The sequence below is a fragment of the Gigantopelta aegis genome, chromosome 12 (genome assembly GCF_016097555.1).
Source record: "Gigantopelta aegis isolate Gae_Host chromosome 12, Gae_host_genome, whole genome shotgun sequence".
Taxonomy (NCBI): domain Eukaryota; kingdom Metazoa; phylum Mollusca; class Gastropoda; order Neomphalida; family Peltospiridae; genus Gigantopelta; species Gigantopelta aegis.
Genome location: NC_054710.1, coordinates 48,465,022 through 48,537,110, shown reverse-complemented (window position 1 = coordinate 48,537,110; position 72,089 = coordinate 48,465,022). Strand labels below are relative to the sequence as shown.

The 72,089-nt window shown below is 35.6% G+C and overlaps 1 protein-coding gene and 1 long non-coding RNA gene across 4 annotated transcripts; one reads left to right on the top strand and one right to left on the bottom strand.

Moving 5' to 3' along the window:
• Positions 1-33,400: 33,400 nt before the first annotated feature.
• Positions 33,401-43,026, bottom strand: LOC121386204. 3 transcript variants are annotated; one of them, XR_005959604.1, is made up of 4 exons: positions 42,888-43,003; positions 40,086-40,129; positions 36,658-36,729; positions 33,401-33,630 (listed from the first exon to the last, which is right to left on the bottom strand). It is a non-coding gene; the product is annotated as an uncharacterized LOC121386204 (long non-coding RNA). The 3 variants fall into 3 exon arrangements; XR_005959606.1 differs by lacking the exon at positions 40,086-40,129 and having other exon boundaries at positions 42,906-43,026; XR_005959605.1 differs by lacking the exon at positions 40,086-40,129 and having other exon boundaries at positions 42,888-43,023.
• An 8,193-nt stretch (positions 43,027-51,219) lies between these two features.
• LOC121386866 lies at positions 51,220-68,432 on the top strand. Its single transcript, XM_041517895.1, has 6 exons — positions 51,220-51,358; positions 55,672-55,747; positions 59,200-59,556; positions 61,183-61,485; positions 65,767-65,872; positions 67,368-68,432. The coding sequence occupies exons 2-6, from the start codon at positions 55,681-55,683 to the stop codon at positions 67,456-67,458; spliced, it is 924 nt and encodes a 307-aa protein (XP_041373829.1). The 5' UTR covers positions 51,220-51,358; positions 55,672-55,680; the 3' UTR covers positions 67,459-68,432.
• Positions 68,433-72,089: the final 3,657 nt, after the last annotated feature.

Genomic DNA, 72,089 nt, shown 5'->3' with positions numbered 1-72,089 from the left:
TTTCTGTTCTGTTTTCCAGTTATGTCTTCTTAAATGTTTCAATATTACATTCTTGTATCGTTTACTGGCATGTAAAAGTCGTTGTTATCCATTGTATTTGCGTTCTTGTAAGCTGTTCTCGACTCCATGTACTTTCTTCTAAGTAATCTGTATTGATTGCCGAACCATGCCTTGTTACCCACGCGCTTGGGCATAACACTACTTCGTTTGTAGCCAAATATATTACTAATACTGTCCACTGTGACGTTAAGCTGTTCCTTTGGAAAGTGTTCACTTAGTTGACCTAGGTCCGAGATAATAGTTTTGACAGTTTCTCTGTTTACGTTTTCACTGCAGTTGTCAAGACAAGACAAGAATTTTATCTTCATAAACTGCACCGAGTGCAGTATGGATTAAATATAAACAAAATAAGTTACAAAGTGTTTTCTGTAGTGGTAAAGGACATAATATTTAAATAATATTAACCCGGACGACTGACCCTCTCAATGACAATTTGCAAATATTTACATAGTTTACACAAAAGTGATTTTGTTGTTGTTGTTGTCGAAAATAACTGGTAAAAGGTAATTGCACTTGCTTTGTTGGTATAGTAACTCTGTATATACTTATTTCGCTCAGTAGATAAAGACGTACATTTAAAAATATAGTGGAACTTATAACCAACATCAGCGTTGCACAAATGACATTTCTGTTTTCTCTCTCAACATTAAACCATCTACCGGTTTCAATAGGGAGTCTGACATTACCAGTTCTGAAGTTACAAAGAATTCTAGCATTTTTTGTTGAGAGTTTCAACAAAATTATTTGAAGACAAAATCCAGTTTGGGCTTCTATGAATATTAAGACAACCAGAAACACATTGAATATACAGACATTGATCCTCTAAACAAGAAAATATATTTAATATGTAAGTTTAATCGTAGAAATATTTTATTAGTCGGAAACATCTTACAATGCAGCAAACTCAGGAATGTCCCTTTAACACGTCATTTATTATATAGACCGGCCTCGATGGCGTCGTGGCAGGCCATCGGTCTACAGGCTGGTAGGTACTAGGTTCGGATCCCAGTCGAGGCATGGGATTTTTAATCCAGATACCGACTCCAAACCCTGAGTGAGTGCTCCACAAGGCTCAAAGGTGTAAACCACTTGCACCGACCAGTGATCCATAACTGGTTCAACAAAGGCCATGGTTTGTGCTATCCTGCCTGTGGGAAACGCAAATAAAAGATCTCTTGCTGCTAATCGGAAGAGTAGCCCATGTAGTGGCGACGGCGGGTTTCCTCTCAAAATCTGTGTGGTCCTTAACCATATGTCTGACGCCATATAACCGTAAATAAAATGTGTTGAGTGCGTCGTTAAATAAAACATTTCTTTCTTTCTTTCATTTATTATACTACGAACTCGAATCATAGCAACCCATAAAACAAAGAAAAAAGAAACAACCACCCTAATGCAAATTTTATTTTAAAATATACATGCTTTACACTCGGTAAATTCGAATTACTGATTTGAAATTAAATCGGTGTATGTCTACCGAGGTCAATGTCCTTGGCTTTAAATCACGTGGTAGTATCGTGAAACAGAAAGTAGAAATGTCTGCGAGTACGTCGCTATGCTGTTAACGAAAACAAAACCTGCTTTACTAAATTATGTTTTGTTGCTGTACGCGTTTACTGCGATATCAACATGTATAAACATTGTACACATCATAGACTTATTGGACAAGGCACCTATTATTTTTCTGTACGTGATCAAAACGACAACAGGGTCAAATAAATTTGGCGATCCTTACCTGCATTGTACGAAATTAAACAAAACAAAACAAAACCGACGACATCTTAATAATAAGTGAATTCTAGCTGATTGACTCAGTGTAAAGATAACCAACCAATCGTGTTTCAGTTTATTAAAAAGTATTCTAGGAAGTTCATTGTCAACAGAATGGAAAGGTTTGTGGCGTTGTGGATTGGATTCAATAAACAATTAAAACGGCGATCCTTACCTGCATTGTACGAAATTAAACAAAACAAAACAAAACCGTGTAAAGATAACCAACCAATCGTGTTTCAGTTTATTAAAAAGTATTCTAGGAAGTTCATTGTCAACAGAATGGAAAGGTTTGTGGCGTTGTGGATTGGATTCAATAAACAATTAAAACGGCAGGGTTAAAAAAAATACAAGCGTGATTTGTTCAATTTAGGGGCGCGTTATTTCGCGCCCGACAGATTGAGTTGACGGGGGTTTACGGGCGTGATAGCGCCACATTAATTTTTAATTATCCATTTTTAGAGAAATAAGGTCATTAAATCCGTGACAGTATGCCTTTAATACCTTTTGATGAGGCAAATTTATCGCTATTCCATTTGTGTAAGTACTGGTCACATAGTAGGCCTATTCGTTTAAATGCATACTTACCACAAAACATCCACCTATGTACATGCATATATGTTACATAAACTACATACATCTAATATACGTTTTATAACGGATAACCAAGTACATAGTATAGCATTAACGTTATGTTTATATGATGCCAACATGTATAATATAGTAACAGACAATTTAATTTTTTTACTATACTCTGTCAAAAAAGAAACGCATAGGTAATAGGAAAAGAAGAAACGTGTTAGATTAACAAAATATCGTGTGTTTTATTTTGTTGTTGTTGTTTTTTTGTGTGTGTACAATGTTGCTGAATGACCATGTTTGTTAATGTTCCTGGAATGGGACAACATTCCCAAATGCCCCCTAAAACAAATTTAACGCACGTTGTGACACATTGCGCGACAATTGCAGGAAATCGGCGTGAAATGGTCAGATTTTGGCGAATGCACATGGAGCTCTGGGAAAACATTGGGGTTGGTTTGGGTATTTAAAGCTGCAATGCTCGCAATGATGCCTTATTTCCATTTCGACGTAGATGAGTTACAAAATGCCAAGACTAAGCCTGCCGAATCGAAACATTGCAATACGCCGCCTCCAGTTAGGTGACTCGCAGTCAGCAGTCGCACGCCACATGAACGTCCATCAGAGCACCATTTCACGTCTCTGGGACAGGTACCAGCAGTTTCAATCAGCTGAAGACCGGCCCAGAAGTGGAAGACCTCTTTTTTCTTCCTTTTTTGATATCGAAATGATGTTTTTGACTCGGCCGTATTTCTCCTGAGTTATCTTTTCCTTTTTAAGAATGTCCTAAAGTTCGTACCAAATTCTCACCAATACCAAAATGCCATGGTTCTCCCTTCGCGATATTGTTGTTAGCAGACAACAAACGAAATTGCGTTTTGCGCATTTATTTACCCGGTAGCCATTTTTCTAATTTGTTATTTTAATTTCTTCAGTGAGAGAGTTAAAATCGTAGATTTACACCCAACTAAGTTGCGTTAACGTTTACGACCGTCTTTGAGAATAAGGTGCTTCTTGCACGTAAACGTAAATCAACGGCAGGCGTAAGTGCTAGTTATAGACATAACTTTACACCTTTTCGTGAATATGGGTCCTGGTTTGAGAAGGGTGTCTGCACAAACCATTGGGAACCGACTTCGAGAAACTGGTTTAAAGGATAGGAGACCGTATGTTGGCGACGTCAACATCGACATTTACGTGTTCGCTGGTGCACGAATATACAGGGGTGAAACTTGGGAAACTGGCGGCGACTATTGTTCAACGACGAGTCACGTTTCCTTCTACAGCGACGTGATAGACGACACCTGCGTCGCCCAAGTTGACAGACTCGGTGGAGGGAGTGTCATGATGTAAGGAGCCATCTCATACACCGGCAGAAGTGAACCTGTGTTCGTACAAGGCAACCTGACAGCTGTACGCTACCGGGATGTAGTTCTTCGCCGTCACATGCTTCCCATTTTGGATCAACAGAGAGACCTCTTTCAGCAGGACAATGCCAGACCGCATACAGCACGTGTAGCAATGGATTTCCTACAGAATGAGAACATTAATGTGCTGCCATGGTCATCAAGATCGCCAGATCTCAACCCCATTGAACATCTATGGGACGAACTGGACAGACGTGTACGCCAGCATGACCCGGAGCCTCAGACGCTTCCGCAACTGTCATATGCACTGCAGGAAGAACGGGCTAGTATTCCACGTGCCCGGATTCAGAGACTCATACAGTCTATGCCAAGGAGATGTCGCACAGTGATTGCTGCTGCTGGTGGCCACACAAGGTACTGATTTCAGCGACGTTGTTTAGTGACGAAAACGCCTTCACTGCCGTCAGTCCATAGCAAGAAAATTGTTACATACTCATGTCAACGTTTACTGTGATACGATCGTAAATAACGAAATTATGCCACTTTGTATTAAAGAGATACTTCCATGAATATATCGCCTATGCGTTTCGTTTTTGACAGCATATTAACATTTGCCCAGTATGTAATCATTCTATCTTTAAGACTAATAGACAGTGGGTATCTACCAAATTCAGAATAAATCATAAACTTTGGTGTCAACTTATTAACACATAATATATATTTGCAGAACTTGAGGTGTAATCGTTCAATGATATCTAAATTACCGAAGCCCCATATTTCACATCCATATAATAATATAGGTTTGACAATCCTGTCGAACAGGTCTAATTGACAGACGATTGATAAATTGAAATGTCTGATTTTGTATAATACAGCAAACAGACTTTGAGGCTCGATTGATTAACTCTTTCTTAGCATTTGTGAATGACCCAGATTTACTCAACACAAGCCCAAGGTATTTAACTTCAGTTACGATTTCTAAGTTTTTATTATTATACATAAATTTATTTTTTAAATTTTAGTTGCTTCTTGAAAAAAAAATCAAAATTTTAGTATTGGCTGCATTAACTTTAAATGTCCATGTTTCACAGTATACTTGAAAACAATATAGTTGATGTTGTAAGGCATCTGCTGTTTTAGCTAGTAGTACAGTGTCATCAGCATATAGTAACACAAATAACATAAGATGTACATTAAGATTTTTCTCAACTGAATTTGTTACCGATGCGATACCTTTGCTATTTTTTGTAGCTAAAAATGTTTCTAAATCATTTAAATATAATATAATATAAATTTTCTCCTTGTCGTACACCAGTATTACATGGGAAATATTCAGATTTACAGCCATTTTGTACAGTTCTAAATTTGATACTGTCATACATATTAAATATTATTTTGAAACAGCTAGACGATTATTCCGTTTTCGTGACTTTAGTTCAATTTCTTCAAAGTCGTCTTCTTGTTGGCCAGTTCTTGAAACATCCAACGAAATAACTAGTGGGCTATGAATGTCCGAATATAACGGTTTCAAATCAAGAACTTTAATTTTTTTAATTTTCTCTAATACACAATGTACACATAACGAGGCTATAGCATATTCAACAACACTGGTTCCCTTACAGGTAGTTTTACCAGTATATTTATCATCACCACGATGTACATATTATTATGTTTGCAAAATTCAATAAGTTTATATCCATGACTATTTGGTCTACCATTGTTTTGATCTTTTTCTTTCTAGGGAAATTCCTATGTTTGCAAATTCTGTTTGGTTATTTGTTTCAGTATCAGAAACTACATAACCTGAGAACGACTGCGTTCTGGCATTATAATCCAAAAATATCACTAAAAGTTTATATGAATAATTGCACAGCACCACATAAGAAGTCCACACTGGTATATCACAAATTTCCACACTTTACGCTCGTCACATGTAGAATATCCTGAATTTCCACAAGTCATTAACCGTAGTAATGTTACTGGTATTTATAAACTTTCTGCGAGCGTGTTCGTGACTGGCACATATGTCCATTACTGGTAAGAAATAGTAATCACTAATAAGGAATGCCCATCACTGGCAAGAAATGTTGATCACTGGTAAGGAATGTTGATCACTGCTAAGGAATGCTATTAACTGGTAAGGAATATCCAAAAACGGTAAGGAATATTCATAATGGTTAAGCGATGTTAATCACTGGTGAGGAATGTCCATCAGTGGTAAGGAATGTCCAACACTAGTAAGGACTATTGATAACTGTTAAGGAATATTAATTAGTACATGTGGTGTGTCGGATTGTCTCGGTCAGTCTGGGTCATCGTTGTCTGTAATGTGTGGAATCCAGGTCATTTCTAGTTTGTAGTCCATCTGTCAATAACAAATTATCTCTGGTTGGCAAACACTGGCAAGGGCCATGGGTGTTTCCAGCTGTGTGCACAGTAACCTTATCCTACATTGAGATCGTGAATCAGGCTCCCTGGTATTGTAGCAGGTTGCTAGAAGCACTTAACAACTTTAGAAAAACAATTTGTCAAACAAAGCAAAGCCTTAATACCAGTTATAACAGATATATTTGTTACACTAACTATTACATGAAATGTAAGCTATCATACCAGTTATAACAAATATATTTATTACACTAATTAAACACAAAATGTAAGCTATCAGAGTAAACTGCACCTATCTGTAGTGTTGAGATACTGACTGAATTAATCATGTTAATTCAACAGTTAAGATAAGTTAATACGTTTAATGAGTTTTAGTACACAGCAATTTAACGAAACAAAATTAATACAGGGCCAGTAACTATATTCAACAGTTTTTATTCGTAATACAGTGTTTACGTTTTGACATGTTCTAAAACAAATGTTATTCAACTTAATGATTTAAACAGCAATTTAGAGATAATAAAATGACAAATATATTTACAATCAACGTGTAATGATTCCTAGCAGAATGTGCATTTTTGTAGGTTTTACTAAAATGCACAAAAAACTTATGTAACATGGGTCAGATGTTACTGAAACAATGTTTAGAAGTTATCTGTGATTAAAACTTACTGAAATAATATGACGTTAGCAAATAATTACCACAATTCTACTGGCCCTTAATTCATTTTGTTGAGTACATTTTAAATATGCAAGTAATACTACTAAAGGTAACTGTGTTGAAACCAAAATATATTGATTGATATACTTTAAATTGCAAAGATATTCACTGGCGTATCCGGGTAGCCAGGGATTGGGCACAAGAGGACCTTGCCTTCTCAAATATACCTCTTTTTCACAATACCATTTTTTTTTTATGACTGTCGCCAAATTGCATGTGTAAAAGCAGTGCCCTCTATCCCCACTCCACCCCCAATATAAAATCCTGGCTACCTTAATAGATATACACATATATGCGCCGTTAAGGTTTGTTGACTAGTTTTGAATACTGGCTTAGATGGGAAAGAAACTTTTAACGGCACGCCAGCACATGATACTTTAAACCATGGTTATCATATGTCCTCTCTGTGAGGTATTTCAACACTTGGTCTGTAAAATGCAAAAGGATAGTTACCAGCATAGTGGCTGCTCCAAGAAAACAACTACTAGGTATCATCTATATGCACTTCCCCATTGACAGAAAAGTACATACCACAATATTTAATGTACCAGTCCTGGGCACTGGTTGAAGTAAGTTAAAAGCCGATGGGTCCACTGAGGGCAATCGAATCCTATATCCCATTGCATCTAGATGTACCACTGAACTATGCTGACATGGGTGATATACTGTATGCGTGTACAGGAATTAACTACTCTACTAGTGTCATATATAAATTGCAAATACAGTGTAGTAACCGTAGATTAAAAATAAGACATATTTTCAATATAGTTTCATGTTTTGATTGTTAATGTTTTGAAAACATTTTAATTTGTTCCTTGTTGATTAAAATATTTAATAAATTGATGTTATAATAATGATAACAGTGAAAACTATTAAGTACAATGAGACCATGTGTAAAACATATTTAAATACAGTTTTATGTTTTCGTTATCAGCATTGATCTGGTGCGTGATTAAGTATAATGTCTGTCTAATACGCTCGTAGAATGATATACACACACATATTTTATTTAAACACTTTGTTATAATGACCAGAGATCCCTCATCATCGGAACATCTGAAATGTTACAATTATTCCAGTTAATGTAGTAATATCTAGATATTTTCGCCCAGAAAATATGAATGTGCATACATTTCAACTACTAAAATGAACAATATTTATTATTAGTATGCATATTTATTTTATGACCTTTACATAAAGGGTCGCCTTTTCTAACCAATTAGTTATAATATGAACTACTATGAACGGACTCTGATTTAAAGAAAAATGTTGACCTTTATCTACTAATTTATTTTCAACTATATGTCAAATATTATATAATGCCTAAAATACACAATGACTAGAAACGTTACAATCCTGTTATGATGCCTTCAAAATAATATAAACTAATGCCCTCTATGCTAAATAAATTAAAATATTTTATTGTGTATGGTCATAAAATAATTATCGTCTTTGGGCCGGCATCCTTATTACAATAAACAATTCCCAAGCATTTTCATTTTAAATTGCAACTTAAATTTATTTTTAAAAAAAACATAAATAAATAAAGAAAGGAATTTAATGACACACTCAACATAACTACAAGTATGTGGTGTCAGACATGTGGTTAATGACCACACATATATTTTAAGCCCCAGTCTCACATACACGAATTATACCCCGAATGTCCAGGAATATACACGATCCTATGCAGCCCCGATTGCTCCCGATATTTTGCGGCAAAATTTGCATGATTCGGCTTCTTTCTCAAACTGCGTACGAATGCTCACGACTGCTGCAAGAACTAATACGATACCACTACGATCTTGAACCCGATTCATGTCAAATCGAGACGACCTACTACGTGTCTCCTAGGAAGCCTTCCCGAATACGCTACGAATCATGACGATTAATGTGGAACGCGTCAAAAATTACTACGACACGCCTACGAATCCGCATGACTGCTACACGAATCAGTACAACTGCCTCAAGTACCAGTACGACTGCCGCAAAACGCCTATATGAAGGCTGCCGAACAGGTCAGATTTCATTCGACGTTCTGCCTGCAAGCAATGCACATCACCATACCGCTCTTTAAGAAGTCAGCAACCGGCCGCAAGGGACGAGAGAAGAGCCAGCGTACCCGTGGAGAATCAGAGGCAGAGAAAGAGCCGGAGGTAGAGAAAGACCCTTCAATAGTCGTACGAATACCCCACGTTTAACCACGAATATCCCGAATGCGTTTACGAACACACTACGGTTACGCACGATGCCCTCAAGAACTCATAAGATTTAGTTACGATTTCAACTTTATTCACGATTACTCCCGACAGTTTTGAACATGTTCAAAACAGTCGGGAGTCGATCCAGAACATCCAAGAATACTGACGAAAGGCCAGGAACCCCCCCCCCCCCCCCCCCCCCCGCGGTCTCGGTACGTATATCCAAGAATCACCAAGAATTCCTAAATCGGGACCATTCGGGATATAATTCGTGTATGTGAGACTGGGGTTTTAGAGAGGAAACTATGGGAAACTATTTTTTTTATTGGCACCAAGGGACCTTTAATATATGCATCATCCTACAGACAGGATAGTACATATCATGGTCTGTGATACCAGTTGTGAAGCATTGGCTGGAACGAGAAATAGTCCAATGATTCCACTAACAAGGATCGATCCTAGACTGACTGCACATCAGGCCAACACTTTACTACTGGGCTACGTCCTGCCCCGGCAAACTAATTTAGTTATATTAATTTTTCTGTAATACACATAGTAACTATTAAAAATAAAATAAGGGAAAATAACCTTCCTTTTTAACTAGTTTCTCAATGTCTCTGTTCAGTTAATATTTTCTCAGCTGCGTGTTTCTTTTGTAGAACTAAATGAACTCAGCAATCACTTCTGATTAAACTATTTATATGACTGACATTTATTCAGCAACTAGTTAACAGCACACACATTTTACCACATTCCAGATGTCTAAGCACCTCACACTTCCAGCCCCCCCCCCCCCCACCCCCACCCCATTGTCTACAGTCCATCTCAGATTATCACCGATGTACCGGTCATCATGATGCGTAAACAATTAATTCTAGCTACCTCTGCTAGAGTTTTTATTTCTGTGTAAGCCAAAACACCCAGCCAGAGATAGTTTACATAAAACACCATCACTGGATGTAAACACTTGGAGATAGCATGTGCCATTAGCGTGCCATGCGGTATGGCACCTAGGATTCAATCTTCTCAGACAGTTTACAGCCCACCACAATCCAGTTTGTAAGCTAACGTGTTATGTCCGTCAGCTATGGGTGATACTACAAAATTCTAGAGAGACAGAAAAAAAAGAAAGAAAGAAATGTTTTATCTAATGACGCACTCAACAAATTTTATTTACAGTAATATGGCGTCAGACATGGTTAAGGACCACACAGATTTTGAGAGGAAAGCCGCTGTCGCCACTACATGAGCTACTCTTTCCGATTAGCAGCAAGGGATCTTTTATTTGCGCTTCCCACAGGCAGTATAGCACAAACCATAGCTTCTATTGAACCAATTATGGATCACTGGTCCGCTCAAGTGGTTTACACCTACCCATTGAGCCTTGTGGAGCACTCACTCAGGGTTTGGAGTCGGTATCGACTGGGATCCGAACCCATTACCTATCAGCCTGTAGACCGATGGCCTAACCACGATGCCACCGAGGCCGGTTTAGAGAGACATAATAAGTTAGTGTTGAAAACATGGTTTTGGCCTTTTGAGGAAATGGACATAAAAGATAATTGGTTTGTATTCTGATGTATAAAAGCATAAATAAATTATTGATTTGGATGAGGCATTGTGAAATAATAGTACATATTATTCCCATAATGCCGACTAGGCAATTAACTAATTTTTGTATAATTCACCATATAATGGGTTCTGGCACTAACCCTCGATTTATTTCCCACAGAATATTACATCAAGATGGAATATTTCAAGAACAAAAGGAAATGAAATACGTGTACTTCTAACTAATAGTTATTGTACTATAATCGTAGTCTAGACTAGACTTACATGGTTTTGTCAAATTGGTCTATGAAGAATGCACCGCTGTTCTTATAAATTTATTTCGTTAAACAAAATGAATGAAATAGTGTTTAATGACACCCCAGCATCAAACAGTACAGATATATTAATTGTTAACTATGTATTATCATACACAAAAACAAACACAAACTGAAGTTTAGAATTTATTTAAAGAAACACAATGTGACAGACTGGAACACACACGGTAAAACAACGTGTAACAATTCGAAACCATCTTAATCAAAAGCCAATAAAAGGAATATGTATATAAAATACAAGCATCATTAAATTGAATTGCTTATTTAAATAAACAACAACTTGTCTGACAGTCTAGAGATCTCCGCTATTTCAGTTTAAATTGTTCGCTAATAGATGATAATTCACAGACTTTTCAGTGTTTGAAATTTTCATAAATATATCTGTTAGTTTGTGGATATTGCAAGATGAAGGTACACAATTAAAATTATTTAACAAATAATTATTTTTATATCGTTTCTCTATTAGTTTGTGGAGACAGTTTTAGAACAACAAAATTAAAATATAGGGACAACAGACTTTAAAAATTTGATATATATATATTTTTTACTAGTTAATAATTAAAACAAAATATCATAAATTCAACATTTCGAAAATATTTCTCCACTAGTTTGTGAAGACTGCCCATTTAAATTTTAAAATTAATTAGTTTTTCTAAAATGGAAATATTAACACACGTCTGTCTAGTATTGTGTTCAGACTAACCCAGATGATCATTGTGCCACTTTTCAGAGCAATCATAAACTCAATGAGAAGACATACTTTAATATAAATGTTGACAGACGGACACTGTGCAAATTGGTATAAGAGACGTTTCACTGGCAAACGTTACAGCGGAGCTAACACAGTGTGGCAATAAACCATGTAAACTATCTTAAATTAATCTTTACTTGTGTTAGTCTGGAGGCAGAGTTCAAATTCTTTTTAGGTTTTCCTTCTACTAGACAGAGTCAAAGCGACCACCATGATTTTTCCATGTATGATGATGTGCTGCATCATGTTCCAGTGGAGGTCAACTTTGAAAACTGTTTGTGTGTGTGTCACCATAAGTCATTAAAGGTCCAGAAGATAACGACTGTTAACGACTGCAATGACACATTAAATAAATGTCCTTATTTTCAATATTAGTGTTTGTACATCCAATGTATTTCTGATTGCCCTAAGGTTTGTAATAGCACAACTTCATTTTATTTGTCTTGTGCGTACTTTATTGAGAGATACACATTAGTACGATCACAAACACACTGAATATACAAAACAAGATATTTCCTAAGTTGGAAACGTATTCTAGACAGTTCATTTAAAGAAACCAAATATAATAATATGAAAACTTAATAAATAAACGTAAACCCTCCAAAAAACAACAACAAAACAAAACAATGTGTAACAACAATCATCGTGTTTTATTTTAATCTAATCTAATCTTATTTACTAAAATGACTATGCAAAATATACACGCGTTGTTTAGTTAAAGGGTTTATCAAAGAAACAATCAGATATATTTCTGCAGCTTGGCCATGGGCCATAGGCTGATGTTTTGATTTTTTTATTTGATTTTTTTAATTATTATTTTTTTTTAAATTATTATTATTATTATTGTTATTTTTATTATTTATTTATTTTTTTTTTTTTATTATTATTTTTTTATTTTTATTATTATTATTTTTTTTGGTGGGGGGTGGGGACTGGATTTGTTACTTTGTTGTTTAGGGGTAGGTCATCATTATTAATGGGTGCAGTTGGGTTAGGTGTGGGTGGTGGACGTTTGCAGCCTTTGGGCAATTCCAGATATTACCCTTTTTTATTTCTTTTTTTCTTTTTTTTACGAAGGTTACACCCAAATATTAAACAGTTATAGATGTTTCTAAAGTACTCATAATAAAAATAATTAATTGCTCTTATGGCAACTTTTATTCATGAGATACGTACCGTACAATCCATTTCCAACACTTATGTTAAATTTCCGCACTGAATGGTATATGCAAAACCAAAAACGCATAAAATGGAGTGGGATGAAATGAGAGAGAAAAAAACATCAAATGAAGTGAAACATTGGCTGCCAGACGAAGCCCACAAATTGTAGCAGTAAAACCGTAAACCGTCTAAAGTTTGTCTAAAGAATGCACAATCATGAAAAATCTAGCTATATACATTAAGAAAGCAATGGATATAAATAATGAAAGCCTTCATTTTTAATTGCTTGTCAATATATAGTTTGGAAACTATTTTAAAATATGTACACAAAAAATATGAACACTGTTTAAGAAACAATGAAACGTAAAATACTGGCGCTAGTCCAGGAGACATAGACTGATTTTTGGAGAGCCTGGATTTTCCGGGGTTTTTTCTTTGCTATTCATGATATATATATTTTTTATTATTATTTGTTGATTGATTGATTTATTTTGTTGATTTATTTTATTTTATTGTATTTATTTATTTGGGAGGGCGTTTCAAACCCTTGGCAATTCCAGATATGTACTATTTCTTTTCTTCTTTTTTTTTTTTTTTTTGGTAAACAATTTCAATATCATTTTATGGATATTAACCCCTTCCTAATCACACTAACATAGTTATTTTGTTAAATGAGTGCACTTAAATGGATATCGACACCCAAAAAATAGTGTTCAAATATTTACGTCAAGTAGGATAAAAAAAAAAAAAAAAAAAAACCCAACCCAAAAACGTTTGTTACATTTCTGCACTCAGTGAGATATGCAAAGAAAAAGGCATAAGAATGTGCGATATGAGAAAAACAAATAAAATAAAATGAACCCTTGTCTCCCGGACTAATCTCTAACAAAGTGTACAATGAAACAGGTAAACGATCTAAATAACATGCAATCCTGAACAATCTGACTATATATTCTTAAAACAAATAGGGGAATTTAAGATGCAAATGTCATTACCAGTGACTGGAACAGGGATCAGCTTTCAACTATGGCTGCCTAGGAAACAACGTTCATGGCTGCACAAGCCGAACATATGCACGTGCAACACGCAGTAGTCCCGCTCACGTGGGTAGATAGTCATTCGCGATTTTGAAACTTCACAGAGTGATCGATAAATCTGTTTGAGTGATTGCTAAATCTCATGATCAACTAACCTTTGCTATTTGGATGTTATGCATTGTTTGTCTCTGAATTAGTGATGCGTGGTGTAGCCAATATTTTCAAAGTTTCGCCGTCTGTGATCTTCAGACTGTGAAACAGATACCAGCTGAACCAAAACATTGATTTTCGACCGCGTTCAGGGCGTCCCATGTTAACCACACAATCCCAGCATTGATTCTTCAGAACCCATGTTCTACGAAATCGAGCTCTCAAACAGCGACTCAAATCGTTGTAGTTACATCAGGCTATTGGGGTCAGAGTGACGACACAGACGATTCGAAATCGTCTACATGCAACTCATCTGCGTGCTCGACGACTACGTCTTGTGCCACCTTTAACGAGTCACCACATGGTAAACATGCGCCAATGGATACTGGGTGAATCGTCGATAGTCTCGTGCAATGTTTTTTTTCATGAATCCAGATTCACTCTGGTCTTATTGGACAATTATGGTCGTGTTTAGAGACATCAACATGAACGCCAAACAAACGTCAATGTCAGGACACATGACAGATTTGGAGGTGGTTCAGTTATAATGTGGTGTGGCATCACTATGGCTGACAGAACACCACTCCATATTGTTCAAGGGAGAATCACTGGTCAGTACTTCTGGGATAACATACTGACAGCACAGCAATTGTTGTCTTGTGTGCTCGCCATGCTGATCAACAGTTTGTGTTTCAATATGGCAATGCTCTAGCTCACCATGCACATATCGTAAATGACTACCTTCAGCAGCAAAACTTAACCAGAATGCTATGTCTAGCAATGAGCCCTGACCTTTCCCCCATAGAGTATGTTTGGGACGTGGTCGGGAGACCTGTACGGCGACGTCAACGGCCGCCGGCATTACAAGAGTACTGCTCAAATCGTCATTGGGAGTCTCATACGTAGCATGCCACGTGAATAAACGAATCTTTGGCGAATCTTGGGGATATTGCCAATCATTGATCAAAAGACGTGAACGTTCAATTTTGACATGCCATCCCTCTCTTGTTTTAAGGCCGTGTGCAGCCATGCAATTGGTTGCCAACATGAACTGTTGGTTGTTATTTATTCTCAATTACTTCATTATTATCATGCATTTATTCCTAGACAGTGATACATCTTGATACTTCTTTAATTGGATGCTATTTGTATGGAATATGACGATTCCCCTACTTTTTTTTTAAACATTAAGAAAGCAATTCACATACGTAATGAAATTCTTCAATTTCATTGCGAATTTAGAATATATGTTAGGTAGTGGGATATAACGATTCATATATAGTTTGGAAACTATTAACAAATATGTACACAAAAGATACAAGCACATAAGGTTGTACTAAATGGTTTTAAAGAAACAATGAAATGCAAAATTTCCGTACCTAGTCCAGGAGCCATAGGTTGATTTTGGTGGATAATAATAATAATAATAGGGGTAGCTATTCATGATGGAGTGGGATTTGTTTTTTTTTAAATGTCGATATTTGTCCATTCCATGTACTCATTCTAAAATATTTTGCTTGCTTGTGGCAACGTTTATTCATGAGGTCGGTACCATACAGTCCATTTTGATACCATTTTATGAATATTAACCACTTTCTTAAATTCACTAAATTTCAACACTTAATGGGATATGCAAATTGGATGAAATGAGAAGCATGAGAGAAAAAAGAACCCTTGGCTCCTGGACTAAGCCCACACAGTGTAACAATAAACAAATGTAAACCATTAAAGTCTGTTGAATGAACATACGTAACCATGACAGTTCTAACTACATGTATATACATTTAAAAAAAAATTTACTTTACCATTGATATACAGTTTCAAAACTTGAATGTATGCTATTTGTATGCAATATGACAATTTAAATGTATCGCAAATTTGCTATTTGTGAAACTAGAAGTACTGTTAACTGCAAAATAGTACAGGTATGTGTGTGCCCACTCATACATAGTCTGAACACGTCATTCCTATAGTTACTAGGTAAACCTGACTTTATGTCATATTTATACATGAGCAAACGAGTTGTACCGTGAACTCGAAACTTTAAAGCTGAATCAATGCATTTGGATATGAGTAAATTAGTGAGAAACGTTACAATGACGGCAAACTCTGGACAGTCCCTTTAAATTAAAGCTTATCTTTGAGATAAAGTAGTTATAACTGGACAACAAAAAACAAAACAAATTAGTTTGTTTTCTTTAATGACACCACTAGACCACATTGATTTAATAATCATTTTAAATATTTGGTATGTGTGAGTCTTAGAGAGGAAACCCGCTACAAATGATCCATTTGTAGCAAGGGATCTTTTATATGCACCATCCCACAGACAGGATAGTACATACCACGGCCTTTGATATACCAGTCGTGGTGCACTGGCTGTATCGTGAAATAGCCCAATGGGCAATACCATATGATGACATAATATGTTTTTATTCCCAGTAAATGCTATTTCAATTTCATTGAAAATTCTGCATCAAAAGCAGCTTTGGGTACAAGGAAAAAGGACCAAAAGTTGACGCTCTTGAATAGTGAAATAATTCATATGATGTGTTCTTGAATGGTGACGTAACTTTCATCATTTGCTGTATAATATATGTACTAAAAACATTAAAATGACGTCAAGTAGGAGGCATCCATATTTCGGGTAAAGTTTCGAACGTATTGTTTTGGTATTTTGTAAGACGCTTTGCAGAGCCTACGTGGAAAAAAAATAGAAGAACTAACACTTTTTTTTAGCTTTTAGGAATGCAAAATTAAAGGGTTTTTTTTGTTGTTTAACGACATCAGTAGAGCACGCTTATGTATTTATCATCGGCTATTGGGTGTGAAACGTTTAGTAATAATATTGATATATTGTCCTGGAAAGGACACCCGATACATTTTTCCACTAGAAGCAAGGGACAAGAGATACAGCAGCTTTTCATATACGACTAATGTCCATTGGGCCGACGGGGATCGATCCTAGATCGACTTGGGAATACACATTTTAACCATACAGCTCCTAGTTCATAATTGTATTATGTTATTCTTTAAAAAAAAAAAAAAAGTTAAACAAAAAAAGAAAAAAACAACACAAAAAGTACACAACACACTAACCATAACAAAAAAAAAACGATACTTGAACACAGATAATGTTATACTAAATGGTTTTATTTATGGAAAAACTAAATTAGAATAAAATTTTAAAATGAAATACAATAGAATAAAACTGAATTGAAAATCAATTAAAAATACCCCTGCGCGTGCTGTAACCTCACCGTGGTGCAGGGGTGTAACATTCTCTTTGAGAATGGCCAATACAGCACAAATTGAAGTTTAGAGTAAAATTCGGTGTCCGTAAAATTCTGTGATATTTGTATTTGTATTTTTGCACAGTTCTTTACACTGTTTTTGTTTAAACCTTGAATTTTTATATTGATGTTGATCATCACTTTATTTATTTGCATTACCGTAGTTTGACACCCAATAGCCGATGTATTTTTCGTGCTGCGGTGTCGTTAAACATTCATTCATTCAATTAAAAATAAAAATAGAAATATTAAAATTAAAATAAATATTTTTTTATTTTTTTTAAAACTGCAACATAAACAAAAATAATATTACAAATCATAAACCATCATAAAGATGCAGTGTCAAAGTTGCATAATGGCAGCTTCCACACTTTCTTTTCATTAACTCTTGCATTATACATTGACCTATATGTCCATAATTATTACAGAAAAACTGTTTAATTTATTAGTAGAACAAAATATTCACACTTTTACTTTTATTTTTACGTAAAAGAAAAACAAACATGTTTGTATAAGCATTGGACGGACTATAGTCGTACTGAATGTGAATCTGTGCATAGAATGCAGACACTTTAAAATAAAATGTATGCACATATTGTATGTGTGATCGGTTAATTTGTATAGCCCGTTTGCATGAAAAGGGAATCGATGAATTGGCATTAACAATATAAGGAATAATGTTCAAACACATAGCCAAGTTTTAGTCCCATACAAACCCACATACATTTGTTTTTTGTGGGGGTTTTCCACATTTTCAGTATATATAAATAAAACAATTCTTAACATACTGCTACTGTTATTTATGCACATATTACACGTGCGATTGGTTAATTTGTATAATATTATTTTAAAAAACAAAACGGAATATAAAATTCAATACTCAAAAGTAACACAATCTGTAACAAAGGAAAAAAAAAAGAACAATAAAATAAAATAAAACGCCTAGTTTACATATAATGTTTCATATAAAAAAAAAGTCGAGTTCTAGCGTTAGCATGTTTTTGTGTCTCGTATTCAGACAGGTATTAATTACGGACATCTGCAGGTTTGTGAACTTGATTTTGGTGTCTGCTAGTTATTAGATTCGTTCTGCACATCTTCAGCTTTCTTCTTTATTTTTCTGTAAGTCAATATAATCTATGATTTATTCCTAATGTTACATGACATAAATAGTAATATTTTGTTTGTATTATGATAGCAAAATCATTAAAGACTAGTATCGAAATAACCAAAATAAATAGAGGATAAATAAGACTAGTAAGCTTTGGCGAATGACGAAGACAATTTATTTCACGAGTGGCATAACCTTGGTAACACCTAGTATGTTAAAACATTTTACAAACAGTATTGCTATGATATTCACTTTCACAAATATTTCTTTTATAACAAAAGTTATATTTATTGTGTTGAAGCACTTTTTTCAGCACAGTAATGATATGTCTATAATCACGAATTTGCCTATATCATTCCAACACGGAATAAATATGTTAAATATAGGTGAAGGTAGAACGTTTCATAAACAGAACGAGATGGAAAGTTTCCATCTTCCACAAAGAAGACATGAGAGTGACAGTCATATTCAAGGTATGTACCAACAGGGATAGATGGCTGAACACAGTTTGGAAACATATTAATTACCGATGGATGAATGCATTCAATACTGGCAGTTAAATGAGCACTTCAAAATACAATTAAGGGCACTAATTAAAATAAAAATTGAAGTGAAACACCTACATTTTTAGGGAAGTTTTGGTAAATTTTAAATTTAGATTATAAAACGAAGAATTGTTTTTGGCTGATTATTTCTAGATTGTAAATTAAACATATATGATCTCTAATATAAAGTGAGAGAGAGAGAGAGAGAGAGAGAGAGAGAGAGAGAGAGAGAGAGAGAGAGAGAGAGAGAGGAGAGAGAGAGAGAGAGAGAGAGAGAGAGAGAGAGAGAGACAGAGACAGAGACAGAGACAGAGAGACAGAGAGAGAGAAAGTTAAAACAAAACCCACTAATTTTTAATAAAAACTACCCAAGCCACTCAACCACTTTCTTAAAAAAAAAAAACCCAAAACAAAAGGACGAAAACAAATTCAGGTTGCCCAACAGAACACAAAAACACCACCGCCGACCCACTAAACAAAATTAAATAATGGAAATTATATATGGAATATATATATATATATATATATATATATATATATATATATATATATATATATATAGTCAAACCTGTTTTAAGCGGTCACACAAGGGAGTATATAAAAGTGGCCGCTTAAGACAGGTGACCGTTGATTACAGGTTGCCACATATATAGTCTTTAAAACTTTTGTTGTTGTTTCTTATTTTACCGTCTTTACTGCTGATCAACGGATGTGTGCTTCACAGTTGACTATAAATCGATCAATGTATTAAATTAACCGTTCTGAACAAGTTTGTTTTCTTTTTGTATTTAAATATTTAATTCCTACTTCATGCGGTGTATTGTCATAGTAAGCGAAAGTACAAATGTCAAGCATAGCCTGCCCAGAGGCAATTAGATGCATTGCAGAGTCATACTTTCTTAATTGACACACAGTAGAGATGTCGATTATTTGCTGCATCTTATCGCTTTTGTTAAAATATCCCTTTTGTATAATAGTAAACATTTAATGTGGCCGCTTAATACAGGTATTTTAGCTATTTGGGATCCGATTTAGCTGGCCCCTGGCCACGTTAGAAAGGTGACCGCTTAATACAGGTGCATTTACATTATAAATCGTTTAGGAGGGAAAAAGTGGCCGCTTTATCTACAACTTCGATCTCTGGAAAACGTCGATCTCTCAAAACGAACCGATGGTCCTGGTCAAATTGCTATACAAATTAGTACTAAGATCCTTCAAAAATTCAAATGATAAAGCTGTGGGTGCGTATTGTATTTTAAAGACAAATTAATTGTCAGTCAAGTGAAGCTCGGATGTTTGGGCTGATCCCAGCCTCTCGAGGAGCAGGTGTTAATTACAGAATGATAGATCGCTGACTAAGCAGAACGAAGACTATGTGTTTGTTTTCTAAGGGGTATATATGAAGAAATGGCACACTATAACGATAATTGGTTAATTAACATTAGGCACGACTGTATTCACTTGGATTAAACTATAGTTGGAATATATCGTATGTTGACGACAGTATCTACATTATAATCAAAGAAAAGATATTAGATACTTTTGAGCAATTATGTTATAGCAAAACACTGACAACGCCTAAAGGACTTTTATATCAACATTTATTAAATGAATTTAGATTACAAACATATTTAAGATTGCCAAAGGAAACGAGTTATATAAAAGAAATATATAAGATTAGAATATTAAATGTAGAATCTGGCAGATATCCAAACATCGAACGATCTGAAAGAATATGTACTCTGTGCAATGCTAATGTTATAGAAGATAAATATCACTTTATAAAAGAGTGTCCACAATACAAAGATTTGCGTTGTAAATACATAAAAATGTACTATTATAAGCGGCCAAGTGTGTATCGTTTTATACAGTTATCAACCACCGGTAACAGTAAGGAATTGAATACTCTAGGCAAATATTTAGTGGAAGCGAATACAATTAGAGATTGGTTAATGCAGGATGATAGTTAATGTAATAAATCTAACTTATATCACTTCATATATAAACCACATCCACCATTGTTTTGCACGCATGTTTTTGTATAACTATGTTGCATTATTTATGGTATGTATTCAGCTGTTGAGTTGTAAAATTCAAAGCAAATACAGAACTTGAACTCTGTTATCGGTGCGTGTGCGGAGCGACTCGTTAATTACAGATACGGTCTGGTTACCGTCAAAAGATAGTACTAAATTGTAATAACCGGCCTCGGTGGTGTCGTGGTTAAGCCATGAGACATAAGGGTGGTAGGTACTAGGTTCGCAGCCCGGTACCTGAGCGATTTCACTGGGTTGGTGTAAGACCAATACACCTTCTCCTCTCTCTCTCTCTAACCACTAACCAACCAACAACTAACCCACTGTCCTGGACTGACAACCCATATAACTGAGGTGTGTGCCCGTGGACAGCGTGCTTGAACCTTAATTGGATATATGCACGAAAATAAGTGGGTTTTTTTTTTTTTATATAAAATAAGTTGACATGAAATGAAAAGTAATAACCGATGACTCATTCGAACGTTTTTATTTTTAATGTTAATATATAATTAGAGCTATTTAGCATTCAGTAGTTTAATTTGTTAGTTACGTTCCACCCATTTTCAAGAAAGCTGTTTTATTTAATTATTTATCTATTTTTAAAACATACAGAAAAGGAGCCGAAAGATTCCACCAGCTAGGAGTGGGGTGTACTGCCATTTATATATTAATTAGCTTTTCATCCATCTGCAATACCGTTTCAGTTTTGAGGTGTACTATACGAACTCCTCAAAATCGAACTATTTCGTCGCCCCTTTCAAATTCGAGTTATCAAAGTTTGACTACATATATAATTATATATGATTTAATTACCTCTTATAAAGTATCCACACAGTAGGAATAGCAAGAGCCAGAACAACAGCGATCACAATTCCCGCTACAGCACCTGCACTTAAGGCAGACATGCGCTCTGGATCATCTAGAAATTTACAACAATATCAATTAACTTAGCATACTATTCACTGCTATAACGCTTACACGTAAACCACCAATATCTGCACAAATCACAGGGTCGTCTTGACAAGGTTGTGACTGATACCACGATTGAAGGAAATGTTTTATTTAACGACGCACGTAACACATTTTATTTACGGTTATATGGCGTCGGTGGCTACCACGATTGTCGTCTGTCATTCTCCTGGTTCACTGTGATTAAAATGAAAAGTGTTCAGAGTTTACTTTGTAACATGCATGATACTGGAGTCAATTTGTTTTCAACGAGCATGCACATTTTTCAATTATTTATATTTTCTGCTATTTGATTGATGTTTGTTAAATAAAATTTTCAAATTTTACTGTTCTGTTCACAAACACTTAGAATTAAAAAGCTCATTATTGTGTTTAGCACAAGTTGTGGTCAGAGGGACTAGAATAAAGGGTCTGAACACAAATAAGTAAAAATAAGCAAATTGAACTTACAGATTTTATTAATAATTACAGACACATCACTGTTCTAAAATACTGCTATAACAAGAAACAAATCCCACAGAAAACGTTCATGCATAGACCACAAAAAAAGTGATGACTTTTACAACTGTACCTAATAATCCTAGTTTTGTTACAGTTAAACCAGTATTCTGAAGGTTCATTCATTTCAAATTATTTTCGTGCTTATATGCAATTAAGGTTCAAGCACACTTTCCTTGGCACACACTTCAGCTATCTGGGCAGTCTGTCCAGGTCAGTGGGTTAGTCGTTAGTTGCTCTGTGTGGGAGCCGGTACCAGGTTGCAAACCCTGTACCTACCAGCCTTATGTCCGATGATTTAACCACGACGCCACTGATGCTGGTGTCTCAAGGTTAACACCCTGAATGCATAACAATTAGCAAATATTAATAAAAAATAGTGCTCAATATAACTAAAGTCAACAATCATTATAATGTAAACACGCATTCTGGAATACTGTTGAAGTAATACATGTCTCCTACTGGCGAAACACATTTTCGTTCTGCCTCATAAGTTCGAAGGCCATAACGCTCTGAAAATGGAGACATCTGTAACAGTACATAATAAAGCTATAGTCAAAATTTCAGCACCAAAAAAAAACTTCAGGAAAACTATATGTGTGACAGACATACAGAAGGACGGATACGAAACCAATAGTCCCTTTCGGTTGGACCTGTGAAGTGGTTGAAACTGTTTGTAGGTAGTACTAAACCAAACAGCTCCTGGCTGGGTCTAAGTTCGAGGTGTACTCAACTTTTGTTAGAGAACTTAACACCACAAGTCCTGTGATTGGTGATAAATGTGAGTATGTTGGTTGTAAAACAATAGTTTCATCTGGGCAAAAAAAGAAAGAAAATATATACTATTTTATTTTATCTAGTGCCACTGTGTCAAGTATCCTTGTGCATGAAACATGTTTAGGGTACATGTAAAAAAGGAAGAAAATGTACTCAAATTTTGTGTGGAACTAGGGTAGTCATAGACGGTGCCCGTTATCTCTGAAATGAGCATATCAATCGAAATGAACACGACACATATAAATACTACCACCCCTCATCCTTAAAGTGAATCACAAAACATTGGGGGTTATGCTTTTACTGTTTTAACATACTCTTTATTTCCTAACATAGAATTATCAAATTTGCATAGTCCACTTTCTTTTTTAATTTGATTGATCTTTAAACTCGATACCACCCCATCATGATCTGAATGATAGCTATTTCTAACTGTTACCTTTTAAGTGGTTTGTATTAGATTATTTGAAATAAGGAAAAAGTCTAGTCTAGCTTGTTTGGGTGGAGTTCTTTTTCTCTAAGTATATCATGGATGGTTTGGATAAACTTTCCTGAATGGATCTTTTAAAATTAAACATTACTGCTACTCCTCTAGAATTTGAAGCATAAGAGCTAAAATAACATTTGTTTTCCCATTGAGATTGTATGTACGGTTCTAATGTTGTTGTGAAGTGTGTATCGTGTAAACAATAAATGTTAGTGTTCTTGCATTTTAATGGCTTAATACATCTTTTCTCTTTATCGGATCGCCGAGTCCCTGGCAGTTAAGTAGATTATTTGAAAGCAAGCCATGGCATATCCATATTTAAATTGTTAAGACTTTCTGATAGAATACACAATGTACGCATACGCGTAGTAATAGGTATTTTAAATAGCATGTGCGCATAGAACTTGATTCAGTATAGCAGATTAAATTTAAGAGATGAAATAGTATTAATGCCAAAAAAGATAGAGAGAATGTACATGAAAATTGCCAAAACAAAGAAATACAGATGTTGTCGAAAAGGAAGGAAAGAAGTAGATAGTAAAAGTAATCAGAAAAACAATGGGGTCAGCCTTAAAGGCATTGTATGTCACAATGACACTTTCCGAGACATTTACAATGGATCAGAAGAATGGGGTCAGCCTTAAAGGCATTGTATGTCACAATGACACTTTCCGAGACATTTACAATGGATCAGAAGAATGGGGTCAGCGTTAAAGGCATTGTATGTCACAATGACACTTTCCGAGACATTTACAATGGATCAGAAGAATGGGGTCAGCGTTAAAGGCATTGTATGTCACAATGACACTTTCCGAGACATTTACAATGGATCAGAAGAATGGGGTCAGCGTTAAAGGCATTGTATGTCACAATGACACTTTCCGAGACATTTACAAAGAATGGGGCCTGCGTTAAAGGCATTGTATGTCACAATGACACTTTCCGAGACATTTACAGATGGTGTCAGCGTTAATGACACTTTCCGAGACATTTACAATGGATCAGAAGAATGGGGTCAGCTTAAAGGCATTGTATGTCACAATGACACTTTTTACAATGGATCAGAAGAATGGGGTCAGCGTTAAAGGCATTGTATGTCACAATGACACTTTCAGACATTTACAATGGATCAGAAGAATGGGGTCAGCCTTAAAGGCATTGTATGTCACAATGACACTTTCCGAGACATTTACAATGGATCTTTCATTGTAGACATTTTCCGAGACATTTACAATGGATCAGAAGAATGGGGTCAGCGTTAAAGGCATTGTATGTCACAATGACACTTTCCGAGACATTTACAATGGATCAGAAGAATGGGGTCAGCGTTAAAGGCATTGTATGTCACAATGACACTTTCCGAGACATTTACAATGGATCAGAAGAATGGGGCCTGCGTTAAAGGCATTGTATGTCACAATGACACTTTCCGAGACATTTACAATGGATCAGAAGAATGGGAGCGAAGACAAGTTGTCTGTGAATATTACAGCAGTGCTATAGCAATAAGACAATTGAAAGTAAACTATTGATCACTTACTGTTGTATGTTTTGCATAAAGGAAACTATTGATCACTTACTGCTGTATATTTTGTATTCGAGGTAATTAGTCTTTTGGTTGTGCATTTTATTTTGTCTTGCCATATTAACAAATAACAATTCACTTGTTTCGTATTTTACACTTTAATGAACCAGTAAATGAATAATCCTAACATATACATTTTATTTCTCTCAACTTGATAGATTTAGAAATAAAACAGTGCACAAATATGTATCTTTTATTTGAAACATCTATCTGAAAAAGTTCAAAAATAAAAAAATGTAAATTGAACGTTTATTGCACACTAAAGCGTAGATTATAACAGTGAAAACAATATTTGTTTAAGTTGAAAACTTCTCGAGTTATACTGATGTTCGAAATGTAAAAAAATACCTGTTTAAATAGACATCTGAATAATTCAATATGTTGACACTTTTTTTGTAGATAGGCAGTAGGCATTAAATTTACAATTTCAAAATATTTTACCTGTAAGATTCACATAAACTGCTGTACACGCAGAAATTAAGACACACACCTATACAAACAATTTGCACTAACAATCAATCCCCCCAAAGTACCCAACTAAATTGGACCAGAACATTTGTTACAATAGGTTCCCAGCCGATAAGGCTTGAAAACATAATACATTACATTATTTATTTAGTGAGCTAATCTTCCATGATACCCTCAGGTACAAATAATATAGAATTACAATACATACATTTATGAACAAATAGAAAATACATACATGGCATAACACACACACACACACACACACACACACACACACGAGTATGGCGCCATACCCATTTTACTCTTTGGCAGAAACCCTGTTTAAAGCCTGAAAGATAGTCTGGGGCTTCTTTGCATAAATTTGTGATAGTGGATTCCTGTTTCCATTGTCATCCATTTTAACTGTTTAAATAGTTGGGCAGATGGAGAAATAGAGTCTGCATCTAATATCATCCATCTTTTTTGCAGTTCTATTCCATCTTGATTGCAGTTTTCTCAAAGTGAAACACGCGAAGGGAATTCCCTTTGCAGCCATAAATGTTTAAATTTTGAGTCAGAATTGAATGGTCTACAACATCAAAAGCTTTATATGAAATCAAGAAATATGACGCCACTTACATTTCATTCATTCCTCTCATGTAACCATTTATCAGTTATATCAATGAGTGCTGACTGGCATGAGTGATTTGGTCTAAAACCTGATTGGGAAGAATGTAGAAGGTCATATTTTGTTAAGTAATCATAAAATTGCTTGGATATATGTTGTTGTTGTTTTTCTATTAACTTTTTGGCAATACAGATACTGTCCTATAATTTGTAGCTTTAGTTTTGTCACCGACTTGAACATGGAGCAACTTTAGCATTTTTTAAACATTGTGGATAAATATCACTCTCTATTATTTTGTTTAAAAAAAAAAACATACTAAGGAAGAAGAAATTAAGTATTTGTGCCCCTATGTTGTCATCTCCAGATTTATTTGTAAAGAAGCTATTTTAAAAAAAATTTTAATCATCAGGGAGACTCTCCTTTACAAAAACGTCCACTTTCTCGAGATTTGGCATTATACAAATATACACGCTCGCACACATACAATATATTAATGCATATAAACATGGCTCCTAAATTTGTTGTTTGGCGCCTAAAACAATATATGTAGGTGTCATCTTGCTACTAGACACAACGTTAGTATAGAGCGCTGCTCAAAAACATCTTCATAATTTACCTTTGTGTCCCTGGTGTGTCCTCAAAATGGCCCTCTAAGGCAATAATTGCAGTGCCCTTCTGACAACGTAATTCAAACCCTGCATTTGTTAGCCCTTCAAATGTATCCTGTATGTGTTTATTCCAGTATTATACATGTCAAAATAATTTAGTTACTACTTACCATTTACTATCAAGGTGAAGTTACTATGTTTAACTATTGATGAATCAGTGTTTATCGCTGTACATGTGTACACTCCTTCATGGCTCTTAGCGATATTTGTCAGTTCTAACTTAGAGCTTGAAGACAGGTTCTCACTTCCTTGTGACCATGAAAAGGAACATGATGGTGTACAGTTTGCAATGCAGATAACAATGAGATTTGTTCCTTCTTCCACACTGGCAGGTGATACAGGACTGAACTGAACAGAATTTGGACCATATGGAAATAATAATAATAATAATAATAATAATAATAATAATAATGTCACAAATGTGTATGGATAGGTATATATGTATATGCATATGTATATGTGTGTGAGTGTGCGATTATTATGTGTGTTAATTTAATTGCGTTTGTTTTGTTATGCAGTGCTATTGTCGCATTGGAGTATGTGAGAAAGTGTTCATTATCTTGCATATACGGCTCAACTATATTTTATACAGTGCATGCACTGGTCGTGCAGTCTGTGCATGGTAATTATGAAAGGGGAGAGAGACCGCGAGTGGACACAGTTTGGGTACATACTTTTGGGATGACATGAGCTCCAAGGTTGACAGTAAACTGGTTTGCAGGTATTTAATTTTAAGCTAATAATGTTTGGCTATATGTGTATTATGTTTATTTGGACAAAATGAAGCGAGGAAAGCAATGTAATTGTGGTATGTAAATTTATGACAAGTATATTAATGTCACAATATATTTTGTATGTTATATAAATTGTATGTTATATTAAATGTACATTAATTGTAATTGCACATAATTTTGTATGCATGGTTGGGTGTTCCTATATGTATATATAGGGGTATGTATAGGGAAATTTAGTCTTGATTAAATAGTAAACAGTATGTTTACTTTTGCAGCTTTCGAAGCACATATGGACCGATGAACATGCCATCGATAGAGCTACTGTTGTGATGTTGTGACATTGTGATGTCTTTGATGACAACTTAATGACGTATAGTATATTACGTAGTTTAGGATGCAGGGATTTGTGTCCGATGAATACTCAAGTGGAATAATTGATGACGGGAAGTCATAAAGACTGTTCCAGTGGGAATTTAATGAACAGTTGGACTTTGTATAAGCAAACGCGATATCTTTAAACACTGGATTAGCTTTGTAATCCTATGAAAGACGTGTTTTGTATTTTGTATTGTTTTGTACTTGTTATTAAATGTTGTATGTTAAAACTTGTGTTTTGCTGTCGCTGAGCAAACCTAGTCGTGTCATTCTGTGACAAACAATAATAATAAATAAAGCTGCAAGCATCAATTGCATAACTTCCAAAAAATGGTCTTACATGCTGAAATTCTCAATTCAACAAGCATTCTAAAGCAATACATGTCCCTTACAGGCCCCAGTAAATGTAAATGTTCAACCCTGTAAAAAATGGGCAAATCAACATTAAAAGTTATACTTCATGTGTAACAGTACACAATAATGCTAAATACACAATTTCATGTCAATGTCTTCAGGCATTTGCAAAAAGGCGAAAACTATTTTCCATATCTCCTGAGTTGAAGAGCCATAATAAAACACATGGAGTTCTGGGTGAATTGCCATAACAGTCTAATTTGATAAATATACACAAAATTTCATCTAAATATCTCGAGGCATTAAAAAAAGGTTTGGAAAACAAATTTGGATATTTCCAAAGTTCAAGGGCAATAACTTTGTCAAAAATGGCTAAATCGCCATCAAAGTTAAACTTAAACTTGATATGTAACAGTACACAATAAAGCTATACATACAATTTCAGCTCATTATCTCAAAACATTGTAGGAAAAAAACAAACATCCGGAAAACTATATGTGGGACAGATGGACAGACAGACAGACAGACAGAGATGAGACCTATAGTCCCCTTCGGTTGGACTAATAAATCTAAAACTTACAAGGCACCCTTGTAGCAGTTGCACTAATAGCAAGTCATATATTTACTGTTTCCAACGACACCATCTTGGTTGCCAAAGAAGTACTTAATTTTTGAAACACAAGTTCATAACAACAACATTCCTCCTAAACCTAAATTGCAATGCAGCAAACATGACCACAATGACAGCCCTCTACATGTATGTTGTGACCATTTTTGTCGTGAATAAAACAGTTTATAAAGTTGCACCCCCCCCCCCCCACCATCACCACCGCGACCTAACTCAAAATTAATATCAGCAGATCAGCTAGGGTTACTTTAACTATTGGCGAATCCCGAATATATCGAAAGATTCCTGAATGATGTTATAACTATACTAGGCACCTTTTTCCTTGGAAAGTTGTTGGTACTTTAAAAAAAAAAAAATCCAAGTTTGGTCCTATTGAAGTACACATATTCTTTTATAGTGGTTCTATTTTCATAACTTACCATGGTTACGGTATCATGGTGCATGCCACATATTATTTATTATGTTTAAAGGAAAGACATAAAACAAAGAAGAATAAAAGAAAGAGAAAAACCAAGCATGAAAAGAAAAGCAAAACAAATATTACTAAGCAAATAAGGTTAACAATACCTGACAAAACATATTTATTTAACAAAGTGACACCCGCCGTTGGAGGAGGGTGTGTGTGTGTGTGTGTGTGTGTGTGTGTGTGTGTGTGTGTGTCGAAACGTAGCCCAGTGGTAAAGCGCTTGCTTGATGCGCGCTCGGTTTGGGCCCAATAGGCTATTTCTCGCTCCAGCCAGTGCACCACGACTGGTACATCAAAGGCCGTGGTATGTGCTATCCTGTCTATAGGATGGTGCATATACAATATTCCTTGCTACTAATCGAAAATAGTAGCCCATGAAGCGGCGACAGCGGGTTTCCTCTCTCAGTATCAGTGTGGTCCTTAACCACTTGTCTAACGCCATATAACCGTAAATAAAATGTGTTGAGTGCGTCGTTAAATAAAACATTTCTTTCCTTCCTGCCCGCCGTTACCTCCAATAGTGCAACGTCATTCGGGGGGGGGGGGGGGGGGGGGGCCTTTTCTACCCTATCTTTTCTGCTTACTCTCACATGTAATCAGGCCGCTATCACTGTATTAAAATTATTTTAATGTTGGTGTAAATTAAAAAAGAAAGGAAAAGGAAAACAGCCGCAAAACTTTACTGAGTGGGGTTTTCTAGTGAACTCGGGGTAAGGTAATAAATGTATCCCGCGCATGCACACCATAGATGTGATGATCAGATGCTGACTTGGGGCCAGATCAAATGTTAGAATAGGGATTATAAGAACGGAAAAATAAAGTTCAGAAAACGTCAGCAGTCATCTCTTTAGAAACTGATACAATATTTTTTTAATTTCCAGTACAAAATGCAAAGATCACCATTTTCCAAGAGTTAAAGTCCTGGAGAACGGCTTCCCAAAAGTCAAGCATATACAAAGAATTTAAGAACGCGTACCAACCCTGGGAATTTTTTTTTTTTTTATTTTTTTATTTTTATTTTTTTATTTTTATTTTTTTATTTTTTTTTTATAACGACATGAGTGAGCACAAATGACGGTAATGGGAACCAAGTAATTTGTATCACAAATGACTGAAAACGCGTCTGAGGGATCCTAAATTCCATTTTCTTTCGGTTGAAGATACACTGCATCAAATTATCTGAATAGATTAAAAACATTAAACTGTCTGTATCAGACTATGTCATACAGTGTGTTATATTTCTATACCACTGCTCCTGAATTTTTTAAAAATAAGTCAGACTACACTAATCAACGAAACCACATATACTAAAAGGCAAAACTTATTGTGACACAAAAAAAGAAAAAGATAATTGATGATAAGTTTTTACTGCCGTGTATGAAACGTTATAACATGGAAAGAGAAATGTGCGAAGGTATGTAAACAAGCAATAGTCCACACCTGCCATATGCAAATGAGCCACATCACTAGTGGGGGTCCAGAGCGAAGTTCACACAGTCACTAGCGAGTGTGTCCATCTTGAGCGTTGATACAGGCCTGGCACCGTCGTCTCATTGAGGCCACAAAACGCTGGAGAAAGCTCCTGGAAATGCCAATCCAGATGTGAGGAAGGATCAGCCGGAGTTCCTGCAGTGTTGTTGGAGGATTTGGAAGACGTCGCAAGCTCCATTTCATCCAAGACATGTACAGGGACGGTCACTGACCTGGTTGTTTTGTTGATATCATTGCCATAAGTGTCATATGGTGTTTCTGTGGACGTTGAATTGACGTGCGACGTCACGCTGCGAGGTCCCAGATTCAAGCATCCCTATGACTCGCCATCTGTCATTTTCACTGAGGCGTGGCATGACGAAATTGTATCAAACAGTTCACTAATTGTGTTTTTCTGACTTCTGGACTTCTGAAGGCTGCACAGGGTGGCAAGGATTTGCGACTGAATGTCTGGCCTTTTATGGTGAACACTTGACAGGATTTATTCCGAATATTCCATGTTTCTTGCACAAAGCATGCAATCTACACAACTGCTTAGTTGCATTTCTTTGAGCTGTTCCATGCACATTTTCTCTGGTTTACATCCATAAATCCATTCACAAATGTATTACTCCAAACAATCCATGTCACAATAACTGTTGCCTTTGAGTATACAATTAGAAGAAAACATGATTGATTTATTGGTTCATTTTTGCAACATATTTATTATATCTCTACATTTGCATGTACCAATTACTTCATCAATTAATAACGGTTCGTTTTAAGTCGCCTTAGTGTGTTGAGGTGTGTGCTTTTTCACTTGCCATGGTTTTTCAAAAGCTGCGGACAGTAAAATTTTCTTGAGATTTGTAACCATGATGATTGTTTATTGCCTTCAGTGTCCACATAATTTCTGCTTGCAAAATATCATCAGTCAATTTTCTTTCCAACTATGAAGCTATCAAATGAGCCAGGCGTAGGCCTAACGTTACTTGTGCTACTATAAGTAGGACATGCGGTAGATCTTTGTTTTTCTGTGATGCAAAAAAACCCCACATCAGTCATATCTGAGCCATTTCCATTACCTTTAGAGCTATACCGACAAGCCTCCTTATGTTTAGCGCCATTTTCATGCGACCGTATTCAACAAATTCCTGAACCGGCAATTGAAAAGTATTTTAAACAAACTGTACAATAAACCTTCATTTTGTCTGTAATGTGTTTGGTTAACAATGCACTGAATTCAGAGTCCCATAGCCATTCTTCTTGTAAAACGCATACACCCATTGTTCTGGCCCTTAGAAGTTAATCAAAACATGCAACTTTCCTTATGTGTTCACATATAAACACTAACATGGCAGATTCAGTGAGATTTTCTATGGAGAATTGTGATTCGTTGATGCATGCTTCCTGGACGCTTTTTGAAATGTAGATGCTCAGAGCTGCATTCTGAGGGCAGTATACTAACTAGTTTGATTTAGGCTTTCAAGAAAGTCTGCCATTTATCTATAATATTCTCAAGTTTAATTTTCAAATCTACCCCTAACAAGAAATACTTGACAAAAAAGTGTAGAATACTTAGTCTGCATTGGCTATCAAGTCAACTTTTTTCTCGCTTTTTTTGTTTTACTAGTCAAAAGATTTCCTAGTATCTCAGCTCACATTTTAAAACATTACTTATTTATAATACTTATTGTTGGGAAACAATTACCAACTGCATTAAATTTCAGGATGAAAGTAGATAGTTTTTCATTAAAATTCAGTATGAATCGTGCATCGGCATAGGAGCTCGGAATGAATAAAGCACTACACGCAAAAAGACGATATTTGTAAATGTCACAATATACCGTTACTGTATTCAACAAGCATATCATGGCCCTGGGGAAACCTCCGAGTTAAAAAGCCAGGGGAAGTCCTTGCCAAACACACAATCATAAGAACACATAACATCAAACATTATTTACGTTGCAAGCTATTTATATTTTATTGCTCTTAATGACTCTGTCACAAAAAGGGATGTTTATTTATGATGTTTAGGGCCACAAAACCAAACTTACACATTGTAGTATTTTTGTATGAGTACGAACCCTGTTTTTATTGACTAATTTCTATAGTATTTTTTCCGGGTAAGACGCCCTTTTCGCCTTCAATGGCCAGACTTTAATTGCTATCAAATATCGGATTGAATTCACGATATTCAACGAACATATTCAGCAATTCTGGTGTATTGCACAATATGGCAGGAATGCAATACTTACAAAAGAGTATCATGTTGCATGTAGACTGGCCAACACCTGATGTTCCATCACGACAAATCCACTCTCCAACATCTGTTTTAGGGTTGAAAGATTGTATAGTTAGAGTGGTCTGTGTTGATGAGTCAATAACGTAGCTGTATCCAGTAATACTGCCAGTTAGTATACACCCAGTATTACTAGGATTGCACCGAATCACCTCTTGTGGCGATCTACTGTTTGGTCGTACCATTCTTATTCTGAAAGATATGGAGTCTTGTAATTTGCAAACTATTGTTGCATTTTGTCCAAGATATGTACCATCCATGCAATTGATAGTTGCGTTTGCAATACCTGTAAAATATACATTATATGTAATACTTAAGGCAGCTGACCTACTAATTAAATAAATGAATAGATGAATGAATGAATGTTTAACGACACCCCAGCACGACAAATACATAGGCTATTGGGTGTCAAACTATGGTAAAGTCAAAACATGAACGAAACCTACTAAATAATAATAATAATAATAATGCTACCAAATAAGCCAACAAAATATTGTTTGGAAATATGTACACTTAAAAGCAACATGCATTCACACAGCAACTTAACTAAACTGACAAACAAAATATTTCCCAAACATGCATTTAATTTAATAAATAAGCAACCAGCTACATATAGTCTTCTATCTTAGCAATATAATCAGTATTGTCATATCTAAGTGAAGTATGATTGGTTACATAGACAAGAAAAAACCTGATTTTTATTTATTTTCACCATTCCATGCTAAGATTAACAAAACCAAAACATTTCTTTTTATTTATTTATTGCCAGCCTCTTGTTTACAATTAGAACAACACATGCCAAGGGTAAAACATGGGTTGTGTACATATATATAATATATATATATATATATATATATATATATATATATATCTAATCAATCCAAAAACACACTTTCATCCTTTTCCATTCTACGAACGACGTACATAAATATTTAAAATACGCACATGATATATATATATGTTAATGCGTAGACTGCTGGAAACAAGACGATGCACAAGGAAAGTTACAAAAATTAGGTCTGTTCAAAAAGAGAATAATACACTGACCACTTGGTTAAGAATTTATTAAGATTGTGCTTAGTAAGATAAATACATTTTTCTACTTTATATCTTTGTTTAGCTTCGCTTTGGAAATGTATAATATTTAATTGGACCCTTTGCACTTTACATTTATATATAAAATATTTAGCTAATAATAGTAGCAGGTCAAAAACATTATCTGTTTTAATATTATCTTTACATCCAAATATCACTAGCTCAAGAGAAAGCTTTAAATTACATATATGCTTACATGAGTTTGATAACCAATTTAAATAATCATTCCAAGTTCTGAACAATTTTACATTCCCAAAATAAATGCACTATAGATTCTTTTCCTTCATGACAAAACGTACACGTTTCACTGTCAATTAATTTTAATTTATATGCAAAACTATTAGTAGTTAATATTCTATGAAGTATTCTATATTGGAACCATCTAAGTTTTATTTTTTGCGTGGTTACAAATGGTTTTAAATAAATAGTGTGCCAATTAAGGTCTGAAATAAAATAATTTTGTCATTTTGATATTGCAGAATTTGGCTTTTCAGAAGTTACAAGTGTGTAATAATATAATTTCGAGCCATTTGTGACAGAACAAAGTTTTCGTTAAAAAAATATATGAATATATGTGAGTAAAAGTTATAAATTTACACTCACTTAATTTGTTTTTTTGTCAAAAATTAATCCAGTAGTCAGAAGGTTAAAGGAGCCGTATCATATTTTATTTTTGGATTATTAAAAAAAGTATTATTGTTGTTTGTAAAGACAGTTCTGGGTAGACTTGGCTCAAATCTGGTAGCTGGTTAGGTGAAGGTGTGTGCGTGTATGTGTGTTGGTGTGTAGTGGAGAGTTGTTTGGGTTTTTTTTAACTTGTTATAATTAAATGATATATAAATATGTTTGAGTAATGTACAGCTATTATAGCTTGGGAATGCGTCATTACCGCTTGCGGTTATATTTCTAATTAGATGCCCTCGCTTGTTTGTATAGGTTATGTGTATTGGTCTATATCGCAAATTTTGTGAAATTATTGATATAAAAAAATTATTCAGCCGTCTGTTTTACCCTTTTGTAAAACAAATTCTTGGTCCATATAGCTTTGGTAGGTAGTCAGGCCCGCCAGGGGGATTAATTGTATTAAAAAAAAGTGTGTGTCTAGATTATGTGTATTGGTCTCTATCGCGAATTTCTTATTGTATATCTGTTTCTATGAAATTTACAGGTAAAAACATTTGAAATTCTATATTTAATTCCTACTGAGTATCTACATAAAAATATCAACATACTGAATTAATCCGCTGTTTGCTTCTGGGGAAATTGGGAGTTCTAATGTAAAGTCAGGCCCCATTCAGGCTTCTTTTTGTTTCATTTTTAAAACGCGAAAATCAGTGTAACTTTAGAAGTTCTCAACTACCAAAAATTTTGCTCACTAATATATTCTCCTATTTAGAGCGTAATACACTGTTGATTTACATTTGTTATGTTTTGAATTTCTCAGATAGATTGTGCGATAGAAAACTGCACATATTTGCGCAGTTTGTATCTTTAAACCTATTATTTATCGCTATAATTTCAATACCAATGCATTGTCACTGCCAGCTGCAGATAGCCTGAACTGGAGACAGAAATAGCATTCTGTAAGCCTGGTTGTAAACAACAATAGAATTACCTTTGGTAAACAAAGATCAAAGCTTGTTTTAGACTGTAGGCTGTTTGCGTGTTGGTGTGTGTGTGTATGCGCGCGCGCATGTGTCTGTTTCTGTCTGTGTGTGTGTGTGTGTGTGTGTGTGTGTGTGTGCGTGCGTGCGTGCGTGCGTGTGTGTGTGTGTGTGTGTGTTCAGAGACGTGTACAGGAGTAAGCAAGGGGTCTAGGCATGGCCATCATACATTTTTATACAGTTCAGACATCAGGCTAACTGAAACTCAGTGGCTTTTAGTCTCTCGATTTGGTAGTCAAACCTAAAATGGACTATATGTAAGCTTTCATCTTTTTTTTCTTCTTTTTTAGTCTTCTTTTTTTGTGTTGCGTATATTTCAAGATATTTATTCATAAAAATGTTACGGTGATAATGAAAAGAAGGTAAACCTTACCCTAGCAAAAAAGGTCATATGTAATTAATTCCTGTCGTAGACCATTACTATGGAATAAATAAAAAATTGAATGTTTTAAAGTTTTACCTTCAATAGAGTTGTCTTCAACAAGAGAGATAACAAGAATAACTTGTATGATAATCCGGGAAAAGTCCATACCTGTAAAATAACAACATTAGTAATACATCCATGATCATGATTATAACTAAAGCTGCAAGAAGCAATAATACAGGCACTAAGAAATGCAGAATTCAAAGCTACAAGAAGCAATAATACAGGCTCTAAGCAATGCAGGATTCTGATTGGGGCCCAGCCAATCCTATTTTTTTAAGTTGTTAATGTTGTCTTTGTACAAGGTATAACGTTAAGAGTCTTCTTTATCAACGTCATGGCCCAGCACGTACTATAATAAGGAGCTGGACAAAAGAGTACCGGTTCCGAGTACACAATTGCACTGCACCCAGGGGAAGCTGGACCAGTCTACCCTATCCCACCCCCAAACACTTACTGCTGGTGGTCTACTTGGTACTCGGTGACACTGAAGAGGAGGACGTCGTTAACTGCAACAACAAGATTTCGAAAAACCCCGGAACGACAGCGCCTTGCCTACCGGTGTTTACACAATTGGACGAGTCTCCCCTGGGTTGTCATGCAACGGCCAGAAGCGGTCAGTCCCTTTTTAAGGGCCCTATGGGCAACCTAGGGAGACACCACAGCATCATAGAGGTCTAATTAACGAGCTACTCTCGATTCACTAATGTCAAAACCTAGATTAGCTCCGGAACTTTATTTTTGACCGACCTTTCAAAATTGCGCCCAAGTTCGTCAATCAAACTTGCGCACCTTTTCTCTTTTGGCATAATTCTTGCTCCATTCAAAATTCCATAGCACCATTACACCTCCCCCCCCCCCCCCCCCCCCCCCCTCCTCCGCCTGCTACCGACCACGGTCGGGCTGCTGGTGCTCACTTGCAGGCGGTCCCCCCACCCCCACCTTTCCTGTCCTGGACGGAGGAACCGGCCGAGGCCGGCTCTTGTGCCCAAGACAGGCGTGTGCTACGACAGCTTGCTCTGACTGTGCGCGTAAAGCCTGAGTAACCATTACTATATAACCTTTTATATATAAGATTTAATACAATAAAAATATTCTATCTAGTTATAACAATAAATAACAGAAATCGGGTACCATCGGAAACAATTAAAAGGTTGGGGTTGACAGTCTTTTGAAAACCTCTTCACGTCAATCTAATGGACAAATTACATTATACCAAGTTCAGTTGCTGAAGTAATACAATTTAATTGCCGAGGCATGGCCGTATGATATATTTTCAAAAAACATTATTTTAAATTTATATTTTATCAATGTTTTTTGTTTGTTGTTGTTTTGTTGTGGTAGTTTGTTTTTGTTTTTTTGGTTTGTTTTTTTGTTGTTGTTTTTTTTTTTTTTGGGGGGGGGGGGGGGGGAGTGGCAAAATTATTTGCGGAGCGAATGCGTTTTTGCGGAAACAGAAGTTATTATTATTTTTTTTTTACAAAAGTACCGGACACAAACAGTCATACTGACGAATACACAATGATTAACAAGACTTCTCATATCGAGCCAAATTCTCCGCGGTTTTGTTGAGCCACAAAATTGTTGCGGTCGAAAACGCAAAGGCGGAACAGTCACATGCGGATTTCGCTGTTCCGTTTATTTTGAAACTATTCATGACGGAATACTAGAAAAAAAAATTTAGTTCTCCATTTGGAAAATTACTAATTTCGGGATAGCGGAATAGCGTATATTTTGACCCCTGTCCAGTCATATCACCTCTTGGGTTAAGACTTGTAATGCCTGTGGTTTATATATTGAGGATGTGTAGGACTAGTATATTCAGGCATAAACACAACTTAGTACCATGTTATGTCATTAATTTTGTATTGCAATGTAACAATAAATAGAAATAGTTGTAAGCCTATTAGTTCTTGTGTGTTAAATTGCAAACCCATGTCACTAAGATGGGTTCACATTCAGATAGACGTAAATTAGGAAATATATTGAAGTTTCTTTGTGACGTTGAACCATTTAAACATTATCTAGAACAATTTGAATTACGGGCTGCCACGAATACGATCGTAGAAGACAAACTTGTTTAAGCATTATTCAAAATATATGTAGATGTACCCAGTAGTTACATGTGTGTAATAACAGGTTTTGTAAATTCGGCACTATGATTTTGGCCTTGTTAGGGCCACACACGTACAATAAGGACATACATGTATTATGCATATAATATTAAACGAGCTTGCCTGTCAATCCATTTTTTTAATGAAATGAGTGAACAATTTTGGTATCTGATGAGTGAAAGTAAGTCAGATACCAACACCGTTCACGAGTTTCACAAACATGATATGACAGGCAAACGAGTCTAGTATTTTACTTATTACAAACCAACTGCAACAAAGCTTCAACGCAGTTCCAAATAAGGTGCTATCAAAACTTACGTCACACGTAAACTTAAACGACGTGACAAAGACTGAACAACGAGACGTCAGCAATGTACAGTTCAGATTTTGGCGCGAAGCTTGCATTAATTGGCAATGAATGAGGTGTTGAAATTCACAATAACGACTGATCGGACCAGCAAAGACTGAGCAGGGTGAACGGGATAGACTAGATGTAATGCTGACATTGATCATGCCTTGACCTTAACAGTTTTAGTGGTAGCCCGCTGGGATACCAGGATATGAAATCTGTAGCACTCAGTAAACATTGGTATCCCCATACTATTTATATATAATTTTGCTTTTTAAAAAGACACAAAAAAGCAAAATCGTTTATTTTTTTATAAAAACATGTTGTTTTAGGTGTTTAAGCATCTTTCTGATTGCGTAGTAACTGGATGTGACAAACAAATCTAGCATCCAGGAGGACTACCATATTTAGACATCTGGTAGCCCAAGTGAGAAATTGGGTATCAAAATATCCCAGGCTACCACAAACGTCGAGCCCTGCTTATCTAAAACAAGAAGAAGAAGAAGAGTAGCAGATCTATGATAGACAATTGGCACAACATCGTATGCAATAGGTCCAAATATAACAGCCTATCTTATGGCAATTTCATCACTCTCACTTTAACACCCCCTGCTATGTCAGAGCATACGGAAACATTATTCATAATGAGGACCCGACCAGCCCAGAAGCCTCATCACCTAATGTGAAAACTAGGAAAGAAACGTCACCACTTAATTGTGAGGAAAGAAACTTCCCATCCCCTCCCCCCCCCTCCCCCCCCCCCTCGACCAGCAAAACCTTTTCTGTTCTTCTTCTTTTTTTTCCATGTCGTCTGCTCGTGTAAATGTTTAACAGTGGTTATGTATCGGCATCCAAAACAAAACCAAGACTGTATATCGTTACAGTTTTGTTTTTAACGTACAATTTCAAGAAGCATGTATTACTTGTTTGTTGTTTTGTTTTGGGTTTTTAAAATGAAATTTACATCAAAAATGACAAAAAGTTTAATATATTATACTGACTGACAGATCGGTGATCTGGAAGTGCTCCGGAACTTGCGCATCACCTGTTTAATAATAATAATAATAAGAAGAAGAAGAAGAAGAAGAAGAAGAAGAAGAAGAAGAAGACGAAGAAGAAGAAGATGAATTTTAAAAATTAAAAATAAAAAATCACCTGAAAAGCAGGTAAAGACTATTCAATGTCGGAATCGAATGTTTCTTTATTTTTTAAAGAAGTGGAAAAGTATCAGATTTTGTTTTAGAAATACTAATGTAAAAAAGCTCACCATCCATCAAACAGAATAAATAAAAACACAATAGGGCCTATGTCATGATGTATTTAAAGGCGCTCAGTCACTGATCGTTGACCTAATTAATGACCTAACAAAGTATTATCTAAAAATATATACATATGATTTGTCGCTAAAAGTACTTTATTTAACCATCTACATAACTACTTATTTAACCATCTACATAACTACCATAACCCACTTATTACTGATAGGTTGTAAAAATAATTGAATTATGTCGACGGTCCTTAATTCAGGAAAAAATAACGGCTATTTGGAGCGAAATGGTGTGACGTATTATTTTTGTAGTCACGTGATCTCCCCCCCCCCCCCAACCCCGAATAACCGCACTGTCAAAACGATTTGTCAAGCTGTGTAACATGAATGCTTGACCGTCCTGTGACGTAGGGTAAATAGAAAGAAAAAAACAAGAAAATAAGTTATTTAAAAAAAAAAAAAAAAAAAACCCAACATAAACATGTACTGAATGATAATAAGCTTATACATTTAATTTATTTTAGTAACAGAAGCACTTTAAACGGCAACAATCGCGACTAGTTATGCCTTTGCATATAGGGCCTACAGGTAACTTTATCGTTTGTTGTACGCCGAAAAATCTAAACACCGCATTAATTTTTCATACAGTAATAATAAAGAGTCATTAATTTTGTCAAAAGGTTAACTTAAATTGTTTTACATCTGTACTAAAATTGGGGTATCCATTTTACCCTCTGGCAGAAACCCTGCTATCGTATATGAATAGCGTAATGTTACCCCTGCAGTACTATAATACTACTACTAATAATAATAATAATGCTACTACTACTACTATTAATATATGAATGAATGAATGATTGAATGAATATATATAAATAAATAAAATTATCAGCTGGTGAGAGATTATCTTAAAAAAGAAAATAAATACACACTAATTACGGACAGTACACAAATTAACAGCGGGCGCTTGTAACTGGAAGCAATCGGAAGGAAACGTGTTATCTGTTTTCGAACCGTCAATGTGTCATTATTGTTACAGATAAGCATAATTAATAATTATGATTCGGTAACAGTACTAACAGTTTAGCTAGTTTCGCAGATCGGTACGGTTAGTGACTTATATATGGCGGCATTCTCAGAAGTATTATTATTATTATTATTATTTTAAATTATATATATTAACCACAAACTGTATTACATATAGCAGGCCGTTTAATCGTAAACAACTGGAAGCAAATTGCTAATGCGTCACCAACTACACTCGAAGAGGTGACCAATCACTATCCGTATAGTAACGGTATAGTTGAGAAACCTCTCTATAATATTTTTAAATACCTGGGAGGGGGCACAAGCCATATTATTACGTTCGGAATTTGATAACTGCAAACTACGAAAAATTACTCACCTACCTTTAATTGCCGTTAGATTTCCTCCAAAGTTTGTCCAGACACAAATCGCAAAAAAAACCCACTACAAATATACAGATTCCACACACGAGACTGCAACGATGTCGCCGATATCGTCTTTGCTGAGATTGCATAGACAAAAACACATACAGTTTTCTGCCGTCTGCCATGTTGCTTGTTTATGGAATACTCTTCACCCCTCTTGAAGAATATTTAAAAAAAAGTCAAAATGGCAGCTGGCAGAAAATTACATGTTTTTTGCCCTATGCGCTCTCAGCGAAGTCGATATAGGTGACATAGTTATCATCTGGTATGTGGAATCTGTGTCATTGTAATGTTTTTTTCAAGATTTTTGTCTGGACAAACTTTGGAGGAAATCTAACGGCAATTAAAGGTAGAAGAGTAATTTTTCGTAGTTGTTAACAATTTGGTTCAGACAATAGATGTACAGCAATGAGGTAAATTATAATTATTAACACATTGTAATCAACGTACTAGTAAACAAATAGATAGGGCTTCATTTTTTGCCGGTGCAAGCACCTACCCATCTCCTTGCACAAGCTTTTTTTTCCTCTCCCCCCCCCCCCCCCCCCCGCGATACATTTTTCGGGGGTACATGTCTCGACCCCTCACCGTAAACTTCGCTGGCCTCAGTGTAGACCTCACTCCCTATGCTAAAATCCCTGCACACGCGTCTGCAGTGGTACTGTGTACGGAGCTCCGTAAAAAACAACAAACAAACAAACAAAAACCCCCAAAACAAACAACAAATTAAACAACAAAATAACCTTCGCTCCCCCCTCCTGCCCACCCCCAAAAATAAAATAAATAATAATAATAAATCACTTGCTCAATCCCCCCCGATAAATGTCTGGGCGAGCGTGTCGCCCCTGTAAACGTTGCTCACCTGTCTAGACCCCCTTGCTAAAATTTCTGAACACGCGCCCACAGTGGTCCTGTGTACGATAGCTCCGTAAAACTACAACAAAGAAACAACCCCCCCCCATAAAAAACAAACACCCCCCCCACCCCCCCAAAAAAACAACACGATAATAAACCAAAAAATAATAACAATAAACAAAAACCCCACAAAAAACCCCACAATAACTGTGTATAACTTTCAAAGGTACTTTTCACGGCTGTCGTACAGTGTTCTCCAACTTTTATCTGCTCTCATGATTAGATAACGACTAATAAAGAATAATATGTTCATTTCTGACATAAAAACTTCTCAGTATTTAACGACTTCTGTACATAATATGAACGCTACAGAAATTGTCCTTATGACGTCATTACAAAACAATCCCGTTCCTCGCTTAACCTATGACGTATTTCTGCCAGAAAATTTGCGACCGGTAGGCTATATCGGTGATTTTACCACCTAAATGTTTTAACAGGGATCCAATCAGATTCGTTCTTACAAATGTGTTGAATTAGAATATTATTATTATATACGCAAAGTCCAAGTACAGGCTAAATATAGCGATAGGTGAGGTGAATAGAACTGACGGAAGTTTTTTTCGTCATAGCTGTTTGATTTTCGACTTGGCGGCATTTTTTATAAGCTTGGCGGACCCGTCTGCGAAAATCTTCAGCTTGGCGGCGCAAATTCTCAGCTTGGCGGGTGTACACGCCGCTTACTGGGGTTGGAGAACACTGCGACTGAGTCGTATATATAGCCTCACCAAAACACTCGGTTTTGTCGTACGTTTTAGACTCCTCAGAGTTCCAGTTTTTAAAAATGAAGCTGTTCACTGGCTGTCATGGGATTCCGTCAATCGTGATTCAATTAAAATGTTGTGGGTGATACAATAGCGAGGTTTGGTATTCTAAAATTAATGTAATTGTCATTTATAATCCATATTTAGAGAAATAAGGTCCACTAAATCTGTGACTGGGTGCCATTAAAACCAAAACTATGGTGCAGAAATGTTCTATACACGTCAGTGTCATCGACCTTGGTCACTTGTAATTCATTGGTACAGAATATTTCTGGGTTACAAGAACATCATTTCGAATAAATGCCTTCACTAACACATACAATTCAATATTAATTGCATGATACCATATGTAATATGCCTACTTACTTTTCAATTGATCGTTTAAAAAAAATACGGCTAGACCAACTAGTATTCTTCCTGTCCTGCGCAGCAGCGCATGTACAAAATGCGGCTTCGAGGTGAGGTCAACGCCAAGTGACGCCACACGAAATAGCGGTCCTACGTGAAAACGAAATCCAGTCTAACAAGTCGCTTTCGTACACAATTAAAATTAAACAAATAACATAAAAAACACGGCGTATTCAACTTGCATTAAATATGACACGAAATAAAAATAAATAGAAACTGATGTGCAGATCGAAACAGGCCCGTTGCCAGCCATATTTGCGGGGGGGGGGGGGGGGGGGGGGTGCGTTGAGATATTGGGTGGTACTAAATTTATATTTATACGGCTTCCCCGGAAATGTTTTAAATGTAGATGTTCAGAGGTGCATTCTGGAGCTATTTGTGATGGGTTTTTAATATTTTATATCAGGTATTTTGAGGTCGTAGCGCGTAGATTTTTTGATAAGACTTCAAAAGCAGCAGTAAACGTTAACTACATTTAGTGTGTGACCATGGGCGTCGATCGGTGGGGGACAGGAGGGACGGGTCCCCCTCACTTTTCAACGCCGGGGGACAATCTATATAAATGTCCCCCCCCCCCCACACACACACTTTTTCGTTTAGCAAAAGCAACAACAACAACACCACCGCCACCAACAACAACAGCAACAACAACAAAAAAATCCAACGTAATTTAATTACTGTATTAATTATTTTATTTAAAATGGCAAGTAGTCATCCCTTTTATCATAGTTTAAAAGTTTAACCACTAATGTGTAGCTTTATGATTTTCATTCGCATTCCTTTATCACACACACACACACACACACACACACACGTCCCCCCCCCCCCCCCCCCCCCACACACACACTTTTAAAGCCGGATTGACACCCATGTGTGTGACACGTTGTGAAAACCTACCTGTGCTCGACTATTGGCCAAGTACGACTGAGCAGTGTCAGAAGCACGGGGCGAGACGCATATTGTTTTTCTAAGACCAGCATATAAGTGAACAGAACTAGTTACACTGTGAAACAATACATTTCTATTTTGTACTTTAATACTCGTTAATTCTAATCCATGTAAAATGGGTAGTGGTTCGTTTGCAACCCTATCTAGCTGTTTGGTAGTCCTTAATACAAATGTGAATAAACGTTATCGAGATTCGGACATTTAAAAAAAATAATAAACCTCTAAATTCGGGCAAAACTCAGCCTGCCCCCGCCCCTCCCCCCTCCCCCCTCCCCCTCCCCGGAAAAATTTGAGCCCGTATGCCTGTGAGGGGCTGTATGATGAGTACAATATTGTCATTAACAGACAAGGATTCATAGTTTGTGAAAACAGGGATCTAGAAAATAAACAATTGAATCACCAAACGCGAGCGTGGTACAAAACCCCCCCCCAAAACAAACACCAACATCAATGTGTTTAAATTTTGGTATTGGGCATAGCTTTCGTTTTCTGTTTGGTGTATTGAGGGCATCGGAATCACTTTAGTGACTATTTAAGTCAGTTGCTCCCCCTTGATTGTTAATTCGACAAGGGTATTGCAATCGAATTCCACCAATGACTTTATTCGAGACTGAATGAAATGTATGACATGTTAAACATATTTACGGTACCAATACCAATCACATGCCAGACACGGTTTGAGTTGAGAACGCATTCGACAGTGTCAGCTGTTAAATAAATTCATCTCCAAACAACATGCAATATAAAAACCAATTCGCCGAAAGCAACAAAGTCAATAGTCATATTTAACTGACTATTATTTATCAAGATATTTCGTAAACGTATTTATTTTATTGACCAGTTATATTATACTTTTTTTTTTTTCGTAAGAAAATCGTCCATCGTTTGGCAGCTCTTGGCTGCACGTTAATGATATTATTGTGCTCAAATGACCTCTCTGCACTCCGAGTTAAAAAAAATAAAAATTGTAATGTTAATGTATTTGTTCATTGTATATGTTATAGGTATGCTATGCATCAGTCAATGGTGAGACGGACTGTAACAATACTTCAGCAGACAGATAGATATCTAGTTTAACGAGCGCATATACCACTAGGGTTTCGAACACGCCCATCCCGAGTCCTGCCTCCGATAAGATCGGTGGCCTGACTCGGGATGGGGGAGGGGAGGGTAGAGTTGAAAATGGGCAGAATTTTGAAAAAGGCAATTAGTAAAAAAGTTAATAGAATTAAAAAAAAAAAAAAAAAAAAAAAAAAAAAAAAGAAGTTACAAGCCAAAAATAAAAAGAATTGACTGCTCGGCCGAATATTTATATAATTTGGAGCATTTTAGAAGGACAGTCCAAAAATAAACAAGAGAAAGAAGAGAAGATCGGACTATTTAATAATATTAAAAAAGAAAGTAATATCGACATAAAATTTTTGAACGAAGGTCTAAAAGTTTGAAATCCGATCTATATGTCCACGTGAGTGGCCTCGCTAAGGCCGTTTGGGTACACAGCTTATAGGGACGAGATGGGTTGCATCCCGTCAAGAAAACCCCTAGATTGACAGTCATAGACGTTGAAGGTGTAGTGCTGTGCTGAAATACAGATCTTGGCAAGCCGGATCCGTCTGAACGAGAGAGAGAGTATCAGACGGGTATAGTCCAGTCGTCATGGGTTGGTATAGTGGTACGGACGGGTCCGAATCCGGAGGATACGAGATGGTATCACTATAAAGCAAAGTAAAGTCTAGAAAAGAGCAGTAGGGGCCGACCCCGCTTCCTATTTCTTCTTAGAGTGGGGCGTTCAATCTTCCACTGCTGCTAGGACAGGCTCGGACATGTAGAGACTAAACGCGAACAACCCTGGCGTTCCGCAGAATGGCCGTCATACGAGTCACGAAAAAACTAGTCGACATAGTCAGCCGGAGAAATGACGTGGAGGCAAGGAATCTCGCTAAAAAAGAATCCAACCTGGTGGTGCAGGCTGTCGAAACGAGAAGCGTTCCAGCGTTCAATCAGTTCCAATAGCCGCATACATCCCAGTAGAAAACTTCATTTCGCTGACAAAAACAACGAAATGAAGGATCCCCAAGTCGAGCACACGAAAGCACGTGCAGTGTGCACAAGCGAAACAAACACGTCTTACCGCGTCGAGCTCCAGACTTCAGCAGGTGCCAAACCACACAACGGACGTAGATGTAGCAAATGGGGTCATTCTGTCAATGTATAGGCAATGCAGACTGTGTGTACATGCTAGTGTGTGTGTGTGTGTGACGTGTGTGTGTGTGACGTGTGTGTGTGTGGGAGACCCTAGTTTCAACTCGTAAAAATGGACACTAAGTTTAATTAATCTACAAACCTGTAACACACTTGGATAAAGTTACAACAGAGTGAAACAAGAGTATGTGTGACGTTAAAACCAGAAAATATCCTTAACCAATAGACTAGAACTCATAATCAATAACTGCTGCTTCTCAGACGCACGTGCTTTTTTTTTTTTTTTTTTAAATATGAAAAATGCATTTTATATTAAAAACAACATGATGACCAGAAACACTTCGGTTGTACAAACATGGATAATCTAAACAATAAAATATAGATAATGTATGATTCCACTGATTATAAACGGCTCTAATAGTGAAAACTATGCTGTACATAGTGTTTAAAACATAGGGTCTGTCCCTTTACGTTATCTATACATGATTTATTTACTAACTACTTTACACTTGCTTCAATCTTCACAATGTGTATGGTAAAATAAATTATAAATATTACTTAGAATTTTTGTTGTTTGTTGTGTATTTCAGTTTATGCCCTGTTTGGCAATATGTACTGATGGAAAGAAATAAGGGATCACACCAACACTAACAGGAGAGAGTGACTGCAACAAAAACACTCATCTTTTGTTTCAGAAAGTTGACTGTGTTACTGTCATCCAGTCTCAAATACTGACATTAGATTTCTGTACTTTATACAGACATAGTATACAATACCAAGTGGTCATTTCTTTCTTTCTTGCAGTATAGTTTGTATATCATGCACAAAACGCCATTTATTTTTTATGGTATTTTAACATGGACTAGAGTACTTGTAACAAGTACTTAGGTCCCAATGTATTAAAGGTGTAAATACTGGTAGTTAACATCACTTGATAGTGTTATTTAAATACAGTTGGTTTGACTCGGTATAGTAATGGAAATCAAATCGGTGTAGAGCTGACTGAAAGCAATGAAAAATTAATGAAAAATTAAATCAAAAGTTCCATTCTTGTGGTGTAGATAACAGAGTATTCCATTCTCTCTATGTCTCTAAAAGTTATTTACTGGTGTTATTCCAGATTATAAATGGTTTATTTTCATTCGGTTTTACAAATATATATAATTACTTAGTTTTTTAATAGTATTACTTTTGTATGGCTATTAAATAATGATAACCGTAAATTGCCCTTGTATTAAAACACTTTCCCTTTGTCGCTACGACAAGATACGATCAAATCGGTCGCAACCAGGTTTTTGAATATCCGCAGTCGCAGACGATCGTAAATTGTCGTAAGTTGTCGTATCTCTCAGTGTAACTGGGGCATTAAATGTACCACGATACGATTCAGAAGCGTAACCACTGTTTTCATCATCACAGAACTGTACTAGGAGGGGCAAGGTAAGGGGAAGAGACAGTTGCACCCAATATGAAAAAGTAGTTTTGTTTGTTTGTTGTTTTATCTTTCAGGTGTCTTTCATGATTGTGCACACACACTCTCTTTCCGTGTCCCTGTTATTTTTGTACTGCCACCGTACTTAGTTTAAACTAGGTAGTGCCCTGCATCATTTTATATTTGCATTACTGTTTATACAGATGGATCACGAGATAGTAATTATGTGGCTTGTGCTACAGTTTTTTCTATCAAACACAATAATTTCCATGCGATTGCCTGACTCAGCATCGATCTTTAGTGCTGAAGTTGGGCAGTCATTAAAGCCTTAGAATAAATCAAGGGTTCTATTACATCCAAATTTATTGTTGACGAAATATGAAGGTGGACCATCCCTCAATTGGGATGGTGATACGAAAGTGTTTTTTTTTTTATCCATTGCCAATAAAGATATTTTATTTTGTTGGGTACCCAGCCATGTTGGCATCAAGGGTAATAAAAAGGCAGATTGAGCTACCAAGTCTGCTTTGGATTTGCCTCATGCCAGGGTTGGTGTGCCTTATATTGATCTTAAATATATTATCAACCAATTTATATTTTCGACTTGGCAACATGATTGGGACGGTGCGGTTGCGAACAAGCTTCATGCTATCAAACCAGTCTTGGGAGAGTGGCATTTCTCCTACAGGCAGTGCAGGAAGGATGAAATAGTCTTGTCATGTTCGCATCGGTCAAAACTTAATTGATCCATTCATTTATCTTGCAGAGAGATCCTCCACCTCAGTGCGAGTACTGTCAGTGTCTTCTGACGGTGCGCCACATTTTGGTGGAGTGTAAGCATCTCAAAGAAACTCCAAAAGATCTATTTTGAAAACGAAATATGATGGAATCCTTTCGATTCCATCCTGGACTTATATTACAGTATCCACGTGATACTGACTTTTATTCTAAATTTATCGTTGATATTTGTATTTTTACACAGTTCGTGTTTTTATTTAACTGTTTGACACCCAATAGCCAAAGTATTTTTTCGTGCTGGGGTGTCGTTAAACATTCATTCATCCATTTATACATTCATTCACTCATTTATTCATTTTTATGTGTATGCCCCTTTCTTCCAAAGTCTATATTCTGTTCGTCAGGCCTGATTTAAAACATAATATGTCAACTGTGAAATAAATAAGTATGTTCAAACCACAGTTTACACCATGTTGCATTGTGTATTAATTGTATAGCATTATTAATTATGTAATCAAATGCATGTTGATGCGTTGTTAAATACGTATATTTATAAATTGTTGTACATAGTTTCATGAATATTTCATGGCTATTCTCGTACATGGCACTCGTATCGTTTGGCGTCTCCTTAAGAGAGAATCAGTTCGCAGATAAATGCTGAACGTTTCTGGCACAGTCGTGACAGTAGCAAATGAAATTCAATTGCCCTCTGTTTCGATCCTCAATCAGGGATACAGTTATAGGTTTTTCCATTACTTCAACTTTTTTGAAAATATCACAAAAGTTTCACTTTAGTATTGCTAATTTAGAAGGTGGATTATAGGTTGAACAGTGTTTGATTACGTGACTGAAGCTTGTATTTCCCTAATTGTAATATGGTTCTTTGATAAAGGTTCTCTGAAAGAAATATATAAAAAAGAAACCGAGTATTAAAATAAAGCATTAGACGGTATATATATTGTTTTTAATTGAGGGTTGCACGTCGTACACTGGGTGGATATTGAAATCGTACACTAGTGAAAACAGGCATAGTGTGCACTTGATTTTTCAACAACCCATTTTATAAATGCAATATTTCAGTAAATACTGGCGGTAAGACTACAAACATTTGCATGCTTCACCTAAATAGACTATATTTTGGATTCTATGTGTCAAGCTAAGTATATATTTTAATATTTTGCAGCATTTATCTAACATTACTGAAGAAATAAAAAACAATCACTATTTTGGTGGACGTTTCCCTCAAGTATTAACTAATTTTTTAACATTGAGTCGCTAAACTACAATATCATCTTATATCTTTATTTTACAGCGTAAAATTTTGAATACAAATTAACATGAGTTTTTATTTTATAAGATATTTACAAAATTAATAGCCTAGGTGGCAAATCGTTAAAGTCATATGAAAGACAAATCCTGCTATATCCTTTGCTTTATCCGTCATCATATTCTGTCAATAGAAACTGTGGTTGCAGGATCACTGGTGTAGGAACCGGGGGTGGGTGGGACGTCAAGGGGGGCGTATGCCCCTCAATTTTGCTTTATAATAGTGTAAAAGTGTGTGAATATAAAAGTGTGCCCCCCCCCCCCCCCCCCCACACACACACATTTTGGCACCTTCCTACGCTCGTGTAAATATACTGACATAATGCTACCAGAAAGGATGACTTTTGACGTCACTTATGTGACGTCACACCCATAGCCTACATTACAAAATCGCTCATTTGACCTCTAGGTCATCGTACAATGTGGCTGCAATAAAATAAATAGCAGCTTTTCCCCTTAATTTTTATGGTATGCAGGATAAAGAAATAATTAGTTAATGACGTCGGATATCTGCTGTATCCTTTTCAGGCCGAATGAGCCTTGCGGAATTTCCCATTGTTACATCCACAGGATAAAGCAGATATCCGACGTCATTAACTAGTTGGGTTTTACTAAATATAGTATGATGGCTCTGAATTAGCGCATTCCGCATGGTACGAGCTTTTAGAGAATGGTGATAGGGGGCGTTGACGATATACGTAGACCTACGGAAAGTCGTCTTCAGGAACAAACCCGCTTACAAGCACCATTTTGTACATGCACTGCTGCGCAGGACAGGAAGAATGCTAGTTGGTGTAGCCGTGTTTTAGAAACGATCAACAGAAAAGTAAGTAGGCATATTACATAAAGTATATGCCCTAATGTAGTTAATATTTAATTGTATGTGTTAATGAAGGCGTGTATTTGAAAATATGTTCTTGTTTTTAAAGCCAACAATATGCTGTAGCATACCAATGAATTACAAGTGACTAAATTACAGGATGGGGCTTGCACCAAGACTGGCAAGGTCGATGATACTGACGCTGACAGATTTACGCACCATAATTTTAATTTCATACATGTATACAGGGCCGTAGCTAGGATTTTTTTGTTTGGGGGGGGGGGGGGGTGACTGAGTAGTTAATATTCTAAAACTCCATAAACAGTTACGAAGAGAATTTTTTTAAAGTTTCTATAATGCTTTCCGGATTTTTTCGGGGGGGGGGGGGGAACTGCCCCTTTGCCCCCCACCCCCACCCCGCTAGCTACGGCCCTGGTATAGGTCTATTATATTAGTCAATTTGATGTAAGGTGTTGTTGTTTTTTTATTAATATGAAAAAACCGCCTCCGTACCATACTCCTACAAATCATTTAATTTTGTGTATACAGTTTAAGTATGGTTTGACTTAAGAAGAAATGTACAGGTTTGGGAAACACTCCCCCCCCCCCCCCCCCACCACACACACACACACACACTGATTTGTGCAATTTAGAAAACAATCGCTTCAGCAATAAATTACATGAGTTGGAAGTCTACAGTAGGTATGACAAAGTTTGACGTCACTTTGCGCTGCATATCTGTCACCAGCTTAAATGACTCACTTTTTAACACACATTTTACAGCTTCCCAATAAAATACAGTGATATTAAATAGATGTACATACACAGCGTTTTATCGTCTTACCAACAGATATAATTATTTAATTTGTAATTTGGTTAAAACTACACCAATAACGATTTTCAAGAGAACTCTGTCAATGACGTCGCGTAACAAGTATGACGTCGCGACCATTTTTATAGCTGATAGGGTCACATGATAATTTTGTCTTAACGCGGCGTCTGACGTCAATGGCTTCTTTTAGAAGTGTTTTGAGGGATTTAAGACGTGGCTCATTATAGAGAAAGGTCGATTTTGTAACTGATAACGAAATGTGATATTCTAAATGTACTTTGAAAAACACTGAACTTCAAATGGATTTTGAATATATTTCTATACTTCGGCACATCGAGTTAACATATTCAATTGTTAAATTGAACCTATTTCTATGTTTTCTTTGAAGTTTCAAGGCATTTCACCCTAGCGCATTTGAGCGCAAGTTGTCCTAACTGGGGTTGTCTCAGCAGTCATGGTGGCAGCAATTTTATCAATCCCAAAAAGCATCGCTCCAAGGTGGTACTGCCTAGTGTGTTAGATGTGTTTTAGTTTTTAAAAATAAATATTAGGGCATAAGTTGCTGAAATTGCGTTTTGTTATAACTGACCATGTGTCAAATATCGGAGGTGAATCTAGCCCAAATGCATTATGGCTAGCGAGTTCTCACCCACAATTACATTGTGTTGGTTGTTTCTTGCATGGAAATTGTCTTCCCTTCTTTAAAGCTGCAATCTCGCCTCACATTAATTAGCATAACTTCATAGAAACACACTTACAGTTTTTATAAAGAATTGTGTGTGACAGTAACACAATTTTAATAGTTAATTTTATTTTTTCTTAGATATTTTAGGTAATATTTCGATCAGCACACAGTACCCTCCCCCACATGCTACATTGTTCTTTTCTAATGTATTTTCTAGGGAAGCACAAACACCTTTGCTAGCCACAGTCTAGACCTCTACACAATTTCTTGCACAGACGCCTGTTTTCCAAAATATTTCGTTTCAATGCTTCAAATTAATTTTATATGTACATTAAATTGTATTATAAACATGCCAAATTGCAAATTTTGCTGTAATAACAGCAAAAATAATTTATCCTAAAACATCGACCTAGTAACTGTAACATTAGTATTTGTATAAACATCTTTATGTTGGTCTTGCATATCGATTTTTCAAGATAGGTAGGGCCTAGATGTCCAACATGTTAGAATGAAGACATTGTTGTACACATGATTGTAAGCATAACTGGCAGGCAAATCACAATAAATAAACATCAATAAAACAAAAACAAACAAATATAATACATGCCTCATACATGGGTATTTTATTTTCTGAAACAATATGGGCTACATTGTTTAAAAAATATATAATAACCGTTTATTCTTTGCTTTTTATATACAAATTGTCTTTTGCAATCAGTGTATAAACAAAACCACATACATTTTTTTTTTTTAATTTCATTCCTTCGTATTTTCTCCAATATTTTTAAATGTATAAAAACAATGCTATAAAATATACATTAGAATATTCAGAATGTAATACTGGGCAGTATTCAATCAAATGATTATGCCTAACCACAGCCAATTTTGAAAGAGGAGCTAATTTCCGATATATGTTAACAGATAAATACAGTTGACACCATTTTGAAAAATGGCCGCCATTTTCATATTTAGGTCTCACTACACAGATCACTTCCGGGTGAGAGTTCATTCATCACGGTCCACTATAGTTCCTAATTGTGACACATGTTATAGTTCACATATTCACTTCTAGGAAATGGTGAAGAATTAAAACAATATGTATGTTTAATGGTAAGCCTTCTGACTGTATTTTGCCCATGTTATTCTGTAATATCGACCTTTTGGGACATGGGTATACAGCGCAAGTGACAGCCGGAGTGAATCGGTTAATGAACCACCTGCTCGGACCGGTACTACAGCCAGATGCGGTCATATAGCAAAAAACTGAGACGGAAATGTTCTCAATTTTGGAGTGAAAATAAATGCTTATATAATGTATGTTCGCAATGGTGTGTGTTGTTAGTGCCAACGAGAACCCGTTCTATTGGCAGTCTTCGTTTGAAGTTGGGCAATTTAACATGGGTTTCAATGGCAGATGACATCTATGTAGTGAGACCATAATGTAAAACATGAAATTACTGTTTATTCCAAAAAATATAAGTTTAGCAAGCCAAAATGAAAATGTACTAGTGTAGCATCCTTATAAAAGGTAATTACATCGATGTGGATTTGAGCCAAGGGTATGGGGGCCCTATTTGGGTAAATATTGCAAACAAAGTCAATTTTATTTATTTTTATTATTTTTATTTTTATTTTTTAGGGGTGTGTGTGTCAAAATGTATATTCTAGTGTTCTTACATGTAATATATAAATTGATCTGAGTGTCTAACACTGAGTTTCTCATTGTTAAAGGTCAAAATTCAAGGTCATACGGTCAACATTCTCAATTTTGGAGTGAAAATAAATGCTTATATAATGTATGTTCGCAATGGTGTATTTTGTTAGTGCCAACGAGAACCCGTTCTATTGGCAATCTTCGTTTGAAGTTGGGCAATTTAACATGGGTTTCAATGGCAGATGACATCTGTGTAGTGAGACCTTAGCCCGGATTCTGAAATGTGCATCGCATATTTTCATACAGTTCAGACATCAGGATAACTGAAAACCACAGTTGCTTTTAGTCCCATATGTGGTAGTCAAATTTTGCCGGGCTCATGTACTACTTAGAAAAACAAATCATTGAATACCAGTGTAAACAGTGTTAAATCGTTTTTTGTCTGTTCAGCTTAAATGTGAATAAAATAAAATTGGTAAATATATTAATTTTTAGATGGTACATATTGATGATGATTAGATTTTGATATGAGATTGGTGAATAATTGGGAATTTATAGCCAATAAATAGGGATTTTGTTTGTGACATTTGCTTTTAGGAAAGTACCAGTGTTCAGTACCGTACAACGCCTGGATAAATCCCTGAAATCGATTAATTATTAATATTTGTGTAATATAGTCCTAAACATTTTAAACAGTGCCAGCATCAACTTCAACTGACAAGTTCAACCACTGAGTACAGCGAGTTTGCCCAACAGTAATCGTCAAAAGTAAACAAATAATAAGACAGTAATAGCCGAAAACAAGACACACATCAAGTTTCATTTAGTAGGCCATACTTATTAACTTTTTACATTAATATGTTCCTATGCTGTAACTAAACGGAAAAGACTGAATTAATGCGGAAGAAAAACAATTGTTTGAAATTTTACATTATTGCTCTTTGCCAAGACCAGTTTGACAGACTTTAGGAATAATAATAAAAATAAATAAATAAATAAATAAAAACAAAAGTTGTAGCCTACCTACCTACCGTAATTTGTTTTCACGTGTAACCAAACCTCTTCTATTTTTTATTTGGCCTAAGTGTCATTTACATGTGTAAAATACATGTACAATGTGATTCTGTATGCATGTTTTATCATTGCAGAAACACTAAATGATGAGGGACAATTGTTTGTTGTTGGTATATCTTTCTCTACTGAGCAGTTCAGATGTTTCTTATGGTAAATTATGCTGTTTACTACATATTTGTTATTGCTTAAGATATCACAAGACTTCCGTATATGCTTTTACCGACCTTTTTTTCACAATACATCAAAATATTGATCTGTAATCTTGTGTGGCTTTATTATATACAGTTGCACGTGAATTTGCTCATTTTGGACATAGATAGCCTCTAAAGTTAGGAGATACTACCAGCACCAAGATTTTACTTTGATATTTTGTTCGCAATGCCTCAAGATATTAAGCTGAAATTTTATGTGTAGTCCTGGACCCATATTCACAAAAAGATGTAAAGTTACGTCTACGACTAGCACTTACATGTAGCTAATGTTGATTGGACAGAACGTAATTGACAGGACAGTATCTTCTGTAGACTGAGGTGGTTGTCTTCAGAGAGAACAAGCAATGTTCCAAAGAGATTGCATTGTGTTGTTACCTGATCAACCTTCATGTTTGAAGAATTCAACTTTTTAGTTTTTCTCGATGGAACCAAAGGTCTTTAGTGACCATCTTGGGAAGTGCATGAAAGTTTGAAGATTTGGCAACAAGCTTCTTTTTTTTAACACGTTTCAAAAACTTTAAATACAACTGCTTCAGACGGAATACAAAAGAATCCTTGTTTCAGGTCAACTTCATATGGATTTATAACACTTTGGAAATCACTTTTATTATCCATATAATTAAAAATATCTTGGTACATATCAAAGTGATATGTCCCACTAGAACGCCAAGTGGGGCGTAACACTTCGATGTCACAAGATGACGTCATCGATTGGCCACTACAACCTTACAGGAACGTCAACCAAACGAGTTGACTTATAAAAATTAAGATTGATTATGGGTAATAAATAGGATATTAAACTCGCTATCATTTCATATCATGTTTATATCCTTCGTGAAATAATTTTCATTGTCATTCTCTAAAGCTTGTGACAACGGAAAATTATTTCATTCAGGACATAAATATGATACGAAATGGAAGCTCATTTAATATCCCATAAATCAGTCTCTGCAAACCTGTCTCAACTGTTGATGTTATTAATTACCGAGACTAATGTACGATGATTACAATCATTCTTAACAAGAGTAATTTATACAATAATTGTAAACAAGACTAAAACACACGTACTATTCTAGTTGCTTGTTAATACAACACACTTATGTTGCTGCATTATTACAATAAGCGAGCGTGTTAGCATTTGAGATCTAGTGACAATTAGCAATGGTGTTTGTGGGTATTTAACACCAACAAGTCTGATCACCTATTGCTGACAGATCTTGTGTATCATGTCTTCAAACCCACCATATCTGTCATAGCCAGTGTGGATTCTACTTAACATACCTTGCATGTCTTGTCAGACACTCTCCGTAGTATGCTGGATTGTTTCTACTCAATCCACTGATGCCTCCTCTGGATTTTGCTTAGTGATTGTCTGTTCAATTGTCAAGTCATATGGATTTCATGATGCCGGTATATCTGATCTGGATACATTAATACCACAGTTTCTCAGTGAATTGTCTGCTCCTGGACGAGTGTGTGAGAGGTTGACGAGTGAAACACAGACAGGTATCGAACATATTTGGGATGATCAAAACTAAACACCAAATGAACCAAAACTTAGAAACATGTCAGGTATAGATCATATTGTTCTCTTCTGTAGCTCAAAGACATCTTAACACCAACCATATTCTGTCCAAGTATGTAATGTAAAACTGTGCTGTTAGTCACAGTTCATCACTTCGTCCTTGTAGTCACAGTACATGTTGTGACAACGTTGACATTGGTCACTAGCACTAATCTCTTGCATCAATGCATACAGATATTCTCCAGTTAGTGGGCCTAGTTTTGCTTTAACCTTCTGATTAGTCTGAACTTCGCTTGTTCTTTTGAAAGTATCAAACAGAAGTCCTCCCATAGTTTCCACAGTGTGTTTATGCCATTTAACACTCTTTTAGCCAGAGATAACTGCAAATGTAGTGTGTCTGGCTGAAGCCTCTCGTCGTTTTCTTGTTGTTTTAACCTCACTTGAGAAATACATGTGTCCCTCCGATATTGCTTGCTTTTTCCAATTTATATGTGAATAGTGTTCAAGTCTGTACTTCGTCGACACTAGGAGCTTCTGAATCAGGATCACGTGGTGGTCCTGTCCTTTTAATGTTACACAATAGCATGTCAAATACATCAATTTTCATGCACCAAGCTTGTACCATATTGAAGGAACAAATGGTCCATCTGCTGACTGACCACTAAACTGAACGTTAGGTGCTAGGCTCTTCCAAACTACAAGCCCACTGCAACCAATATTTAAAATAAAGATATGTACAGGATACCAGTACTTCACCATAATACTGCTGATTACAAGCTGAACTCAGCCTTGGTTCTATATGTCTCATTATATCACACTTATTTATAGTTGTGTTCAGTTGGTAACAATACCTGTACCACAGCTATGATAATGTTGATTCTGGTCACCACCCTCTAGTCTCAGTTCACCGGCTTCCTCTAAAATTCTATGTTTATACTTCTAACCAGCAGCTTTCGTTATTTTCTTATTTTTGCTATCCTTGTTACATGGCTGTACCTCTCCTAAAATAAGCAGCATAAAAAGAACCAGGCTACAAGTATAGGGTGGTTGTCAGGTATGATGGGTAAAAATACGTACGGTATCGTAAAATCTTGGAAGATAATGGGTATATTGTTATATTTTTAGTAGGGGTAGTTGTGATCTCTAATTGATATACAATTTTAGTAGGGGTAGTTATGATCTGTTTGTTTTTATTATGTATCCTTAATCAAAGTTCCCTCATACACTTTTGACATAATGTTGCACTGGTGCTGTTAAGTTGGTGTCTTTGATTTCTATCAATGTCCGACAGCAAAACTTTTTAATCTTCACCAAGTCAAAATGGGTTAATTCAGAAATTTGTAATGCATGGTATGTGTATGTATGTACGTGTGTATGTACGTGTGTATGTACGTATGTATGTATGTATGTATGTATGTATGTATGTATGTACGTACGTACGTACGTACGTACCTATCTATCTATATATCTATATGTGTGTGTGTGTGTGTGTGTGTGTGTGTGTGTGTGTGTGTGTGTGTGCTTTATGATCATCACAATCCAACAGCAACTGTTTTTCAGTAATCATGGAGGATTGTTACATGATCATGCACACGTATGTAGCAGTCAGCTCTAGGATTTATAGAAAACATAGGTCTGTGTATGAGCATGAAATACAAATTGTATATGTTGAAAGGTAATAATGCCAAAAAATAGAAATCTGTAAAAATCGGAAATTAACTTCAAGACCTGTGAAGTCCTGGATATATTTAAATATGCCATATTGAAGATCAAAATAATTGATGTATATTGGTCCAAATCTTGCAAGCGATCTATAGATAGCTATAGTTGTTGTTACTACTAATAGTTATGTTGATTTCCTACAGGTGCATCATCACTGATTCTTTCTGGGTCTTCCTCCCATGCAGATCTAAATGCGCCGTTTACAGTTACCTGTACAGTCACACAGGCTGCTGGTCTTGTTGATGGAGTATATTTTAGAAAGACAACAGCCTTGTCTGCGTTAGGTACCCTGTACCAGGATGGTGATTCGTGTTCAATGTTTAATACACCAGAACCAGGTTACTTTCCATCCTGTGGAAATGGAACAGGCAGCAGCTCGTCTACCACTAAGAAATATACTTTGGAGATCAATAAAGCTGTGGTCAGTGACGCTACAGACTGGTGGTGTGGACTGAGTATTGCTGTCATAAATAGTCCACACCTTTGTCTGTTAGTTTATAGTGAGTGATGGATTTATTTATATAAGTTTATGAAACAATATTTTGCTATAATCTGACTATAAAACAATGGAAACATTTCAACTTGAGATTTATTTTGTTACACACATTTTCCACTACGATATAACGCAACATTTCTTAAAACTGTTCAAATGTTTCGTCTATTGTAATTTTGTCCCTCAAAAATTAAGCATTAAGGAATACTCCTTCTGACAATCTAGTTTTCAAATATATATTGTCACAGAATTATCTATAGAATACTAATTATTAGAATAGTGTTACTGTTTACACCGCACTTTGATTAGCTGCTTTCAGCAATCTCAGTCTTTGCACAGGTCTTCTGAACTAATGCATCACTTCCGGGATGAATGTTTTCAACCCATTGGTTTTTCATCACATTGTTTTCTGCTAACAATATCATATCACCTGTTTTGCATTGTTTTGCATTGTTACAGTCTTCGAACCATTTCTTTCGACGATTTAGTTCAGTAAGATATTCCATTTTCCACCTATTCCAGAACACCATAGCAATACGTTGACAATATTGCCAGTGATTCCCTAACACAGTTTTAGTCAAAGTTTTGCTAACATCTGGTAAATTTAATTACCAAATGATCCGGTGTTAAAGGTAATGAATCATTCTTATCTGCTGAGATATCAGATATGATATGTCAACTAGATATGTTGGCCATGTCTGCGAGTGTGTACATGCAAACAGATACGTAGTAGTGGCATCTATCTCTGCATGTGCCAGAACAAAATTAGCAATGCCTTACACAACTATTATTTGCAATGGCCATTGCGTTTTACACTTCAATTATACTGCTGTTAACGAACTAGTGTCAAAAGTTAACTTTTAAAAATGAAAAGCTAAAATTACAAATGCATCTACATAATCAGCAAGTCTTTTTTCAAATTTCATCCTGGGCGGAATGCTATAATTTATTAATCTTTGTTATTAGGTTTAGTGGCACATGCTATAATTTATTAATCCTTGTTGTTAGGTTTAGTGGCACATGCTATAATTTATTAATCCTTGTTGTTAGGTTTAGTGGCACATGCTATAATTTATTAATCCTTGTTAGGTTTAGTGGTACATGCTATAATTTATTAATCCTTGTTATTAGGTTTAGTGGCACATGCTATAATTTATTAATCTTTGTTATTAGGTTTAGTGGCACATGCTATAATTTATTAATCCTTGTTGTTAGGTTTAGTGGCACATGCTATAATTTATTAATCCTTGTTAGGTTTAGTGGTACATGCTATAATTTATTAATCCTTGTTAGGTTTAGTGGCACATGCTATAATTTATTAATCCTTGTTATTAGGTTTAGTGGCACATGCTATAATTTATTAATCCTTGTTATTAGGTTTAGTGGCACATGCTATACTTTATTAATCCTTGTTATTAGGTTTAGTGGCACATGCTATAATTTATTAATCTTTGTTATTGGGTTTAGTGGCACATGCTATATTTGATTCATCTTTGTTATTAGGTTTAGTGCACATGTTATAATTTATTAATCCTTGTTATTAGGTTTAGTGTTTAACATTGGAACAAACTAATTATTATCGCAAGTTTTAAAAATATAAATAATTTATATTATTCTTTTTATTTTGCTTTAGTTATTCTAACCAATGTCTCCATGACAACGAGACCATCCTCGTTTAAAGCTGGTGTCTTCACCGAGCTTCAGTGTGAGACCAGTCCAACCTACCCAGTGGCTACCGTCATCTGGACTCTAAACAACAAAACAATATCAGGAGAAATTAGCAACTCGACTGTGACTGTATCTGGCAGTGGGGTTATCACTACGAGCAACTTAACCAGAAGCTATACCACTGAAGATGATGGACAGGAGTTAGTGTGTTCAGCAACCAATGGAGAGGCGACTGTGTCATCCCCAGCTTTGACACTTAGCATCATAGGTAGGTTAAGAGGTGATATATGATATATAATATACTAGCTTTGACACTTAGTATCATAGGTAGGTTATAGAGGTGACATAATATTATTAATCAACTATAAGGTAACTGTTCGCATCCCTGTTTTGGCTTCGTACACAATAAATACAACATATCTTACCGTACTTTCACTTAAATCCATAATTTGAAAATTATACAAATGTTTAATTAAAGGGTTTTCTTAAAACGTAGTCAGATGCTTTAGTAATGTTCAAACAAAATAGTTTCAACAGAAGTTTTGCATTAGAATTTTACAACGTTCTGAAAACAGAAACGTCTTGTTTCCAGTGTATTGTTATTTTATTCAAATTCAAAATTAGCTGTATTATTACAATGTTTCGCCACATTAAAATAAAAACTGGTCTACATACCTTGACCCATGTTAAAATAGTTCCAAGTTCTATATTGATCAGACAACGCCGTTTACAGGTCGGTATGCTGTTATTATTCATAATTTTAGATAAAATATTAAGTTTAAGTTTTAAGACTTGAACGAAGTAAAAAGTACCTTTCATCAAATATATCATATCAACACATTACTGTTGGATATGTTATATTTATTGTGTACGAAGCTAAAACAAGGGTGAAAAGACTGACCTTTGTCGATCTTAGCTGTGATATATTGCAAATGGCCCGCACAAACATATTTCAGTCACATGACCATTTTTAAATGTAAGGTATGAGGAAAAAAACATTAACTCTTAGCACAAGTTACTGAAGTAACAATAAATCTTTGATTTGTCCATTGTGGTGTAACGTACTGTATAGTGTTTAAACGGATGAGTTAATGACGTCACAATGGTACCTTTCAGAACCAACCCAGCAAGCATGCATCGTCGGTCCGATTTCGGCAGTTGGTCGGACATGAGCGGTTATCATCGGAAAATATTGCCTACATCGGCCCGGTGTCGGGCCGCCGTCGATTTCATTCGAAGGTGCGATATTTCCCGTGACTAGATAACACTAATTTACCAGTGGGTATAAATAATAATTATGTATATATGTCTATATGTCGTTTGAATAATAATAATAATAATAATAATAAACATCTAAAACAAAAACTGTCTGAAGCGACCCGCCGTCGGCCCGCCGGTGAGGAAGCAATGTTTCCTGTGACAAGAACGGACTAATTTACCAGCGGATTTAAATAATAATAATGTTGATATGTTTATATATTCTTTGCTAATAAATAAACTGCCTACAGTGGCCCACAGTCAGTCCGTCGTCGACCTGCCGTCGATTGCATTCGAAGCGGTGATGTTTCCTGTGACCAGATTAGCCTAATTTATCAGCATATTTAAATAATAATAATGTAGATATGTTATTATTTTCTTTCAATTAAACAAAGACATTGCCTATATCGGCCTGCTGTCGGCCACCGTCTGTTGAAGTGGTGATGTTTCGATTGATCAGACTAATTTACCAGCGGGTAGCCTATATATAATAATTGTGTAGATATGTCTATATTTTCTTTGAATAAAAAAAAAAAAATAAAAAAAAAAAAAAATTCTAATAAATTAGGAAACTGCCTACAGCGGCCAGCTGTCGGCCCACCGTCAGACTTCCATAAGTTCTTAAAAGCTAAGTTTGAACAGCATCTATATGCATGGTGATATTAAATTGTCTTAAAGCTGACTGTGACCCGATGTCGGGCCAATATTCGAAGGTCGACTGTGTCACCAGTCGATTTACTTGTGTATATATGTTTTACTCATAGTGGTGCATTACTTTTTCTGTTCAGTATACAATACCCTGCTGTTTATTTTGATGTTTAGGGCCGCACGTGTAATCCGTGCATGGAATTTTCCATTGCTGGCTGCTGTGACAAAACCAGTGCGGGTCGCATTGTTCAGTTAGTTGGACCCAGATAGCTACAGGCTTTGCACGTGTTGGAAAGTTATGACAACGTGGTAGAGATATGTAGGATTTGGCGTAGACAGCTGGGGTTTTAGTTTTGTTTGTTGGTGGTTTTGAGGCTGAAATGGTTGCCATAGCCATGAGAGGTAGACGAGTTCGGGAGACGAACAGACGTCACAGCCATTAGTGATTTTGCAGTTTGAGACAGGAACTGTCGTTGATTTGGAGAAACATGGAAAATGGAATAGTGGAACAGATTTATGACCATGAAGTCAACATGAGCATTTGAAGGACACTTGGGATGTATAGTGAACTTTTGACAGTTGCCAATTTTAAACACAGTGAACGCTGAATAAGAGCATTGTTTGAATTTAATTAACTATTTATTCTTGATTGTGAAAGGTTGAAATTAATGTTGTAGAATTGTCAATTTAAAAGGGGGAACATAACTTTGTAATTTGGTACCATGAAGCTTTGTTAAACCTGTTGTTTGTTTATTTTATTTTAATATAATTATATTAACTCTAACTGGGTTGTTGTTATTTTTGTTGAGAACTTCAAGTAGTAACTAAATCATCCCTTGGTCATACCTGGTTGTGACAGACTGTGACCCGAGCATATAACTTTCAAAAAGGTACTTCGAAGCATCAGCCTAATCCAATTACATCCACTTTAGTTGATGTTGATTTGTCAACAGCTATATATATGTAGGTGACAGTCAAGAATCATGCCGATGCTGGGCCGATGTTTTGCCAACTGTGAGCCGATGTCTACCCGACATTGGACCGCTTTAATCCTAAAAGTAACACTGTAGCACATATTCCAGTAATATCTGCTTCCCCAATACAGGGAAACCCCTAACAGCTTGGGGCTTATTATAGTATATTTTTTTTCTATAGTATTCACATCTGCCGATGATGGGCCGACATTGGTTTAATGCCGGTGGCCGACATCGGACCGCTTCGGTACGGACAGGCACAAATGACTATGGAGTGGACTATAGGTAGTACTAAACCAAATAACTTCCGGCTGGGTCAAAGTTCGAGGTGCACACAACTTTTGATAGAGAAGTGAACACCAGAAGTCCTGTGATTGGTTATAAATGTGAGTGTGTTGGTTGTAAAAAATAATAGTTTCATCTGGGTAAAAAAAATTTGCAATTTTATTTCATCTAGTACCAATGTGTCAAGTAGCCTTGTGCTTGACCCCCATTTTTTTCTGATTCAATTTAAGTGTAAGGGGTGGTAGTATTTATATCCGTGGCGTTTATGTCGGTTGATACGTTGCAGGTAGGAGTTTTAGCCACATATGTTACTATTATCGTCTATGGGATTTGATTTGGTAGTATACACCCTATAGGTTTCGAATCCGTCCTTCTGTCTGTCTGTCTGTCTCCCATAAAGTTTTCTGGACAGTTATTTTTATTTTTATTTTTTCTTCTTTTTTTTTTTTTAATTTTTTTTTTGGGGGGGGTGTGTGCTAAAATTTTTACTATAGCTTTATCGTGTACTGTTACAGATCTATTAATTGTTCACAGTTATGGCCCTCGAATCTATGAGGTTGGAAAATGTGTTTGGCTGGTAGGGAACATGTATCACTTCAACAGTACTCCCAGAATGCTTGTTTACATTATACTGATTGTTGACTTTAATTATATTGAGCATTATTTTTATTCACGTTTGCTCAGTTTCATGCATTCAGGGTGTTAACCTTGAGGCTACTGAATTAACTGTAACAAAAGTAGGATGATTAGGTACAGTTGTCATCACTTGTTTGCGGTATATGCATGAAAGTTTGGGGGGGGGGGGGTTGTTATGACATTATTTTAGAGCAGTAATGTACTATCTGTAATTATGGAGAATATCTGTAAGTTAAATTTGCTTACTTTTACTAATTTGTGTTCAAACCCTTTATTCTCAATTCTCTGACCACAATTTGTGCTAAACACAATAATGAGCTTTTTAATTCTTAAGTCTTTGTGAACAGAAAAGACAATGTTATTTTTTTTTTTTAAACTTAAATTAAAATTGCAGAAATATAAATTATTGAAACCAGTGCATGCGGTATAGAGCTCGTTGATAAAAATGAGACTGCGGTATCATTAATGTTGGAAAGTAAAGTCTGAACACTTTTCATTTTAATCAAAAAAGGGCCGGTCTTCCAGTTGGCCTGCCTTATTGTCATCGTGGGAATCATCGTTTTTGGAGAATTATCATTGTACAAATTGTGAACCAGCAAAATGGCATTATATCTACAGGCGGCACTCGTGGTAGGAGTCACGTCTTGTCAAAACGTCCCTCTGATTTGTGCAGACATTGGTGGTTTAGGTGTAAGAGTTATAGCAGTGAATAGTATGCTATTTTAATTGATAGTGTTGTGTATTTCTAGGTGACCCAGAACGCATGTCTGCCTTAAGTGCAGGTGCTATATCGGGAATTGTGATCGCTGTTGTTCTGGCTCTTGCTATCCCTACTGCGTGGATACTTTATAAGAGGTAATTAAATCATAACTATAATTATATGTGTAGTCAAACTTTGATAACTCAAATTTAAAAGGGACGACGAAATAGTTCAATTTTCAGAAGTTCGTATAGCACACCTTAAAACTGAAACTGTATTGCAGATGTATGATTTCATATAATTTTTTAATAAACGTTTCGTGCACTACCCTTATCCCAAACTTTGAACATTTTGCAATGTATGCTGAAAGGCGAATGCAAATGTAAATGGCAGTTCACCATATCCCTAGCTGGCGGCATTTTCGGGCTCCTTTTCTGTATGTTTTAAATATAAATAAATAACTAAAGAAAACGGCTCACTTGAAAATATGCGGAACGTAACTAACAACTTAAAATACTGATTGCCGAATAGAAAAAGTCTCATTTGTTTAACGACACCACTAGAGCACATTGATTAATCAATCATCGGCTACTGGATGTCAAACATTTGGTAATTCTGACTAGTAGTCATCAGAAGAAATCAGCTACATCTTTCAATATGCAGCAAGGGATCTTTTATATGCACTTTCTGACAGGATAGTACATACCACGGCCTTTGATATACCAGTCGTGGTGCACTGTCTCATTGCCGAATAGCTAAAATTATATTTATACAACTTAACAATATAAACGTTCAGATTAGCTTAACACGATCCACTTTTTGAGAGCAAAAATAAAACGTCAACGGTTATTACAATTTAATTACGACTATATTTTGAGGGTAACCAGACCGTGTCCGTAAATAACGAATCCCTCCGCACATGCACAGGTAACAAAACACATATATTTCATTCTGCTTAGTCGGCGATCTATTATTCTGTAATTAACAAGTCCCTCAGCATAAGCACCCTTTTCCAACCGATAACCAAACACGTAGCTTGCGCTCTGCTTAGTCGGCGATCTATAATTCTTGAGAAGCTGGGATGTGCGTGTACATCATATTTGCATTATTTGATTTTGTTTAGTGGGGTAGTGGTGTTTTGTTGTGGGTGTTTTTTTTGGGAGGGGGGTTGGCTTTTTTTCAGAGGGGGGGGGGGTGGTTGGGTTGTTGCTGATGTTTTATTGTTGTTGTTGTGAGTTGGGTCTTGTTGGTGTTTTTTAAGTGGTTGAGTTGTTTGGGTAGGTATTATTAAATATCAGTGAACGTTCTAACCAAATGTGTTTTTTTAATATGAAAATGTAGTCATCAATAAACAACACAGGAATGACTTCCTAAAAAAGGAGGGGTCTTGATGAAAAGTTCATTAGCGTAGACAGCATTTTATATTAGTGGCATCCATGATGCCCGTAAATGTTTCATTTTTGACCTCAGGTTAATGCCTTCGGTCAAAAATGACATTTGAGGGATCAAATAGACAATAACACCCGCAAATCTAAAAACTCCATATGGTTATCTCCTAATTGATAGTTTTGGTATCATAACACTAAAAATAATATTACTATTTGTATCATGTAACATTAGGAATAAATTATAGATTATATTTATTTGCAGGAAAATAAAGAAGAAATCTGAAGGTATGCAGAACGAATCTACTAACAGAAACCAAAATCAAGATCACAACCCTACATGTTTCCGTAATTAGTACCAGAATACGGAAGACAGAAACATGCCAATGCTAGCATTCCACAGTTTTCTTTTTCAATTCCTATAAAACTGTATCAGTAAATAAGATGGGGTTTTTAACATACAATTATAGCTCGAATTAGACTAAAGTTGCAATACCATAGTTAGAAGAGCAATATTTCCCTAATTTTACATTATTTGTCAAAATTAACAATTGTATGTTTCCATTAAACGGTAGCCTAACTGATGAATTTGCTTCTAACTGTATAATGAATAATGTTTTTTAAACTCATATCATTTTTACAAAGAAAAGGGGGGTTGGGGGTTGGGGTATCTCAAAATGCTGAAGCAGCGAGTGTAGGCAGTATTTACCTGAATTGTTACTTATAATCAATAAAGCAGTACTAGGACATTAAAGGCAGAATTGAATGTACAATTACTTTATTTAACTGTTTCATTCATACAACGTATTTTTGTCCTAATGTTTTTACAGCCCATACCTGATTTTGCCTTCAATGACAGTATGTTAAGAATTGTTTTATTTATTTACACTTATTTACATTTGTTTTAAAACAAATTAATAATAAAATAAATGTATCTTACTTTCTATGGGTCTAAAATTTAACTATGTTTCAACATTATTCCTTATAGTGTTAATAATGCCAATTAATCGGTTCCCCTTCCCTGCAAACTGGCTACAAAAATTAACCGACCCGACATATAATATGTGCATAAATAACACCGAATTCTTTTCTTTATCTACACAGTTCTTCAAGTTGATTTTCTGCTTTTACCAAAAAACTAATTTTCATGCAAAACGTTCAAAAAACCTTTATGCAATTGAAATAGCATTTATTCGAAATTAAAACCAGTAATGTCATTATCTGGTATTACCATTCCACTAATTTTCGTTTCAGCCAGTGCACCACGACTGGTATATCAAAGGCCGTGGTATGTGCTATCCTGTCTGTGGGATGGTTCATATAAAAGAGTCTTTGCTACTAATGGAACAATGTAGCAGGTTTCCTCTTTAAGACTATATGTCAAAATTACCAAATGTTTAACATCCAATAGCCAGTGATTAATAAACCAGCGTCTTCTAGTGGTGTCATTAAAGAAAACTAAATTTAAAGGGGCATTGCTGAGTTTGCTGCATTGTAAGATGTTTCCAACTAATAAAATATTTCTACGATTAAACTTACATATTAAATATATTTTCTTGTTTAGAATATCAGTGTCTGTATATTCAATGTGTTTCTGGTCGTCTTAATATTTGTAAGATGGCCAAACTGGATTGTGTCTTCAAATAATTTCGTACGTACGAAAAAATTATATTTTAGGAAATAAAATGAAATTTAACCTAGTACAAATATTAGAACGATCAGAAACACATTTAATATGCAGCCACTAATATTTCATGCAGAAAAATTTATTTGATGTGTAAATACAATCGTTAAAAGTCTCTGCTAGTCGATAACATCTTAAAAATTGCAGCAAACTCGGGAATGTCCCTTTAATCTGTTCATCTGGTATTTGACTAGAACATGGAAAAACATTTTGTCCGGTTATAACTACTCTTTATCTCAAGGTTAAGCTCTAACTTAAAGGATCTGTCCAGAGTTTGCCGTCATTGTAACGTTTCTGACTAATTTACGCATATCCAAATGTGTTTATTCACCTTTATGATTTCGAGCCCACGGTACAACTATTGAGCTCATATATAAACATGCCATACAGTCAGGTTCACCGATTAAACATAGACATGACGTGTTTAAACTATGTATGAATGGGCACACATATACCACTACTATCTTACAGCAAACAGTACTTCTAGTTTCCCCAGTTGCAAATTTGGCATACATTTAAATTGTCATATTGCATAAAAATAGCATACATTCAAGTTTTGAAACTATATATCAATGATTACATGCTACTATTTAAAATATATTCTAACCCTGCACTGAAATTGAAGAATTTCATTACCTATATCAATAGTTTTGTTAATGTATATAGTTAGATGTGTCGCTGTTAGTGAGTTCATTAGACAGACTTTAGATGGTTCGTGTTTTTTATTGTTACACTGTGTGGGCTTAGTCCGGGAGCCAAGGGTTCATTTTATTAGATTTTGTTTTCTCAATCCACTCAACTTGATGTAAATCATTTTAAAACCCGACCCTGTCATGAATAGTTACCACTATCTATTATTATCCAGCAAATGCAGGTCCTCCCCCCCACCCCGCAAAAAAAAAATATATATATTTTTTAAAAATATAATAATAATAATAATAATAAAAATTAGCCTATGACTCCTGGACTAGCTCCAGTATTTTACCTTTCATTGTTCGTTTAACTAAATAGTGTTTGTATCTTTTGTGTACATATTTTAAAATAGTTTCGAAGCTATATTTGATTCGGTGCATGCCAAAATTTGATACATATTCTAAATGCGCACTGAAATTGAAAACTTTCATTACGTATATGAATTGCTTTCTTAATGTATATAGTTAGATGTATCACAGTTATGTATTCTTTAGATGGACTTTAGATGGTTTACGTGTTACACTTTGTGAGCTTAGTCCTGGAGCTAAGGGTTCATTTTATTTATTGTTTTGTGTTTATTGTTATTTCATCCTACTTGACGTCACTATTTTAATGGGATTTTTTTGATTTTTTTTAAAGGCATATTCTTTTAAGTGCACACCTTTAACAAAATCACTGTGTTAGTGTAACCAGGAAGGGGTTAATATTCATAAATTGTATCGAAATGGACTGTACGGTACGGTATCAACTTCATGAATAAATATTGTCACAGGCATGAATTAATACTTTACTAGAAAGGGCAAAACATCTGCATTGTTGAATATTTGGATGTAACCTTGTTTACAAAAAAACACCAAAACCCCCCACAACGAAATACATATCTGGAATTGTCTTTGGTTGCAAACGACCCCATGCCCCATCCCCCCCCCCCCCAATAATAAATTTTTTTAACTAATTAATTTTTAAAAATAATAATAAAAATAAATAAATAATTTTAAAAAATCATGAATAGCTACCCCTATACAACATTTACTCCGCAAATAAACAAAAGTCCAGTTTCCCGGTTCCCCGAGAATCAGCCTTTGGCTCCTGCACAAGCTCAAGTATTTTACCTTTCATTGTTTCTTTAACTAAATGGTGTTCATATTTTTGTTTATATATTTTAAAACAGTTACCAAACTATATGTGAATGGTTAAATACCACTATATGGTATATATATCTATATATATCTATATCTATATATATATATATATATATATATATATATATATATATATTCAACATACACACTATATTTGAAGACTTTCATTGCATACATCCAGTGATTTCTTGATGTATATAGCTTGATGTTTCATGATTCTTTAGACGGACTTTAAATAGTTTACCTTTTTTTTTAGTGTTACAATTGGTGGACTTCGTCCGGGAGCTAAGGTTTCATTTGATTTGATTTGTTTTCTTTCTCATTCATCCTACTTTTTATGCGTTTTCTGCATATCCCATTCAGTGCAGAATGTAACAAAAGTGGTTGTGACCAGGAACGAATTATTAATAATAAAATAGTATCGAAATGGACTGTGCGGTACCTACGTCATGGATAAACGTTCCCACAAATAACAGTTAATGCTTTTAGTAAATCTACGTTTGTTTAATAGTTGGGTGTAACCTTCGTAAAGAAAAAGGGTTAATATCTGGAATTGCCCAAAAGGTGCAAACGCACCCCCCCCCCCCCCCCTCTGTTACGATGAGCTACCCCAATTCAGCCTATGGCCCGCGGACAAGCTGCAGTATTTATATTAAATACGATTATTGTTGATACACATTGTTTTTGTTGTTTGTTTCTTCGGGGGGTTGGGGGTGTCTTTAAATGGACTGTCTAGAGTTTTCTGCCATTATAATGTTTCCAAATTTGGAAATATCTTCAGTGGCTAAAACTGCATTGTCTTGATTTGTATATGCAGCGTGTTTGTGATCGTACTAATGTGTATGTCTCAATAAGTACGCACAAGACATATATATATTGGGAAATAAAATGAAGTTGGGCTATTGCAAGACTTAGGACAATCAGAGAAATACATTGGATGTACAGACACTAATATTGAAAATAACGAAATGTATTTAATGTGTCATTTCAGTACTCAACAAGGGTCTGATAGTTGGAAACATTAACAATGGCAAAACAGTAATAAAACATCTGAACCGTCTTTTCTATAGTGTTTGTGTTTTTCATATGTAGACATTTTAATAAACAAGTAAAGATTACATGCAAATAGTTTACAAATTGTATTGTCACACTGTGTTAGCTCCGCTATTATACCGATTTGTCCGGCGTCCGTCCGTCAACGTTTATTTTAAAGTATGTCTTCTTGAGATTACAATTGATAGGTCTGAAAAGTGGTACAGTAGTCATCTAGGACAGCCTGCACTAAAATAATAGGATGATATTTCGAAAATTTGCCATTTCTTGGAACTTTTTTTTTTAATAATAATAAAACCAAAAAAAAATATATATACATTTAACACTGAAACTATCAAAGTATGTATTTTTTTACTGCTTTGAATTGATATTTCTGGAACTCAGAACAAAGATTCTCAGAGTCGGTCTTCACAAA

Excerpts from the sequence above, each read along its gene's own strand:
- LOC121386866 (XM_041517895.1), top strand. The coding sequence starts at position 55,681 with ATGATGAGGGACAATTGTTTGTTGTTGGTATATCTTTCTCTACTGAGC. Across the intron at positions 59,557-61,182 it reads CCTTTGTCTGTTAGTTTATA|TTATTCTAACCAATGTCTCC; the intron begins GTGAGTGATGGA and ends ATTTTGCTTTAG. Across the intron at positions 61,486-65,766 it reads TTTGACACTTAGCATCATAG|GTGACCCAGAACGCATGTCT; the intron begins GTAGGTTAAGAG and ends GTGTATTTCTAG.